General features: G+C 34.5%; 2 protein-coding genes across 3 annotated transcripts in view; both read right to left on the reverse strand.

Moving 5' to 3' along the window:
• Window positions 1-6,874: 6,874 nt before the first annotated feature.
• LOC129216966 (ras-related C3 botulinum toxin substrate 1-like) lies at window positions 6,875-39,327 on the reverse strand. 2 transcript variants are annotated; one of them, XM_054851189.1, is made up of 6 exons: window positions 39,074-39,327; window positions 26,752-26,897; window positions 24,588-24,720; window positions 14,760-14,877; window positions 9,465-9,607; window positions 6,875-7,582 (listed from the first exon to the last, which is right to left on the reverse strand). In XM_054851189.1, the coding sequence occupies exons 2-6, from the start codon at window positions 26,883-26,885 to the stop codon at window positions 7,472-7,474; spliced, it is 639 nt and encodes a 212-aa protein (XP_054707164.1). In that variant the 5' UTR covers window positions 26,886-26,897; window positions 39,074-39,327; the 3' UTR covers window positions 6,875-7,471. The 2 variants fall into 2 exon arrangements, with proteins under 2 accessions (XP_054707164.1, XP_054707165.1); XM_054851190.1 differs by lacking the exon at window positions 39,074-39,327 and adding an exon at window positions 29,792-29,882.
• A 19,388-nt stretch (window positions 39,328-58,715) lies between these two features.
• LOC129216968 (epoxide hydrolase 1-like) overlaps window positions 58,716-72,089 on the reverse strand; it is a 33,045-nt gene continuing 19,671 nt past the window's right edge. The window contains exons 5-8 of the mRNA XM_054851191.1: window positions 70,778-70,910; window positions 65,488-65,690; window positions 63,645-63,876; window positions 58,716-59,319 (exon numbers count right to left, since the gene is read on the reverse strand). Of these exons, the coding sequence (XP_054707166.1) occupies window positions 59,115-59,319; window positions 63,645-63,876; window positions 65,488-65,690; window positions 70,778-70,910 (773 nt within the window). The 3' untranslated portion in view covers window positions 58,716-59,114. The remainder of the gene's footprint in view (window positions 59,320-63,644; window positions 63,877-65,487; window positions 65,691-70,777; window positions 70,911-72,089) is intronic.

Raw genomic sequence — 72,089 nt, forward strand, 5'->3', positions numbered from 1 at the left:
TCCGACTTTGATAAGCATTTGCTCCAGCAAGTAATGACATGTTCGTTGCCGTCTATTTCTTGAGATAAAACAGCTCCGATGCCCTCGTGGCGCGCATCAGTATCGAAGATGAGTAATTTTCCAGGCTGAGGATATGAGAGAATAGGCGTTGATGTTAAGCCTCCTTCAGTCGTAGAAATGCATCTCTGCATTCTTTGGACCATTCAAAGTTTTGCTTGCTCTCCGTCAGCTTATGCAAAGGTCATGCAATGTTGGAAAAATCCTTCACGAACTTCCTGTAGTACGTGCAGAGCCCCAGGAAACTTCACAGCTGATGGACGTTTTCGGGCCGATTCCAAATTTTGACCGCAGATACATTTTCTGGATCGGTTAGTACACCCTCAGAAGAGATGATGTGACCAAGGTCTTCTTGGCGGGGAATAAGTTGCATTTGGACGGACTTAATTTCAGATTGACTTCCTTAAGCTTTTGCAGCACCTTCTAAGATTAGCCAGATGTTCTTCGAAACTGCATCCCACGATGATGATATCGTCTAAGTGTAGACCAGACAGGATTCGAAGGAGATTCTTCTTAACACTGTCTTCATAAGACGCTCGAACGTAGCTGGTGCATTGCAGAGGCCGAAGGGCACCACTTTAAACTGCTATAAGCCTTCTCCAGTTGTAAACACCGTCTTCTCTCTGTCATCAGGATGTATGACGACCTGCCAGCAGCCGCTCTTCAAGTCCAGGGTCGAAAACCACTTTTGTGTCCGGAAAGAGTGTCCAAGGTGTCATCTATCCGTGGAAGAGGGTAACTGTCTTTCTTGGTGAATTCATTAAATCGTCGGTAATCGACACAAAATCTGGTGGAGCCATCTTTCTTTCGAACCAAGACAATGGGAGAGGCCCAAGGACAGGACGAGGGTTCGATGAAGTCATTCTCCTGCATCTCTTTCAGAAGTGTTTCAACCTCTTCCTTCTTGGCGAACGGTAGTCGTCTTGGGTGCTGCTTAATAGGGGGGTGTTCTTCAGTGTAGATCCTATGCTGCGCTAAATTCGTACGGACGGCCAACATCCTCCAATGTAGATGAAAACAGATGTTTGAAGTCGTCTACCAATTGTTCCGCAGCAGTTTTTTGATCTTTCTATAGTAGCACACTCCCAATTAACTTCGATCTCAAGGACTCATAAGACACAGAGCCGGGGGAATTGATTCTTATAATGATGCTGTTTGCTGGAGTACAAGTTGCCAACACTTCACCTTTCCGGATATTCCTTGGCCTTTCACTCACGTTGGCGACTCTCACAGGAATTACATCCTTAGAAAAGTCCACAAGCGTAGATGCTACCAGCACTCCTTTTGGGTTTTTGCTTAGGTTAGGGTATTCGATGAGGCTAAATCGAAAACTATTGCTTTCTTCAATCGAGTCAGGTACTAATGTTTCTGATCTTGAGGGAATAGATAAATCTGTTTGGGCTATTATTTGATGTGCAGATTTTACATCATTTTCTGCGTGGAAGATGGCTATGTCTTCTCTCATCGAGTGCAGCTCATTAGTCTTGATATCAAGGGTGAAGTCATATTTATTTAAAAAGTCCAATGCGTGAATGAAGAGGTCCGTGATATCAGCAACGAAAGCCGTATGATGGTAGGTGGCATTCCCAAACACTATTTACTAGTCCACTTTACCTTCAATCTCGATTTTGTCAATTGTCACAGTCTGGAGACTTACGCGTGGCGATGTCCGCAACAGTTTAAATCAAATTCACGAGCCACATCTGTCCCAATGATTGTCACATTGGCTCCTGTGTCGACAATCAGCTTGCAGGGTGATCCATTTACATATCAGCAAATGAAAAGTCCATTACTGCCATTACTAGTAGAGGAAATCTGCAGAGCTCTGGTGGTGGTGATTTCCTTCCCACGCGTAGCGTGACGAGCCCGGCAACTCCTTCGCAGGTGCTTTTCACTACCACATTTCCAGCACTTATGCTCTTGTTTCTTTTGGGCATTTATGCTGTTCAGATGTCTTGCCAAGTCACGAAGTTGTCTTCCAAGTTCAGCAAGACGGGGCGACCTGGAATCAGACTCATCAGCTTCCAGAGTCCGTATTGGATGGCGATCCACACGGGTAGCTTCTTGGGCGGCCTCGTATTTCATCGCATACAGCAGAGCAGATTTCATGTCTTTGACATCCGCCATCCGTAGAGCCTTCTGGATTTCTGGATGTCGAACCCTGTCGATGTAGTTATTAAATGCCAGGTCGTCTCGAACATCTGCAGGACAGTCGCAAAAAGCCAGGTGAGACAATCTCTCGACGTCCGCCGCTAGCTCTTGCAGGGATTCTCCTGTTTTCTGGAAACGGGATTTCAACTGGAGTCGACTGAAATCCTTCTGGCACTTCTCACCGAAGCGAAGCTCCAACACAGATGTGAGGGCGGCGAAATCTGGGCGCTGATTGTCCGGAAGAGTCTGCAGAATGTCCGCTGCGTCACCTCTCAGGGATGCTGCAAGATGGCAGGCCTTTGTAACCAAATCCCATCCATTTGCTTCGGAAACTATTAGGAACTGGGTCTTGTACACATGCCACGAGGATTTGCCGTCAAATGTGGCGAGCTAAATTGAAGGTCGTGTAGCTGAAGTTACAAAATCAGCAGAACCGCTTCCAGACGTCGCCCATTTCCTCTCTAGGTCTTTATTTTTCTCCTCCACATGGTTTTCAATGGTGGCAATACGGTTTCCTACGGAATCGGATCTTTCGTCAAATTTTACTTCGATTTTGTTTTCCACTGCAATAAATCGGCCATCAACAGCCTCAAATTTTCCTTCAATAGCATCTACTCGATGCTCTATGTCATTAATTTATTTTCCATCACAGTCTTTACCAAATTAAGGTCGTTTTTAATGTCTTGTTGGTTAGAATGTAAGTAATTTTTCAGCACCGTCAAATCACTTTTAAATTGTTCTTGATTAGCCGCCAATTCATTTTTCAATTGTTCTTGATTTGCAGTCAATTTATTTTTTAATTGGTTTTGATTTGCCGCAAAACTTGCAGTCAAGTTATTTTTTAATTGGTCTTGATTAGCCACCGTATCACTCTTCACAGAGTCGATTGCGTCAAGAAGTTGTTCCAATTGATCATCCATTACGCGAGTAACCACCATAAAATATCCGAGTCCAGGTGGCCTTTAAGACGAAATGTCCAAGGTCACACAGATTATTTCAAGAAAGTTCTGAAGAAGCCCTACGTTGGGCTCCAATTGTAACGATTTCGATGCAGATGTACAAGAAATATCCTTAACAACTTCTAAATTAACCATAGCAGTTAGGCAAATATCAATTAACACCGTAAACTCAACGGTCACTCACGTATTCACATCAAAATACGCAACAACACTGCAAAAAGGCAAATACACACTTCCAGCGGAACGCTGAAAACAAGACTCCACAGTTAGAAAACAAACTGACTTCACCATTCACAAGACGCCCGGCATTTTATACCGAGCGAAGAAATATCTAGAAAATCCTACAAAGTTCTACAAAGTTCTCATAATTTCTTTTTATTCCATTCACAAATCGTATCAATCAGAAATGGAGGGACCGTATACTTCATTCGAATGTAAGGGGGTTGTATATTCATTACGAGAAACTATTTACAGGTGTCGTTACTAAGACAATTTTAGATGAAAGATAATGGAATAAACGCCAAATATATCTAGATTACAACAAATTAATCATAAAAAATAATTACTATTTACCGAATTTGTAACAATATTAAACCCATTCTTACAAAAATTCGTTGCCTTACAACAGTAATATTTCTAGTAATCATAATGAAAATTTTGAAGGAAGGCTTCTGAGGAGTGAGCATGAAATTTATTCACTATCATTGCTCTCGTAGAATTTTTATCCTTATCTGTGCCAATCGGTAACGGGGCTAATTAAAAAGACGTATTAGGATCTTTATCACGAGTAACTTGTATGTTGTTAAACATAAATTAGTTGGAGAAACCTTTAACATTTAAATAGTTCTAGTTAAATTAGCACACAAAAATTCCTTGAGAGGAACCAGTATTAATTTTTAGTGCCATAAGGCTTGAAGTTTTAGACACGTTCCATAGAGGATTTTTTCTTTTAGTATGGAGCATTTATATGAAAAAGTATGATGAAGTTTCGTGATGGTAACATTATTATATTTCTGAAATACATTTAATCTAAAAAATAAATAAATAAATAAATAAATAAATAAAATAACAGAATTTAAAAAAAAAATCAAGCACTTTTTATAATGCACTCAAAAGGATAAAAAAAAAAACCTTTTCTGGGTCAAAAATGACAATTTAAGTATTCCAGCAGTTTTCAATTATTCCAAGAAAATGATACCACAAGCAAAGAACAGAGAGGTTCAAGTCATATAAAGAATTTCTCTCTCTCTCTCTCTCTTATCATTATTTAGCTTTCAATCATAAATTTGTTTGTTGAAACATGCATGTTTAAAAAAAAAATCAAGCACTTTTTATTGCACTTAACCTTTTCTGGGACAAAAGTTTCCAGGTTTTCAATTATTCCAAGAAAATTGAAATGACTTGCTTTCAATCCATGCATTTTTCTTAATGGGAAAGTTTGGTTTATCTTCGCACTTATCTTTTTTGGTGTCATTTGTTAGGAATAATTGAAAACTATAGGAATACTTAATTTGTCCTTTCTGACCCAAAAAAGTTATTTTGTTCTTTTGAATGCATTTTGAAAAGTGCTTATTATTTTTTTAAACACTCTGTCATTCTGATTTTAAGTAGGGTCCGTTGTTGTAAATGGAAATGGGGCAAACGGAAGCAAACTCTATTACCACTCTTGTGGAGATTACTAGAAACTTTTATTTGTGAATTTCACCTTCCCTGTTATTCTTGATGTGCAATCTAGGTATTTCCATTAACACCACTTATGCCGTACTCTGGAAAATAAGTTTTCATTCTTCATATTTTTTGGAGGATAAAATTTGGTGTAAAGTACTTTTTTTGCATGTATTTTACATAAAGTTAGCGCACAATTTAATTTTTTTAAGTAACTTTTAAAAAAAAAAGATTTTTGATTACATTTGGTGGATTCAGCTGGCCGCAAACTATAGGCCCCTGATTGAGTAATGTTGGTGTATAACTTCAATAAGTTTCTATACTGATTGTATACTTTTCGATTATCTACCTACATTAAGCGTACCAGTATGCTGTGGGACCGCTGTGGAGCAAAAAACTTTCAATCACTCCTAGTCTCTGGGGTAAATGAAAACATGATTTTATTCTGTAACAAACTGTCATAAAGGCAAATTTTTCATATACCAAGCTACTACCAGACTCGTAGGCGACTCGTACGAGGGCAAGGGGACAACTGCCCCTTCACTTTCAGAATTAAAAATTAATAGTAAAACTATTTTTTACAGTGTGGTTTGATTTCTTTCAAAAAAGTAAAAACTAAATTTTCACAATTCCTAATGAACAGGAGTTTTAGATTCTATTATTTCAGAAGGGTTGAAATGGAACCTCGAGTAGGAAGGAGAAGCGTACAATGGCTATCCATCCTGATTTATGATGCCATATCCTAAAATTTTTAAGAGGTCATTTTTTTCGATAATGATGATTAAATCCATAATAATACAGCTAAATTTCAAAAATAAAAGTCAGCTGTAAGAGCGCCGCCCCTTAACTCTCCCACCGCAACCTCTTTTGACTCACCACTTTTTGGTGCCGCCTATGCACCAAACCTTGGTGCAAGGTCGGTACCAACGAACTTGTACACAATACACAAAATATTTATTTCTCAATTCGTCCAAAAGAAAGGGAAATATTTGAAGAGAAAACATTGAAATTCTGTTTCTATTTTTACCAACTGACACCAATTCTTCTGAAAATAAAATTTGCTTTTTCTTTTTTTAGTTATCCTTTTGTCAGCGCTCTTCATCCAATCGTAAGCTTGCACAAGAGCAACGAGCGTTCTGAATGTTTGGCCAGGGGTTCCCCAAACTTTAATTTTGCAAAAGGGGGAGTTTCTCAATTTACTGAAAAAACTCTGAATTTTACCGTAACACTGTAGCAATATTGTGTCTGAATTTGCTACATAAACTGCTCTTGAATTCGTATTCATTTTTAGCTGAGAAAGTAGCATGGAAAAATATCGAAACTGCTTTCTGTGCATTCTTTACTAGCTAACTGAATGAACACTAAGCACAATTTCATTTTCAGAAATTTATAATAATTTTAAAAACTAGTATTTGGTATACGACATTAAAAACATAATAATTGAGATGTAAAAACTACTTAGAGAGCTTTTACTTTATACTTAGATTTGTTTAGAGGGAAGGGGGGGGGGTGGACGGAGCAGGACCGTCATCTAAGGGGTCAAGGAGTCAATTGCTCCCCCGGCTTTGGAAAAAAATAATGCTTTTACATGTAAGAAAGGCGTATTTTTTGTTTGTTTTCCAATAAGATTTGCATTGAGTAAGCACCTTAACTTTTAGCTCCTCCCCCCCTCCATGGGAAAATTCGAAATGACGGACCTGTTTTTAAGGAGGAAAATGCATCAACCCGGTTAGGGTACATCCCGTACTAGTGAACAAATCCCTTTTCCAAATTTTTCTCTTTTTAGAATTGAATTGGAGGAAATGACTGTCGGCAATTCATCACAGAAAAAAAAACTTTTGAAACGTTATTTTTTGAAACAAATTACGAACTATTTATTCCATGGGGTATGCTCCTTCACTGGTTGGTTTGCCCTAGTTATTGTAACTGGACCTGTAAGGTGTTTTATGAAATCAATACGCAAGAAAGAAGAGGCATTTTTAAAAAAAGATATTTTTATTATTTTTCATTGTATTTGACTTAGTATCACATTCCGGTCTGTTTCAATCAGCAAAAAGTGCAGATAAAGTGCGAGTTCAATGAAACAGTTTAATTCAATTGTGAAGCCGAGGTGCGAGGACCAATCGCAGCTTTTTCCCCCTTTTCTCAGTTGTGGCTTTTAATTACTTTTAATTAATGAAGTTTCACTGCCTTTCAACCAATTCTTGTCTGCTTTGCTGTCTACCTGATGCACACTCAACTCCAGCAATTGCATTTTTATTCTAGGATTACCATCGTGCACCCTATTTATTCAATTGTTTGATTCCTTATGCTCACGTAATGAATCACTCCTCACATCGACTTAATAATGTTCAGAACCACAATTCATTGTCTGAAACCAAGATGATGGCATCATTGATTGAATGTTCTCAGAAACGACCTCAATCCGAAGGTGCCTTGGAAAATAAACGATTTTTGGTCCGTTGCAACACCATAGTCATAGTAGCATCTCCAATAATATCACATTTGTAGCTTCCATTTTGTGCTGGTTCGCATACTGGAAGGAATCAGATCCATTTTCTAAGGGATGTCAAAATTTCACCATGTGGCGAATATTCTCATAAATTAGATTACGGTTCCGTAAGAAAGAACGTCCAGTTCTATAACAGTTTGATGAACCTTAGAAGCCGAGAACCAAACATTCCAGAATTTTTCTTTTTCGGCTTCGGAGGAGGACTTTTCATTGCAGTTTGCACTGCCACGGCAAAAACCTAAAATAAAACAGAACCGAACATTATTGATTAAATGCAACGGATGAAGGTTTAAATACACAAAAGCGCACAGAGCGCTTTTAGTTTCTAAAACAGAGATGTCGAAGTTTCTAAATACAGGAAGAAAAGAAAAAGTGTAAAAAGCAACCTAACTCTATTTAAGAACTATTCACACCAGATTCAGTGTGATATATTATTAAATGAAGTATTTAAAGGTGATTGAAGTGGAGGTAATAGGTCCTTGCAATTTGTGCAGCTAATCAATGAATCCTGAAAGTCTGTCAGTAAGATCCCACTTCCCTTGACGGGAAAAGTGTCACATCTTGCAAATAAAAAGCACTCTAGATCTATTTGAAACTCCCACCAGACTCAGTGTCAAATATTATTAAATGAAGTATTTAAAGTTGATTGGAGTGGAGGTAAATAGATCCTTGCAATTTGTGCAGCTGATCAATGAATTCTAGAAATTTGTCAGTACGATTTCATTTCCCATGACTGGAAAAGTGTCACATTTTCCAAATAAAAATTCAGTTACTATTAATTGATTCAAATTTTAAGCATATTTTTTGTACAATTAATGCACATTCAAAACGTAGAACGTTGTCTGATTTTCCGATCATATAATCTTATACTCTACGATGAATAGAAAATAAATTGACGGTAGTTACTCTCCTTGTCAAAAAAGCAAATCCAAATTTGGTCTCTTAATGCTCCTCGCTGACAAAATTCCAATTGAGCTAAGACTTTCGTTTTAAATATTTTTCTATTATTTTTGGATAGATTGATGTGGTATGGAAGTTGAAGTTACTATTTGCCATCTAGCAACTGTCACATCCTCAAAAACAAGTTATAATTTTCCTAACGTAAGAGATTTTCAGGACTGAAAATTAATTACCTTACAGAGTTTTCTAATGAAAAATTTTGAGCACCTACTTAATGAGGAATTTTTTGAAAGAAAAGAAGAAAAAATATTTTGAATTTCAGAATCAACAAATTAAACGAATGAGGTAGTCAGAAATTGCAAAAGACTTTTCTTCCTCTGCAAAAGACTTTATACGTAGACCTTAAGCCTTGGTTTCCTAGGAGCGAACACGCCTAGCGTCAGCGTCGCTCCTCGCCGAGGCGAAAACTTGATTTTTCTGCTCATGCGCGCTCAAGCTAAATCGACGTCGTGAATGGCCACACCGGAATCCACTTGACTTTGATTTCAGCGTTACGGCGAGGAGCGACGTCGAAGATCGGCGATTCGCTCCTAGGAAACCGAGATTTTAAAGAACCAGCCGCACCACCGCTAAAGAGCGTTAGGTAGTACATAAATAGGCCTTTTTTTGCAAGACCTGAAGAACTAATAAATGTACCAAGTGCTCCTGGAGAGAGCGGCAAGCACTTCGGCTGCTATTTTTTTTCATAACTGATAGGTCGATGCTGAAGGATTCTTCTCACATGGTCTGTTCTTTCTATGTTACTTGCGATGCGGAGATGACATAATCATCGAGTTAGAGTAGAATTATAATGAGAATTTTAAACTTACTATTTAAAATGTTCAGTCAAAATTGTGCTGTTGAGATCGACTCTGCCTCGGTTCAAAAATAATCCTCATTTATTGTATGAACCAGGTTTGGAGTTTTTTAAACAATTTCCCAGCCACCGTGTATATCAGATTTTTAGGATTTAAATTTCCAATTTTAACAAGAATGAATTAAGTTAGTTAAGTTATGTAAATTCTTGACCTAATTTCCAAAATATAAGACTCCAAGATGGTTCACCTAGATATTTTCATTCTAAATCGTTGACCCGTTTCGTCCCCATAACTACACGTGATCAGATAACCATTCTTTTCTTTGCAGAAGATCTAAAAGGAGTTAAAAAGAGAACGCCTTACCTCTTTGACGCCATCTTTCCGTTTCGCGGAGCATTCCATGTAAGCAACGGCTCCAATTTTTTCAGCCATGTCTTTTCCCATGCTTCGCGTGATGATTTCTTGTTTGTGGTGTGACCTACCACAACGGGCGTCCTTCTTGAGACCTAGCAAGAGAGAGTAGTCGAGAATAATTAAAAAAGCGTAAAATCCTAAAAATGACTGCAAGTGTAGTCATTGTTAGTTGTCAATGAATTTAAATTAAAATCTGGATCCAGTCATCATTTTTATACAATTGGGGAAAAAACTAGAGCGATTCATGATTGTTAGCTGACAATTTAAGAGACTTCAACCAAATCTTTCAGCCCGAATTGCTAATCGTCGATCCATCATAAAATTTGCATGCTAAAGTTGGTCGTCCTTGCTGATTGGCGAGTAATTTAAAAACTTGATCAATGGTGATATAATAAACCTTTTCAGGTAGAAACCAGAAGATGAGATTTTTGTTAACTGAATTCTTTTTGACGAAGGCAAAAAATAATTGAAATTAGTATACTAAATTAAAAGATCGACCGCAAACTCCAGCCGTTGTATTTCTTACTTTTTTTTTGTCACAACACAGCGACTACAGAAATTTTCTCAGCGACAAATTTCAGTCAGAAATTAATCCAGTAATACTTTATCCAAATTCACAGATTGAGATTTTAATCGGTGGTTCACATTGTGGCACTCTGATTGAAAATTTGTCTGGTCTCGCCAGCCAAACTTGGTCGGAAGGGATACTGTATGTTGAATTTGCCGGAATAACTATTTATAAGTAATTCAATCTTTCTAGCATTTTTCGAATGGAATAGATACAGTCAATTCTCAATTGCTCGAAGTCTCAAAGGACCAGTTAAGACCTTCGAGTTTACTAGATCGATAAGATGCCCCTACAGCCTTCTCAAGACTTTGGGAATCAATGAAAATTTCGAGATAAATTAATATATAGATAAAACTTCGAGTTATCGAAAGTTGACTGCAGTTACATTTCCTTTGAAAAAAAAAATCTTACTCTAGGTCTAACACATTTGCAAATCATTTTCAACACTAAGCTTGTTTCTGTATGTGCTCTTCAGGTCAGTTAGACTCAAAAACTCTTTATTGTACCTATCATAAACACCAGAAGACAATGGGTGTTACGTTGTGTTCTTTTCACTATTAGTGCAGCTGAAGTTAATAAACAAACTGCAATGTTCGGTGCAATTCAACACAGGATCAAATGACATCACTCTCTTTTATCACAATTAAATTCTAACATCATTAAAAAAATTTTTTTTTTTGGTAGCTAACCAAGGGTGCCCCGAACTAAAATTTTTGGGATGAGGAAAATTCTAAATTTGCCGACTGAAATTTCAATTTTGCCAAATGATAAAATACGAACATGCATACGTACGTAACATTTTATGAGATGTAACGTCGACATTATTAAAAAACAGTTTTTAAAAAAGCAAAATCTGCAACAGTTTTAACAGTTTTAAAAGAATCTCAATGTTGCAATATTGTCTTGAAAATTTTCGGACCATCAGCAAAATTTGCCACATAAGGCAATTTTTGAGAGATCACATTAACCTCCCATCATGGTGCAAATGCATATTTCTTGGATAAATATTTTAAAACTTTGTTTTCTGAAAAGGATTGCACAACATCGACCCCTTTGTAAATAATTTTATTTCATCTATTGGAAATTTTTAACTATAAATTTAAAGTTTATATTTGATTTACCACTATACCAAATCTGGTTTTATGCTATGTACATAACTATATTGAAAAAAAAAAAGTTTCCTAAGAAAATTGGCAATAAGCCTAGAAGGAATAAAATTTTTATAGAGTCAGCCCGAATTATAGGAATTTTATATACGCAACTCCAGAGCTCGAATACGCTACCTTGTGGTGATTAATAATACTAAAGAAAAAGGTAAAACATTCCATTCCACGTGTTTTCTTTGGGATAAATTACAGGCTTCAGACAGTTTATGGTGTAATATAATTTCAGAAGAATAGAAAAGAAAACTTCCCACAAACACGATGAAAAACTACTACCCTTCACTAAGCGTCAAAGCAAGTTATAAGTTACGGCGTGCGTTTGTTTTACCTTTTTCATCCGCCATTAGACAGTGGCTGCAGCGCCCCCTATAGTTTATTGGAGTTGCGAATACAGGCGTCCCTCGTATAACACGGTACTTCTACAACACGGTTTTAATATTACACGATACCAAATTTGCGATTATTATAACACAGTTTCGATATTACTCGGTAAAAAACTTGAATTTATAAGTAGACGGTTTTGATGTAACACGAGTTTTAAAAGAAGGAATTTAATTTTTGTTCAATACACTGTATAAAAACGTATGGTAAAAACTGTAGCATACGTTTTTATTTTGTTTTTATGAAACTTTTACGAAAATTTGTCTTCGGTCCAAAAGTTTCATTTCCCCGTATAGCACTAACTTTTAACTTTAAAATATACATACTTTATTTTTCGCATCAGTGTTCTAAAAGCAAGAAATAAAATAAATAGAATAATTCTATTCGCAACTCCAATAAACTATACGGGGAGCTGCAGCCACTGTCAAATGGCGGATGAAAAAGGTAAAACAAACAAATGCAGTAACTTATAAGTTGCTTTGATGTTTAGTGAATGACAGTAATTTTCCATTATGTTTGTGTGAAGCTTTCTTTTCTATTCTTCTGAAATTACATTACCCCACAAACTGTCTGAAGCCTGTAATTTACCCGAAATAAAACACGTGGAATGGAATGTTTTACCTTTCTCTTTAGTACCGTTAATCACCGCAAGGTAGCGTATTCGTGCTCTAGAGTTGCGAATTTATTTTATTTTATATTTTGTTCTGTTGTTTTTGCTCAGACGAACTTTATTGCTATAGAAAAACTCAGATTTTTTTTCTTATAGAATGCGCGTTGTTCTTAGTAAAGAAAAGCGAGTAAAGTTTTTTCTTGTTGTGCATAACATTTTTAATTTGAGGTATGTAAAATAATTAAGTTTTATCGTTCATAACAGCTCTTATTTTTAAAACGGCATGTTTTGGTTACCAGTTTCAGTTCGTATGTTTTATTGAAATTAAATTTCAGCTGTCATTAAATTTGCACCTTATGACTTGGTTTCGATATAACACGGTACACATTTCTTGATTTACATTATTTCAAGGTCTCGTATAACACGGTTTCGATGTAACACGGAACATGGTTTCGATAAAACACGGTACACATTGACATGATTTATAATATGTACATGGTTAATAAGGTTAAAAAATAAGTAAAAAAAACATTTATAAAAAAGTCTCGTATAACATGGTTTCGATACTACACGGAACGAATTAACCGTGTTATACGTGGGATACCTGTACATCATATCAAGATGAACTTTCAAAGTGAGTGATTTCAAGAACCTAATTAATTTACCTGAAATATGTACGATTGTCCCTGATCTGGAATTTAAAATATTGTTTAAACGGAAGCTAACATGATTTAGAAATGGGAAGTGATACAGCCATTAGCAAAAATATTTTTAAAGGAAATCCTTTTTGCTATTAAAAATAAATAAATAAATAAATAAAACAAATTAAAAAAAATAAACAAAAGATTTGAACTGATAGGAAACCAAGAACTATGAAGTTACTTACGATGAGGGCAAACCATTTGCATCTAATTCAGCTGTAGTATTTTAAGAATTTAAATAGAGTCAAAGATTTAGATTGAGGGAAGAATATTTTATTCATCGGGGCATCCGTTTTGATGAGGAATAAAATACTTAGAAAGTACCAGGTAAGAAAAATTTAAGCCACAGATGTTCTCAATGATAATGGAAGTTAGTCATTGATAAATTAAAGAATCGATAATTTCTGAGAAGGCATCTGCGTTTAACAGCTACGAAAACAATGGGTAGATTTATCGCGATTCATAGAAGAATTTTATCTCTACTTGCTCTTTCCTCATAAAAAAGTGACTCATTTTTATTAACAAAGTTATGCAAGTCGTTTAAGTAAGAAAATACTGGTTTGATTTTTAAAATTAACTATAAGTGTAGTTCGTGTTTCCCCCTCCTCCCCCGCGAAAGATAATTTTCGATTCTTAATAAAGTTGGAAAGGGCACGTTTTCCCAGCTTTCAAGCTCCGAAGCTTTAGAGAAGGAAAATTCATCTATCTCACGTTATTCACTAATGAGCTTCAGCACTATATCGTCACATTTTAAAGGATAAATGGCCCAGTAGTGCTTGCACTTGACTGAAAAAGAATCTGGTGCAGACCACACACTATTTACTCAAACGCCTATTAAAAATTTATATTTTTAATAACCAAAAATAAAAATCTAAATAGTCCTCTCTCCCTACAAAAACGTTTTATTCTATTTTATTCCAGATGAGGGCAGAAAAAGCGGTTATGTAGCTCTCCCTTGGAAATTTTTCGAAATTAAAGTCCTAAAATTGCAATTTTTAACTATCTTTGATGACATCTGGAAAGACCGTGGGAGTCAGAGGTTCTCTTCTAGGGAGAGAAAGCTGCCCCTAACTGTCTCCCTCTGGTTACGTTCATGCTTGCACCTATAAAAAAAATGGTGAACAGAGAGAACGTCACTTTCAAATGTTCAGAAAGGGGATGTTTTTTTTGGCATCTCAGTTTGAAATTGGAACAGCGTCTATTTGGAGAACGCGAAAAAGAAACAAACAATATACTACAAGAGCCTTAGAATGAGCAGAAAAATATTTAAAATATGAACACCCTTAGTTTGTGGCCAAACGATGCAGAAAAACCTATTTTGCAGATATGCATACAATTATCGACAATTTTAAACTGATTCTGGATTGAGCATCTCATTTCCTGACAAAAAAAAAAAAAAAAAAAAAAAAGCTAGACTATCAACAGCATGGCAATATATCCCTAAATAGTCACTAATTAATGACATTACCTCGCGTTTAGTCTAACGTAGACATTTTTTCATGTGCACTTCTAGATCCGTTTCGGGGCCCTTACGTCGCGGAGTTTCCTCGTTTTTGCGAAGGTAAATCCGCCACTTCGTTGAAATTGACATCGATTTGCAATAAAATTGTGCAAAGACCTCCCTTAGAACACAGGGTTGTGACCAAAAGCTGAAGTGCTTAACTAGATTCCACGCAGACCTTACCCATGAAATACCAACCTCCTAACGGCATACCGTTATGCGAAATACGTACTTATATGCAACCGCACATACAGACGTCAACGAATAGTAATGATAATAAAACAGTAAAAAATAAACAAATAATTGACTGTGCGTCTTACCGAGGAGAATGAATGGAGTTTTTGGACAATGTTTTTGTATTTCAGCCCTCCACAAGGCAGCTGCGTTCATGAAACTTGGTTTATCTGTTACATTGAAGCACAGTAGGAATATATCAGTCTGAAAATAAGTAACATTATATCAATCACATTTTATAGTTAGTTCAGTTAGGCATTTTGTTTTAGTTTTACAAGATAAAAATCATTGTCACGAGAAAATAAAATTTCAAATAGAGGCATTTGATACTGTTTAGTAATTTTGCAACATTTCTCCTCAAGCAAAGTGTTATGGTTCCTTTTTATGGAACCTATGCTCGCTGTAATATGTAATGGATTATTAATCATTCAGGAATTATAATACTAGACTTTACTATTCTAATTGCTACATTTACTATATACATAATACTATATACAAGACAGAGTGTGCCGCCAATGCGCACATCTCCGGAGTTCGTTCCGATCTGCCCTGTTGCTGAGAGGATGTTTTTCCTCAGTGACGTCAGTGGCTTCTGACGTCACTGCGATTACGATAGCGGAGTTCAATTAGTTCGATACACCACATTCCTCCCTTTTTAATCTTTAGTAGCCCAGTCTATCTGGTGCTTTTCTCGCGCGGGTGGAACGTCTTAGTGGAACAGGTGCAGCTGATGGCTCTCCTGGCATCTTGGTAACTGCCATAGGTATGGCGGCTGGAGATCCTGGCCGGACATCAGTCATCTCCGAAGGCATGGACCGGTCTCCCTGGAGATTGCTGTTGTCGTTGTCGGCTGTACCGCTTTCAGGACGTACGTCACTGGATCTTTTCCGGAAGGATGGTCGGCGCATCCAGTCGACGTCTTCAATGTCTCCCCCGTCACGCATCTGGTCGATGTGACGTCGCCAGAGTTGACCATTCACATCTACTGTGTAATGTAGTTGGCCGTCTTTGCTTTTTACTGTTCCAAATCGCCATTTTCTATCGCCTTGACGATAGTTTCTAACTGCAACCTTATCTCCTACATTGAATCCTCTATTCGAAAATTCATAAGTTCCTTTGCGAACTCTTTCCTCGACTCTGCTCTTTAGATCTGGTCTAACCAGGTCGATCCTTGTACGAATTTCTCTTTTCATCATGAGCATAGCTGGGCTTTGTAATGTCGTCATGTTGGGGGCCTTCCTATATTGCATAAGAAAGGTACTCAGCTTTTGTCTAAGAGTTCCAGGATAATTTTTCATAGTTCTCAAAGATTGCTTTACAGTAAACACATACCTTTCGGCCTGACCGTTACTTGATGGTTTGAACGGTGCTGTGGGTCTGTGTTTTATGCCATTAACTTTCAGAAATGCCTGAAATTCTTGTGACGTAAATTGTGGACCATTGTCACTTACCAACATGATCGGCAGTCCAAAGCGAGCAAAGAAATCACGTAAACATTCGACAGTTTTGAAAGTAGTGCTAGTTTTCATGGGGTATACTTCTAGCCATTTTGAGTGTGCATCAACTATTATTAAAAACATATGTTCAAATATAGGACCTGCGAAATCAACATGAATTCTATCCATTGGAGCGCTAGGGTACTCCCAATGGTGAACTTTTACTTTAGGAGGATCAGTTTTGTTAACTGCACAATCTACACAGTTTTTTGCAACCCTTTCAATGTCCTTGTCGATTCCCTGCCAGAATACGTATGATCTCGCGATTGTTTTCATTTTGACTACACCTAAGTGTCCGTGATGCAGTTCATTTAAAATTCTTTCTCTATACAGTTTCGGAATGCATACACGTTGCCCATACATTATGCAACCATCTTGCAGGCTGTATTCCATCTCCCTTCCCTTCAGTTCACCTCCACTTTCCAGGATTCGTAATAACGGAGTGAGTTCTTCATCCCTTTCAGTTTCTTTGGCTAAATCTTTCGCTGTCACCGGCAGCGTTTCAATTTGATGTAACTGGAAGATATCAACATCATCATGTATAGCCAATTTTTCCGAATCCGTAGGTAAACGCGAGAGAAAGTCTGCATTGCCGTGTTCCTTAGTTTGACGATAAATAATGTCAAATTGAAATGATTGCAGAGTCAACGCATAATGCAATAGACGTGTAGCAGCTAAAACTGGCAAGCCTTTCTTTGAGCCAAAAATTGCCAGTAGTGGCTTATGATCTGTAATTAGAGTAAACTTGGTATTTTTCACATAGAGAAAAAATTTCTTCACAGCCCATACTATAGCTAAGGCTTCTTTGTCAATTTGAGAATACCGTTGTTCGGTCGGAGAAAGAGTTTTAGATGCAAAAGCAAGCGGTCGTTCTGAACCATCTGGAAATTTATGTGACAATACTGCTCCCAGTCCAACTGGTGACGCATCAGTTGCCAACAAAAGTGGAAGTTCCGGGTCATAATGTGCCAAAATTCTTTCCGAACAAATTTCGTCTTTGACCCTTTGAAAAGCTTCCTTACATTTCTTATCCCATTTCCAAGGAACATCTTTCTTCGTTAACTCATGCAAAGGATAAGCCAGTGTAGCTAACTTTTTTGAAAAGCGCGAATAAAAATTTACCAACCCCATAAATGATTTAACTTCATGAACATTTTTGGGTTCCACGGCATTTTTAATTGCTTTAACTTTTTCAGATGTTTGGGATAGTCCTTGAGAGTTTATCTTGTACCCTAAAAATTCTATTTCTTTTTGAAAGAATTTACTTTTTTCTTTGTTAATTTTTAATCCATGAGCGCGGCATCTTTCAAAAAATTCTTTTAATCTTACTAAATGAGTTTCAGCGTCTGGAGCTGCAATTCTAGCATCGTCAAAAAATACTTCAACTCCCTTTAAATCCTGAAAAACACTTTCAATATATTTCTGCCAGATCGCCGGAGCGGCATTTACCCCATACATTAATCTTTTACACAAATAGAGTCCCTTATGTGTATTTATTGTCAACAATTTTTGACTTTCAGGGTGCATTTTCATTTGCAAATATGCCTGAGAGAAATCAACCTTGGAAAACACCTTGCCATCACTCAGTGATGCAAAAATATCTTCCATTCTAGGAAGTGGGTGTTGTTGCACTTTTAAATTCTTATTTAATGTTACAGAGTAATCTGCACACAACCTAACTTTACCATTTGATTTAATCACAGGTACGATCGGTGTTGCCCAATCCGAAATATGTACCTTTTCGATAATATTTTCGCGTTCTAAGCGATCTATTTCCTCGCCAACCCTATTTTTCAGTGCAAAGGGCATGGGTCTAGGTCTGCAGAATACCGGACTAGCGTCAGGTTTTAGCTCTAATTTGCACTCGTAATTTTTAATTTCTCCCAAGTCATCACTAAATAACTCTTTGTATTCGTCTAACAATTTAGAAAGACTAACATTTGTTTCAACTTTACAATTTTTTATTGAATTCCAATCTAGTTTAATTTTATACATCCATTCGCGACCAAAAATTGTATCTAAATTTTCCTTAACGATATACAAGTTTAATGCGTACGTAACCTCGTTATAGGTAACATTTACCGTTACATAACCCATTGGAACAATTCTATCCCCTTTGTAGGTTTTAAAAATTAATTTTGTAGGCTGAATTTTCTTATTTGAAATTTTTCGGAAATTCTTCAGCGACATTATTGAAACGGCTCCACCTGTATCGGCTTCAAAGTTTACCCAATGGCCTTCGATTTGAACTTGTACCATTATAGGTTTCCTTGGTTCTTGTTCAGGCAGTGTACACTCTTCAGACTGAATTGTGTAAATAGGCACGGAATCATTACCTTTATCTTCAAGAAAAGCTTCTACATCCACCTGTTTTTGCTTAACAGGTTTGTTAACTTTATTTGCTTTGGCAGAAAAACATGCTTTTCCTAAATGACCAATTTTGCCGCATAATTTGCATTTGTAAGTCTTGAACCTACATTCATCTGTAGAATGATTTTTTCCATTACATCGAGAGCATTTTCTATTATTTTTATCTTCAGAGCACTTTTTCTTCCGATATTGGCTCTGTTTCATTTCAGCATTATTTTTATGAATTCCAGATTGCCTTCCAATTAATTCTGCCGTGGATTTATGAGATTTTTCCATCGCTAAAGCAATCTGCAAGGTTTGATTTAATTCAAGGTCATTTTCCTCAAATAATCTATCTAGTATTGCTCGATCTCTTAATCCGCTAACAAAAACATCTCGAAGCATCATATTTAAGACATCTGGTTTATACATACAGGGAATTGCTAATGAGCGAAGTTCTGCGATGTAGGCGTTAATCGGCTCATTCTCGTTCTGCTTGCGGTTTAAAAATATGTGACGGCTAGGAATAATTAATGGCTTCGGATTGAGATGGCCTCTTAATATGTCCTTGAGCGTTTCGAAATCTTTTTCCCCAGGGTTGTCGGGTGACAAAAGATTCTTCAGTAAATTGTATAATTTTGCTGACAAACTTGATATAAGCGTTTTCGCCCTTTTTTCTTTCGGGACATTTTGAATATCTAAGAATGCCTCAAAACGTTCTATAAAAGAATCAAAATTTTCGGACATTTCATCATATTTTTCAAAATTGACCCCTGTCACTTTTGACTCATTTGGGGTATCCACTTTAAGCTTGAGAGCTTGTACAAGGGCTTCATTTTGTTTTATGAGTTCCTGAACCAGGGCCTCCATTATTTTTCAATCCAAAATACAAAAATATATAAATTTCCTACCTTGAGCCGTCTTCGGGTAATTACCCTATCCTTTTTGAAACGAGAACACTGTTAGAGCACTACATTAGTGGTTTCGTCACACACTCGTCGCCACTGTTATGACTCATTTTTATGGAACCTTCAATTAGTTCGATACACCACACAAAGATTGAAAATAGCACCCCAAGAAGGAAGCATTGGATTCAAGTGAAATTTAATGTACAGAATAATACAGATGAGAGATACACTTGATCCCAAAATCTAGACAATTAAACCAATACAGGCTAAGAAATGAGATACATACAGTGCTTCTTTAATAGCGCGTTGGACTCCCTTTTTCTGCATTACATGCCACAATATCGTTTGACATTGAGCTAATTAAACGTCTGATATTTTTCTGAAGCAGATGAACCCCCAAATTTTAAACAGCCACTTCTAAATCTTGCACAGAGTAGCACGGCGACATCTGGAGTGACTGCTGATCCCATACCTTTTCTAAAGGGACAAGTCGGGGGAGTGGGATGGCCATGGAAGAATTTCAAAAGAACGCAAGAAGTCTTGAACGACTCTAGCTGTATGCGGGCGAGCATTATATTGCAGGAAAATTGCTCCAGGGAGGCCATTTAGGAACGGTCCTAGATGTGGTTGCAGAATGTCATTAACATAACGCTGTCCCGTTAAGGTTCCACGTGCCACAACTAGAGTGGACCAGCTATCATAGGCTATACCTTCCCAGACCACTATGCTCGCTTTGAGGATACTGTGTTGTGCGATAGAATGGGTGAAGTGGTACTTCAGGGCGTTTCCACATCCGTGCGTGGATAAAATCCGACCACAAAACGAATTGGGATTCATCACTGAACACCACTTTTTGCCAATCCGTGACATCCTACATCGCTCTTACTTCGCGCCATTGCAAACGGAGTTGTCATGTTTTGGTGTTAAAGGGAGTACACGAAAATGACGCTTGGACTGCAGATTTACTTCCACAAGACGTTTAGAGATGGTTCGGGGAACAACTGCTACTCCTACGTCTGATTGTATGGTGAAACGAGTCACTGTGGGATCCAGGAGCGCTTGCCGCACGATCCTTCTATCCTCTCTCCTCGTGATCTTCCCGGTCGCTCCAGACCCGTTTTTTTGCACGTGGGTACCATCTCGTGTCCACTGCCTCCAACAGTTTCTAACGGAACACTCTGAACAATTCAATTGAGCAGCAACACGGCTCGTCGACCAGCCTGCAATTTTCATGCCGATGATCAAACCTTTCTCAAACTCGCTTAACTGTGAGAAACGTTCGTCTACCTGACATCCTTCACTCATTAAGGTTCTCCAATAATCCGGGATGTAATCGTAACATTTACAAATATTAAATTATGCACTAGTTTATTTAACAATTTTTTCCCGATAACATCAATACTGTAGGGTAAACGGTCATACGCATTGACACCAAACTTGGATCATTTGCATATCAGATGTCACTCTTCTTATATGCAAAATTTCGCAACTGCATCTTTCTTCTTTCTTGTTGCGCTATTTCCAATGTTCCTGAGTGTATAATCAAAATGTAAAAACAATGCAATCAAAACGAACAAATATCAAAAGCTGAATGATAACATATGCTAGCCCGACCAGTGAATGAAAAGTTCGTAGTTAGAAGAAAAGATGGGCGGTGGTTGCCCGATCGGTAGAGTGTCGGATTCGGGGCCGGAGGGTCCTGAGTTCGAACCTCGATGTTCGAAGACCCACCGTCGTCATTAAAGGGGACTGGGCGACGTTAAATATGATCGTGGTCTCAATGTCCTCCAAGTGAAACGATACCTCTGGGGGTGCTAGCACCAAGTAGCTATTAGCTCCTGGTCTAGTTCTAAATTCTCATTAACTGTTCGATCCGGTGATGGTGCTGCCATCTATCGGTATTAAAAAATAATGGAGGCAAGGCAGTTAGTATGCAGTCCTCGACATAAATACAGTTGTAGTCAGTTGTGACTCGGAATCGGAATCAGAAGAAAAGATTAAAAAAAAAAGTTTTAGAGATTTTTTAAAATTTATTTATTGATTTATGTATTTTTTTGGGCGGGAGGAGGGGGGCAGTAACTTTTTTCAACAAAATTGCAAGAATCAAACTGCAAAAAAAATATTGTGTTTGCCCGCTGGTTAAACCTGTTTATTTTATCATTTTTCATGTACACCACCCCTTTCCATCCCGAAAGAACCTAAAACCGAAAAATAACTTCGCTCTTTTTTTTTATTTTAAATTATCACTCATATAGAAAAAGAAAAGAAGACTTAAATAAATAAATAATATCACAGCCACAAATATGAATTCGAAATAGTTATAATAATATCTGAGAAATGCAAGGTTTTATTATTATTCAACGAATAGGGTTACTGCCATGCTAAGCATAAAAGTCTTATCTGCACTTTTTATTGAAATTGATTTATTGTCACTAGGTGGTAATTTGAAAGAGAATTTACCGAAGTGCAGAGTTGGTCATTTGTAAATAATAAATATTAAAAAGAACAAATAGCATCTGAATCAAGTATATGGTAAAAAGTAACGTTCAAGTAAAAAAAGCAATATTTTATTTTGAACGAAGGTGGAGATACGAATTTTGGGCTTAACACGGCAAAATATATTCTACAGTTAGGACAGATTTAACCTGGCAGCATTGTGAAGGTTATGCAGATCCTAAGGGGCCATTCATTCATTACAAAAAGGATGATCTTGGCAATTTTTGACCCCCTACCCCCATGTGAGGGTACGTAATTCAAACCCCTTGCACTACTCTTACGTAAGATTCCATTTAGTTTTCCAAAACAATAAAATGTTATTAGAAAAGGATCAGTCACACTACAACTCCCAGTTTGATGTAAATCAAAGATTTTTATTTTTCAAATTTGTACTAATAATAAAGCTGAAAGTCTCTCTGTCTGGATGTCCGGAGGATGTCTGGACGTCTGGATCACTGTGACGCGCATAGCGCCTAGACCGTTCGGCCGATTTTCATGAAATTTGGCACAAAGTTAGTTTGTAGCATGGGGGTGTGCAACTCGAAGCGATTTTTCGAAAATTCGATGTGGTTCTTTTTCTATTCCAATTCTAAGAACAAAACTATCATAAGATGGACGAGTAAATTACGAAATTATCATAACGTGGAACCGTAACAAGGGCACAAGCCCATTGGCGAGATACGAAATTATTATAACGTGGAACCGTAACATGGGCTCAAGCCAATTGGCGAAATACGAAATTATCATAACGTGGAACCGTAACATGGGCACAAGCCAATTGGCGAGAAAATTCACCGAACATTATTTGTAACTATACAGGCGAAACAAAATACCTTTTAATTTTTCTATTACGGGCAAAGTCGTGCGGGTACCACTAGTATATAATATGATGCGATAACTAATTAAAAATAAAACATGCCATACGTAGTGAGACTCTTTTATTATATTTCACACGATTCATTATTTGCAAAACAAGTAAAAAACTGCTCATCCTATAACGTTTTTTACCTTCCAGACGCAAATGAAACATGATTCCTGTCAAACTAATTGAACGCGCGATTTCTAATGTAAAACATCGATAACTACTTGAACGCGCGATTTCTAATGTAAAACAACGATTTGGAAAATATTACGTAAGAATGTGTTCGACCCCTCCTCCCCCAAAGTAAAGGTATGTAGAGATTTTTCTAACTCTCCTCCCCCTCGAGACCCTAATCACAGCGTTACAGCGCTGCCAGGTTCGGTGTGCTCCAACTATAAGAAAATTCCGTGTCTTTGACCGTCGCGTAGTGATAATAAAAAAGAAAAGAAAAAAAAAGAAAGAAAGAAAAAACCACCTGTTATCTTGAAAGCCTTAACGAAATTCATGCACGGTGCTGAGTTAGAAAGAAAATTTTAGGCGGAACATATGTAGTAAGAGCAACAAGTTATTTTTCGCATAAGGGTCATGTGTACTTTGTGCCTACGATAACAGCTTTGGAGAAAAATCAAGAGACTGTATAATCTTTTTATCATAATTCTTAAAAATACACTTTCGGCTGAATGGTCTTTTTATCTGACAATTTTTTTTCTCATTTTGCGTCACAGGATGAGTCATTTTTACCTGATGAAGAATATATTCAAAGGTCATCTTACAAAACGGAACTTGGATTTTAGAACGTTTTTGGGGTACAATATCAAAGTTTATTACATACTTTGGTCACCAGTTAGATAAGAATCTTGACTGGAACAATTAAAAATGGTCTAGTTTGATCACTGTGATTGATGACTATCTGCAAAAAATAGGGCGAAGTTTCAAATGCAACTTAAAAACGCAGTAATCAAAATGCGTTCTCTGAATTGTGTAGAATATTTTAAAATTTCTAAAATTTTACCCATTTTGATCATTAGTTTAGTTTTAACAAGTTATTTATTTTCTTGTATCAAATGCCAGTGATCAAGTCAAGAACTATCTATTAAAACGAGAGCATAAGAAAAATTGAATTAAGAGAAAAGGAAAGATAGAAACCAGAAGATATTGGATTCCTCTTTACTAGATTGAATTCTTTTTTTGAAAGCGATAATTTTCAAGAAAGGACAGAATACAGAAACTGGTTTTTAAATATTGTAACGCAATGGAAAAAATAAATGTGATTTTTCCTTTGAGCAGTAGGATTGATTTTAACAGTTGATTTTAACAAATTTAAAAAAAACGCATTTATGTACGAATAACATACCCCAAACTTCGCAAATGACTTTTTATTTCGCATCTCAGACTCTTTATATAAGAAGAGTTTATGTACTGTTCACATATCGTCGCCTCAAAGCAGCAGTAATACATTTAAACCCCAGAACAATACTGAGATATCCTACTGTCGCTCTGAAGCAACGACATGAAGGTATGTTGAACGTATGGCAATAACCATTTAACATTGAAATTGTAACATGAAAATAGAAGAAACTTAAAATTTAGAAATTGTCAAGATGGATAAATTTACTACTGGTGCACTAATGGGCGCCAAAAAAAAAAAAAAAAACATTTAAATCTACTTGATTTACTCACTAGGAGTGTCCCAATAAAGTTTGACGAAAACGCAACAAAATAAAAATCATGCAGTTTCTAAATTAACGGAAGCGAAGAACGAAGAATTATTCAGCTTTACGAATTAGTATCACGTTCACTCACCTGGTCGTACTGAAGCGACCGTATGAGGTCATCTTCCTTCTGATTATAAACTCGGTCCCACATGGCTAAGAGCACTGGAGCACCTGAATAGTTGATTGGCTTGCTGTACACATAATCTTCATCCGAAAGGTATCTTTAAAGGAGAATAAAAGACTGTTGATACTAATTGGTTTTCATCGGCGGTGGATCGTTACGATAGATTCAATAGGAAGTTTGCTTTAAATTTTCATTTATATGTTTTGATTAAAAAAAAACATGGGTGGTTTTCTGAAGAAAACTTATGATTTAAAATACCACAAACAGAAACTATTATGTTGTGATCTTTAAGAATTTTTTTTTCTATGTTTCATACGAGTGATCAGTCCTCACGTATTATTGCAATTACCAAGATTTGGTGTCATAGGAAAATTAAAATTTATGTAGCATCTCAACTGAGTTAGCGTGATTCTTGGCAATTTTTCAAGGAACGCGAGAAAACATGTGATAGCGCCACCTCTCACGGAGTAATTGGTGCCAAAAATGAATCCTAAACTGCTTTAATTGAGATCTATAAGTATGTCTGTTCTGATTTTTTAAAAATCCTTGCACTACATCTTGAGATATAGCAGTCATACTTCACGAGAGAAACATGGCATTGCAGCACATCCTAACTTTGGACAATTGGCGCCAAAAGCAAATCGCACACGTGTTCCCATATGAATACCCTTCTGCAAAACCAATTTTTGTGCTGATTCTGAGCATTACTTATAGAAACGTAGCAGCCAGACTTAATGAAGGCATCAGTCAAACCTCAAATGTAAATCTTTTTTTTTTTTTTTGACCTAATGTCTATAGCTAGGGCAAACCCAACCTGGCAACATTGTGAAGGCTAACTACCAAACGGCACGAACTTGAGGGTCACGGATTTGGACAAAATTCTAGATATAGGTCAATTCCAATTAGATATGAGCCCAGGTACAGCGGTTTGACTGCATATGCCCTAGTTCGGCTGCAACGAGGGTCCAAAGTTGATAATTTGGACCCAGAAATGCAATGGTATTTCCTGTAAAATTATCATTTTTATCGCTTTTTCTGCTATTGTACTGCAGAATGATTCGTTTGCATGCTTATCTTTGAATTAATTAAGTTGAATACTAGTTTTTAATAAGCAGTTGTCAAATTCAAATTGGCTCCTACTTTTAATTTCAATAACTTGAATGCCGAAATAATATAGTAACAGGATATTTATCGTTTGCAAATGAAAAACTAATTATTTTCATTTCATATTAATCATCTGCTATTAACAAGTATTTATCGTTTGCTAATAAAAACATTTACTTTAACGGGATATTTATTGTCTGCTATCAAAGATATCCCACACTGATAAGCAAAAAATGGGAGAAGAGAAAACACTCTGATTTATTGCACATGGCACACAAAAGAACAAAAGTACAAGATTGTTTCGACTTTTAAACCAACTTAGATCATGCCCATAAATAAATACGTGTCCTCCCTTATACACAATATATTTACAAAAGATGAAAAAGATGTTGGGGATCGAACATAGTAACAAATTAAGAAATTTCAATGAAAACACCATTGCATTTCTGGGGCCAAACTAGCAAATTTGGACCCTCGTTGCAGAGAAACTAGGGCCTATGCAGTCAAACCGCTTTACCTGCGCTCATATCTAGTGGGAATGGACCTAGAGCTAGAATTTTGTCAAAATCCGTGACCCTCAAGGTCGTGCCGTTTGGTCGTAAGCAGATCCGAAGCGAGCATTAAGACGATGCCAGGTTAGGTTTGCCCCAACTATAATTACTGCCGTTTTTTACTACCCCTTTTACTCGGAAGTGGATTTTTAAATATTTCAGCTAGGCTATAGTTTAGGGAGGTAAACTTACATAGGCAACAAATTTTTGAATGTAAAAATTTTATCGGCGGCCACTAGAAACGGAGTATCAATTTCGACAAATGTCATTTACTTTTGCAAGGAATGTAGCATGGACGGATTTTTTTTCAGTCTATAGGCGACAATTTATTTCAGTCGTCTGTTTACGGCGATTAGTTTTAGCCTACAGACGACCTACTTGCAAATCCGCACAAATTAAAGCTAACAAAAGTCAAGTGGGATACATTTCAGGAACTAACTGCGGAAAAGCAACAAATTAGTAAGTTCACTTACGGAAAGACAGTAGAGACGTATTCGCCATTAGGAAATATTCCATGAGAATACGTCTTCAATAACGAGGTTTTCCCAACACCTTTGTCCCCAACAACCGTCAACTTCAGATTTCTCGGGGGGAACTTTCGTCGCATTTTCGGTAATACCTGAAATGAAAATAGCATTTCATTATAACATAATAAGAAATAAACAAATAAATACCTTTGTGAAATGAAGTAAATACTTGTAGTAATGAACAACATTTTAATGCACAAAATTAGCAGATTACTGCATACACGTGTTTCGGAGTTATAAAGAACTTCTTTTTCAGTGCTAAGTGGGGAGCTTTTGGATAAAAAGACATACGGTAAAGGCTTTTACCGGGTGTCTTTACATCCAAAAGCTCACTACTTTGCATTGAAAAAGGAGTTCCCTGTAACTCCGAAACACATGTATGCAGTAATTTGCTAATTTCTCTCATGCAACTACATCTCATCTAACGTTTGGCTGCTTCTGGATCCTCTGAATTCGCTAATTCTATTTTTATTTGCTCAATTTCGAAAAAAGGTCCGACCACCCCCAGTAACAAACACCGATAATTTTGATGATACCCAGTAACAGACAGGCGGAAAGAAGTAAGTAACATACATGACGAGGAAAGGATGGGCAATAAACGAAATTCCCTTTTTCTCTTCAAAATGTGCAAAATTTCTTTATTTTTAGAAATAAAGCCTTATTAAATTCAAAAGAGCATGAAACATCGGCAGACCTCGTGGAGGCTGCTTAACCTTCCACCACTGTCTTGAAAATACCAACTGACTCACATTATGCACTCTGATAACATTAGTGGTTGCACCGTATTCATGGGACACAGCAACATCGGTTTTATCCGGTCAAACAGCTTACTATTTAAATCCAAATTTAGGACTGACTGTTATTAGACCCTTATCTGTTACTGGTGACCTTATCCTACACATATAGGGGAAAGTGGGGTAAAACCGGGACCCTAAGGTTTGCAGACTTCCAGAAATCGCAGTTTTTAGCATAAATGAACAAAATTTTGCAAAAGTATGCACTACTTATCTATTAATGCAACCACAGTTTCAAAAACATAAGTGTTTTTTTTTTTTCAATTTTTATAAATTTTTTTGTAAAAAAAGTCATTTTACCCGGTTTTGCCCCATTAGAGCGGTACAACCGGGTAGATATGCTATTGCGGTGAAAAAATAAAAATTTTAAAAAGTTTCCACAAAATTCAGGTTTTATTTAGTGACATATGTTAACTATTGTCATAACATAATAGAATAAGTATAAAAGGACACATATTGATGAATTGCCAGTAAATTTAACTGTCTTTACCTTTAATTTTTTGCTGTAATATAAGACCTATTGACACAAGTCGCAAGTACAATAGTTATCTTCCTTTTCGGTCCCAAAGCAGCTTTCATGGGCCCAACGACGACATAGATTACATTGGATCCATCCCTCACCACCCTTGGAGTCCGAGTAAAGCTCACTGCAGCAAATGCAGGCAGTATTATTGTCAGCCTCTTCACTGGACTTATCCCTTATTTGCTCCTTCGGTTTTTCTTTTTTTTTTTTTTTTTTTTTGGAGGCTTTATTTTCAGTCTGTTCCTTTTTCGCATCTGCATAACGTTGCCGTTCCTTTGATTCGTTTAACTTTCCTTCAGGTTTTTTTTCCTTCCGTCCATCTTAGGTTTTCTTTCTATCATTTTTCTTTTTATTTTTTTCTAATATTGCCTGAAGATGAAGCCTGTATGAGGAGCCCTCAAAATGACAGTTTTTCCTTTTCTCTTGTCCTTCTGCTGCGTATTTCTCTCGGTGTATGGAGGAGGTACCCGGATTTTCCCCTCAGTTAGTACCTGGTTTTGCCCCGCACGTACAGCTTTCATAAAAATGCCGCCATATGACTATACAGAACGCTACAGACAATTACTTAGAATGATAATGAAGGTAATTAAATGTTGTACAAAGAGAGCCACGTACCTTTACTGTTGCAGAAATAGGAACGTATATAATCGGTGTAGTTTTGTTCAAACATTTTAAGCAAAAACCACTCAAACAAAATTTTCTTCACAGGAACGAAAGAATCGAGTCTATTGCGTTCTAATTTAATGACCGCTACTTCTCTATCAAGGTGGAAGGTAGTTCCTGTCATGTCCACGCGATTGCAGCCCTTACAGGGGCTAGAAGGTAAAACCCGGTTTGCTCCCGACTTCCCGGTTTTACCCCACTTTCCCTACGTAATTATTCAAAATGCATAAAAAACTATATAAAAACAACTTTTTAAGAGAATTTTGGAAAACTATACTGCCTAGAGAAGGTAAAACACATCATCTGCAGAGTTTTTGGAATATTTCAAGAAATGTATTTTGGATTCCATTCTAATAATAGGAAAATGTTAGAACTTAACGCTTTTTTTTCGTACTTCAGTTCAGTGCAAACCAAATAAGCAAGTTTGTACAATGCTAAAGCAATACAACAGGTAATAAAAATGCAAAAAAGTAGGAAATGAAAATTTGCTGTTACTGCCCTTTACCTCCCGCGGCAGCAAAAAATGGTAAGGTGCTAATCTTTACTAATAATAAAGCTGAAAGTCTGTATGTCTGTTACACGCATAGCGCCAAGACCGTACGGCACATTTTCATGAAATTTGGCACAAAATTAGTTTGTAGCACAGGGGTGAGCACCTCGAAGCGAGTTTTCGAAAATTCGATTTTGTTCTTTTTCTATTCCAATTTTAAGCCATCATCGGTGGATTTAATCCCTCTACAGCAATACCGAGCGAATTACCATAACATGAACGAGCAAATTACCATAACATGGACGAGCAAATTATCATAACATGGACGAGCAAATTAACATATCATATTGGCGAGAAATTCATCATCCATTATTCGTAAATATACAAGCGAACCAAACGACCTTTTAATTTTTTACTACATGCAAAGCCGTGCGGTAACGCTAATTAGTAAAAAAGATCATGAAACAAGAAGTTTTAAAGGACTCGAAAAGCAAAAAATATTTAAAAAAGACGTACTTGGAAAAAGTGAAAGTTGTGCAGTTGAAGCAAAAGAGGCTAGAAAATTTGACAGCAAACTCGCAGCTCCAGCGCGCGAAATGAAAACGTGCAGAATGTATACAATATATCACGTGTCATTTTTGTTCCCGGGTTTATCGCAAAATGCATTGTATCGATACGCCCATTCTGAGAACCGAGGCACCACGTTTTTTAATTTCCCGGTACTTCCTCTGGCCAATCTCATCCGCTATCTATTATGACGCTTTCAGTTTCATTGCGGGAATTACTGCGTTGTTCCGCAAATAATAACAGCCAATGACAATTCAGATCCTGAGTTCAAGCTGCGTTATGTATGAACTATTGAAGCCGTAAATGATTTTTTAAAGTAACATACCGAGTAAATAATTTTATATAAAACCAGACATATATTTAAGGACATTTAAATAAAAAAAATAGTTTCCTGGATGAAAAATATGTTGTACGTTACAAGCTTGTTGATATAAAGTCTTGCCTAATTTCTGCAGACATCTCTGAGATAAGGAATATTAGGCGAAATGTTTAATGAGGAATATTTTAAACTTGCATTTTAAATTATTTGCTGAAAATTAGTATTCAAGTCACAGGGTATACTCGGGGCCAGATTTACGAATAAACTAGCCAAGCTTATAAGCTTAGTAATTTTAGAATAAATAGCTTAGGGCCGCCGCTTTGTTGGGGGCCCCCAACTCCCGAAAAATTTCAAGTTTCGTTCAAAAGAAAAAGAAAAAAAAAAACTTGAAAAAATCAATTTAATTTTCAAGTGCTTGAAAACCTTGAAAACGTATGGCTACAAACCACAAATGGGAGGGGAGAGGGGGAGAAATGCCAAAATACGTCCAATTCAGCTCCTTTCTACATCCTGCATTAAAAATGCAAAAATCATGGTTCTGAAAAATATTACTTGAAGCAAATTTCTGTGACTTACATGTTTTGCTATTTATTTTATCCCGAACGCAGTATTTTGGAAATTATTTTGTTATTGCTTGCCTTTTATTTTAATTATAGCTTGTTGTCAATCTGTTTAGCCCCCCCCCCCAAAAAAAAGGGGAAAAAAAACCTACCTATTCTTTTTTGTTTTCTGTCCCACTTGTAATTGAAAAAACGATGTTATGAGAAATCTTGTTTATTTTTTTCTCTTATACTTAAAATAGCTAGGTCTTACAAAGTTATAACAATACATATTCTAAAACTTAAAAATTAAGTTACTTACTTAAAAAATAAATAAAATTCAAAGACAGGAAAGTACAAATGAAGTGTCTTAAATGATTTTAATTGTTCTGGGGAGTTTTTGAAAATAATTAAATAAGTCTCTGAAAATCCTAAGTAAAGTGTGTTCCAAATTTATTTCTTATCAAGTGTATAAATCATAAATTATCCAAATGGGCAGTATGTTACTCTCTTGTTACCAATTTTCTAAAGCTGTACACCTAATTTTCTAAAGCTGTTTTTACTATTGATCACTTTATATTTAATTCATTGTTGGATTTGTCGGTGTGTTGGAGGGGTGACCAAAAATTGATTGTACCGAAAGCCTATGTGAGCAAGTAGCAATGCATTATCTTTTTCCTTTCGCGCTCTTTCTATCTGTCAACTGTTGTTATTGATTTGTCGACACAAAAACAATTTTTACTGTGTATTGTCTTAATTTGCAAAAGTGTACATAACTTTAAAAAAAATTTGTTTGCCTATATTTTCCCGATATTTTAGTAGTTCCAATTATCCCTTATGCGGCTTCAAAATGCAGAATTCTATTTCTATTTTCTTTTAACTTCCTCCGGCGGACAGAAACCCCCGAACCCTCCAAAATTCCGGATGTTCTATACCCTATTAAAGAGGAGCCCCGCATCTCTTTCTTGATACTCTTGCGGTCAATCCAAAAAAGCCAACTGTAAAAACACATTAAAAAACGAGCAAAAAACGTAAAACATGTAGTATGTACAACATGCAGAGGAGTGGTTTCTCCTTTTTGTATCGTTTTTAGACTTGTACGTTGTATCATTTTTAGATACTCAAAAAAGCGAAATTTCGTGTATTTTTTGGTGGTAGTGCCTAAAAGTCATACCTACAACCAAATATTTCATGTGAAATTTTTTAGGACCATTGGATAATGTTCAGTAAATTATCGACTAATAGCCAGGGCTAAATCAGAAATACATGAAATACACTGCCAGCTCAGTCATTTCCAGCCGAGGATTGCAGTTTCGTGCTTATTAGCACTCATCAGCCCGGCATAGGAAAGTGATTGAGCTGGAGATGGAAAACCTCTTAGGGAAGCCAAGAGTGCCGAACAAACTGGTAGCTAATATGGAATTAGCGCAGACCAGACGATTGACCGAAGCAATGGTTCGGTTTAACTCGAGGATTGAAGGCAAGGCATGGTATATTCAGTAAATTACCGCCCAATAGCCAGAGCTAAAGCAGAAATACATGAAATACACTGTCAGCTCAGTCATTTCCAGCCGAGGACTGCAGTTTCGTGCTTATTAGCACTCATCAGCCCGGCATAGGAAAGTGACTGAGCTGGAGATGGAAAACCTCTTAAGGAAGCCAAGAGTGCCAAACATCCAGCTCATTTCCAGCTCAGTCATAACTGTTGAGAAAATAAAAGTATTTTCTGGGTCCATGCTATTTTTTTTTTTGCTTATTCTATCAATTTCAGTGACAAAAATTACGACTTTTGACTGAAGGAAACAACCCCATTTTGGTTCAATATGCAAAGTGAAAATTCAATTTAGGTTCAATATATAAAGTGCGAACGTTGAGTAAAAATTCACTTCAAAAACAAAAAAAATCTCAGGGGACTACTGGAGATTATTCAACTACTATCGAGTAGATGGTCATTATATAACAATGATGAAAATATGTACTTTTATGGTTTTTCCTTCCGATACACAACTCAGAGGATGCTATGAAAAAAATTAGAAATCGGCAATCGCTTCCTGTTACACAGAGCATATTGCAGGAGAAAGTCTCAAGACGCAGATAAGGAGACAGAAAGAGCAACAATAGAGAGCTCAAAATGGCCAGACTGCAGTTCACCGTAACCAGAGAGATAAGTTCTTGGAAATCCTTGGGTTATCCAAGTCCGAGTTTTTATCGAATAATTACACCGACTCTATGGATTGATTATAAAATGTCAGAGGAAGTGAGAACGGAAAGACAATATTTGCGCTATTAAACAGCTTTAATTGGAGATAGATATACATACATAGATTGCCGTTCTAATTTGCTTGTTCTTCTTGTTCGTGGAATTCCACGTTATCTCCATGCCACTTCGTCTACTGTGCATTTTCTCACCGATAATGGGGTGGTTTCCTTCAGTCAAAAGTACTACTTTTAGTTATCGAAATGGATAGAATGCGCAAAAAAAAAAAAAAAAAAAAAAAAAAAAAAAAAAAAAAAAAAAACATGGACTCAGAAAATACTTTCATTTCCCCAACAGTTATTTTTTAATTAATTTTTTAAAATGTCCGATTCTTCAAACAAGGCGTGGTCTTTATGACGTCATAAATGATGCACTATGGCGCATCTGTTTATCGCGTTTCCACGTTATGGTAATCAAGAAGCGAATTGATGAAGACTGCGCTCTCGCTTCCTATCAACCATATCGTTGCCAATACACGTGAGTAAAGATGCGAATTAAATATTTTGCTATGTGAATGACAACACAGAATGGCATTTCATCATTTGTGATGTCATCGGCAAGAAATGTAAATAATGAAAGCGCACCGATTTAAGTAAGTTTTTAAAAATATTAAACTTAAACAAATTATTTAAAAAATAGTTAGATCCTATGTTTTTAAGCATGTTCTTTCAGAAAAAAATAACTTTAAAATTTTGGAAACGACCCCATTCTTTCGTTGCATGTGTTACATAAGCACGTCGTTAAAATAAGCAAAAGGTGGAATACATCTCAACTCTTTTTATACTTCGCTCATAAAATTGGTAAATAAATAAAATGAAAAAATAGACGGAAATAAATAATGGTTCAAACATTAAATTCGTTTCTGACAAATTAATATTTTCGCAATCAAGGATTGCAGACAGATTTCAAAACATTGTTTTAATTTTTGAAAACTTTTCTATTCGAATTTTTACACCCTATAGTTGACCACTTCATTTTTCTAAAAACTTATTTATAGCAAATTTCAGTCTCTCTCATCCTGACATCCAGACAGAAATCCAGACTTTCAGCTTTATTATTAGTAAGGATGAAACGATAGTACTAAAAAATCACAATATAAAAGAATAAATGAAAACCAATTTAGTTCAAAGGAGACAAAATAAAGAATAGAAACACATTCTAACCGGATACATTCCAATTCGCAACTCCAATAAACTATAAGGGGCGCTGCAGCCACTGTCTAATGGCGGATGAAAAGGGTAAAACAAACGCATGCCGTAACTTATAACTTACTTTGACGCTTAGTGAATGACAGTAGTTTTTCATCGTGTTTGTGGGAAACTTTCTTTTCTATTCTTCTGAAATTAGATTACACCACAAACTGTCTGAAGCCTGTAATTTACCTCAAAGAAAACACGTGGAATGGAATGTTTTACCTTTTTCTTTAGTATTGTTAACCACCGCAAGGTAGCGCATTCGAGCTCTGAAGCTGCGAATATCTTTGGCATAAGATATCCTTGATTTGGACATAATTTGAAAAATAAAGATTCGTAACGGGGAAGTTTCCTTCAGTCAAAAGTAGTACTTTTAGTTACTGAAATTGATAGAATAAGCAAAAAAAAAAAAAAAAAATCATTGACCCAGAAAATACTTCTATTTTCTCAACAGTTATTTTTCAATTCATTTTTTGAAATGTCCAATTTTTCAAACAAGGCGTGGTCTTGATGACGTCTCAAATGGTGCTATTTGGCGCATCTTTCCTCCGCGTTTCCACGTTAGGATAATCAAGCTGTGAATTAAAATTGCGCTCTACGCTTGCTATCAACCATATCGTTGCCAATACACGTGAGTAAAGATGCGAATTAAATATTTTGCTCTGTGAATGGCAACACTGAATGGCATTTCATCATTTGTGATGTCATCGGCGGAAGCGTAAAATACGAAAGCGCGCCGATTTAAGTAATTTTTTAAAATATTAAACTTAAACAAATTATTTAAAAATGGTCAGATCCTATTTCAGCATGCTCTTTCAGAAAAAATACTTTTAAATTTTTGGAAACCACCCCACTACCGTATGTAAGCGTTTAAAGTTTTCTGCGAGGTATATATTCATTGAAAATGAAAGGCATTAATTCCACCGAAGCGAAACGACGTCATCTTAATTAAGATCCATTCACAACATGAAGCAATGGATCACGTGACTCGCAGTCTACTAATCACAAAGTTAATAAAACTGGCGCCAAGCCATGGCAAAGTGAAATCAATTAATCATTCATCGATCAAATCAACCTCTAAGTAAAAGTAAAAACAGCAAAGTTAAAGAGGCATAAATTTTCAAAAAAAAAAAAAAAAAAGGCAGAAACTTGTTTTGGAGTTACAATGCACCCCGTTTTCAACGCGAAAATATTTAAGCTTATGGATGTGATGATATCTTCCATAAGCAAACGATGTATGTAGCTTTTATGTTTAACGTTGTTGCTTTATTTCTTTACTACAAAGCTGTTTATTACATGGTAAAAACTTTGTACACGAGTTTTTAAGCAAGTCTTAATTGAATGATTTTTTGAATTTCAGAAAATAGAGCGTCGGTCGTCAGATGGTAAGTAATTTCAGACGTAGAAAGCTATTTTGATTTTCAGAGATATTTTTTAAACTTTTTGAGCGATCATTTTTCATTAGAATATCATCACACGTTTAAAGCAAATTTCCAACATTTAAGAAGTCAGAAATCGCTTTGGATTACATTAACATTTTCAGATTTAAGAAAAACCCAATTGAATTTTTAAATTTTTATGAAAAAAAAAATCGTTTCCTTTTAATGCTAGAAAACATTTTCAGATGTTGCCCGATCTTTTTCAGTGTGAGCCTTTATATACATTGTTATCAACAACATTATTAACTTATTATTCAGAAATAGTTAATAAATAAATAAAATAAATAAGCCAAATAAAATAAGTAATAATGAAATAAATAAAATAAATGGAAATGATAATAAAATAAATGCTAATTCGATAAACTCAAATACTAATTACACCTCTCTAATTGTCGATTAAATATATATTTGAATAGAAAAATAAGAACTAACAACGTATAATTGCACATTCAATACCAACTCTAACGTATAATACCCGATCTTTTTCAGTGTGAGACTTAAGATACTAAATTATTATCAACAGCCTTATAACCTTTTCAGAAATATTCAATAAATAAAAAAATAAATAAATTAAATAAATAGTAATGATAATAAAATAAATAAAATAAATAGTAAGGATAATAAAATAAATAAAATAAATAGTAATGATAGTAAAATAAATGCTAATCCAATAAAGTAAAATACTGATAACACCTCTGCAATTGTTGATTATAAACATATATTTGATCATTTCACAGATTTTCACTCAATTTCATTTTAAAGTGTTTTAGTTAAATGAAAAAAATAAAATATTTGAAATATAATTATGAGGTTTTAACTAGAAAAATGATAATAAAATAGGCAGGAAATTAGATTACCGCAGAATCATTAAGCGCTTAATTTCTTATTTTCTTCCAAACCGCAAGAGGAAATTAGCGCTTGTGGCATCATCAACTTGAGAGAAAGGATACGCTCCAAAACGGATTCTTGCAACATGTGGTTTTTCTCCGAAAGAGGGATTTTTCAGAATGGAAAAAAAAAAATGCTCTTTTACAAATTCTATAACATTTTTCACAAATTATTTCACAATTAATTTGCTGAGGAAGGGCTATTTGTGAAAAGCTTTTGTGTAGATTTAATGATTATTTCGGATTTTAATTCAGTTATTATTAACTTGCTCGATTATTTCGTGGTGTAGGAAAATCATGGCATGAAAAATCCTTTTTTAATATGTGTATCACATGTAGACTCCAAACAGCGGAAGGAAAATTATTATTTTGTTTACCAAACATTCTTTAAAATAAAGCAGAGGTCGAGTTATACTCACTAAAAAATCAAAAATATATTCATGCAAATACGCACTAAAGCACTTAAAATATGCACTTATAATCTTTTCTATTTACCTCTGTCACCTCTAAACTGGAAAGTATTAATCGTTTAATTTTTGCATTTTGTTGTTAAGGCGACAAATACATATTGAAACAACCGTTTACAAATAAAATGGCGTGCACATCTTTAAAGTTTTCTCCAGTCAGACATTAACTTTTGCAATTCAATATTATATCATTTCTTCAGATGAAAATATCCTTTCAACTTCTAAAGAAGTAATAGGTACTCAATTTTTTTTGTTTGGATTCTTTGTTGGAACTTTTGTCATCTTAGCAGAAACAAAACATTACGTGTAAAAACGTAAACGTGTTTTATGGAACTAAAAATATAAAGGGCACAAAGAACATGAAATGTAGCACTGAAAATACAATATTCAACTAATTACTATTTCAATTTAAATAGTAATAACCGGCAAAAAAATCGATTGCCGACAAATATCGATAAATTGCATATATGTTATCCACTGATCGATAGTTTGATATACCACTGCTATATAGCAATGACGGATCCAGAAAGCAGTCAAGGAAGGGGCGATTTATTTCAGACTCTTGCTCTTTTATAAATTCCCAAACCTCCGCCCTTTAACATCACAGAAGATCGTTGAAAAAAGTTTCTTTTTTTGAAACTTCCATTTCTATCGAAATTCTGGAGGAGTGTACTGAACTTCGAAACACATCCTGCACAAAGTCCCAATCCCTATCACTAAAGTGCTGAGAAATTTAGTACAGTTGCGTTTTCAAGACTACAAATCTGAAAAAATTCCGAGGGAGACCCTTTCTTTTTTCATAACATTATTAAAGGTCGTCTAAAATTCCATTTCTTGAAAACTTTAGTATCGAAAATTAGAGAGGGAGAGTTCTTGCGTCTTGGGTGAAGGAGGGGGCGATCGCCCCTATCGCCCGTCCCTTGTATTCGTCCTCGCTATATAGTAACGTATTTTGTTTCTTGACACTAAATTGAGGCTGTGAGAAGCAAAGAGATTTAAGTGCCAAAATTAAAAATTTCGTACAAATGATAGGAGAACCTCTCTTTTGCGTTAATGCAAGGGATAGAAGTAGTAGCACTGGTATGTTCTGCTATTCAGCACAATTTAAAAAAAATATATTAATTTGAATTTTTGGCATCTTGAATTGAAATTATGTTTTTCGCAATCACGAGTATGTATGTGTGTATGAATGCGCGTGTGTGTTTGTGTAGGTGCATGTGTGTGGGTGCGTGTGTATGTGTGTATGTATGCATGTGTGTGCGTGTTGTGTATGCAGTGCTTTGTGTGTATGCGCGCGCGTGTGTGTAGGCGTTCGTGTGTGTGTGTGTGTACGTAGGTATATGTGTTTGTGTCTGTGTGCAGGCATGAGTGTGTGTATGTGTGTGTAGGATTGTGTGTTTGTGTCTGTGCGCAGGCACGAATGTGTGTATGTGTGTGTATGCGCGCGTGTGTAGGATATGGACGCAACCTGGAGACGGTTTTCGCAAGAGGAGCAGCATCGTGAGGCCAGTCGACGCGACGGTGGTGCTGGCAGAGGGTGCTGGCGAGAAAATAAAATGATGGGAATTCAAAACAGTCAAATGAGAACAATAAACAATCGTGATTGCGCAAAATGAATCAATAAAATTCTGCCTAGGATATGAACTTCAAATGCGTTTTTCTAGAAATTAAAAAAAATCCATTAACATCTTTTTACTTATCACTGCCACAACTACAACTGTGCAAATTTTTCGAAGAGACTAACAAACAAAAGAAAAACTGGAATTCCCATCTTGTTTAATGATAAAATACGAGCATGCACACACATATTACATATTCATAACATCTTATAAAAAATAACATTAGTTATAAGTAAAAAAAAGAGTAAAACGTAAAAAAAAAAAGTTTCATTGCCGCGATATATTGTTTCCAAACTTGCTCTATTTTCAGCAAAGTTTGCCAAATAAGGATATTTTGGAAGGTCATGATGACCTCCCGTGACCTCCCATAGGGAGCCCCTGGAAACTAATATATTTGGCATAAAACTAAAACTACTTTGAAAAAATAAACAGCCTGCATGAAGTATCAGACTCAGTCTCTCAAACTTTCAAAGAGATTATATTAACTCTCTGCAACAGATGTGAGGCTTACCTGTGATAACAAAATTTCAGTGATCCTTCTGCTGACGAGCACACTCTTCGCTGTTCGGTCTCAGGAATATGGAATATCGAATGCCCGTAGAACACTTCTATCTCCGTTCTTTCCGCCGACTGAGTAATAATAATTGAAAGGGTCATTACTCACGAATACCACACCAATGATTCCAAACCCACAATAACGCGGGTGACAACCAATTCAGGTTGCCACAGTATGGACGGGTTCTCGGATGCTTTTGTTGTTCTTTTTAATACATTTTTTTTCTCCTTTTTTAATCTTTGGCGACCGTTTCGTTGGAATGAAGTCTCGCCAGAGCGTGGAACGAAAATGACATCACAAAAAGTCAACAAGTTCAACACCCCTCTCCCCTCCGCTTCTCTCTCTCTTTTTCGTCTGAGAAGCTTTTAATTCGACGATATTTCGGAATTACTTGCGGTTAGAGGTTAGCAGACGTCTCTTTCAGTAGTATGTGAAATTGTGAAATTAAAAGAGATATTTTAAATACAACTTTGAAAAACCACTGCTTGAAATGTGAATAATGCACAAGGACACTAAAATAGTTTTTAGTTTTAGTCTTAAATTGAAATTTTTTTTGTTAAAGTTTAAGATTTAAGCACTGAGGCTTTTCACTAAAAAAAGAAAAAATGTCAATGTCTTACGAGCATACATTTTTTTTAGTCTTCAAAGTTCTTCAAATTGTTCTAATGGTTATAATACTCATAAATAGACAAAAAAAAAAAAAAAAAAAAAAAAAAAGGTGATTAAAAAAATAAAAAGAAAAAAGTAAAAAGATTTTAAATTTAAAAGTAAGTAATTAATGAAGAAAAGTTAATAATTAACCGTTCATAATCTTTTACAATCTCTAAATAAACTATTCGTTTTTATTTATTTATTGTATTTTTCCACGAACGTAATAATTTATTTGTTTATAACTTTAAATTGAAGGCAAATAATTATTTAATCATTTTTAAGTTTTAAATTTTAATCGAAAATTTTGTTTTCCGTGGACAATTTTAATATAAGATGCACGTTTTTACTTAATTAATATTCTTTTTTCCTTGAAAGTAACTATTTATTCATTTTTGTTTTTCAATTGAAACTAAGTAGCTATTTATTCATTCATGGTTTTATAAAATGTTCATTGAAAGCAAATCCTTTATTGATAATTTTCATTTAAGTTAAATTAAATGTGCTATTTAGTCATTTAAATTTATTTTGAATGTTACTTGAAAATAACTAATTTACTTCTTAATTTTCAAACGAAATTAAATAGCAATTTAAGCATTCATAACTTATGTTGAAAGTCAGAATTTTTTAATTTCTATTTTACACTTAAATAAAAAAAGTGAAGTAATTGTTTTGTTGGATGAAAAATTCACAAACTTCCTCTCCTTGAAAGTCACTATTTATTAAATTTTCGATTCAACGTAAATAATTGCTTACTCATGCAGAATGTTCATAAAATGTTCCTACAATATTATTTCATAGTTTTCAATTAAAAGTAACTTACTATATTACCATTCATAATTTTTATTGCATTGTATTTTCCTCAACTTTTATGAAAAATAGTTAAGAAATAACTCTATAACGTTAAGCAATAAACTGTAATATTCCATTTAAGCATTTACAATTTTGTTACAAGACGTACGTTTTTACTTATTTATTAATTTCTCCCTTAAACCATATATTTATTTATTTCTAGTTTTCAATTGAGATCAAATAATTAGTTAATCATTTATATTGTTTTTCAATGTTTATTGGAAACACTTTATTTATTTACAATTTTCAATTTAAACAAAATTATTACATTTATTCATCTGAATCAGTATTGAACATTAATATCATTCATTAGTATGAACTTTAATTATTTCATTAAGTCATATCTTTCAGTTGAAACTAAAAAACTATTGAACGTCCGAATTTTTTCTTCTTGCTCCTTAATTTTTAACTAAAAATAGTTAAAAAAATGTTCAATTATACGCAGTTTTAACGTAAAATATACATTGATACGTTAACGTGCAACACGTTAAACACTTTAACATGAAATTCATGGGACCATGTTAATTATTTCATGTTAACCGAATTTCATCTTATCCGGTAAATTATTAAGTGATAGTTAACTCACGATACCAAACATGTACTTCATGTGAAACAATTTTCATGTTAAGCGATTTTGCGTTAACGAGATTCGACTGTATAATATTTACTCATTTATTTTTCTCCCTTGAAAGAAGTTATTTATTTATTTCTGATTTAAAATTGAAATCAAAAATATTTTTAATAGTTCATCATTTTTGTTTAATGTTCATTGAAAATAGTTAATTTAGTTATTTATAATTTTCAGTTGAAACTAAATTACAATTTAAACATTCATAACTTTAACTGAATGTCAGTATTTACTTATTTCTTTTTAATTTGTGACTAAATATAGTTAAGTAATTGCTTTTTTATTTTCAACTTTAACATGAAATATACTTTTTTACAATTTTAGCACTTCCTATCCCCTTGAGAGTAAATTATTTATTTATTTCTATTTTTTAACTGAAACTAAAAATTTATTTAATTCGTTCATATAATTTTTATCGAGTACTCCATTAAAATTTTTTAAACATAACTTTTAATCGAAAATAAATTACCATTGAAAATATAAATTACTTTTATAAATTCCGGTATTTATATATTTATTTTTAATTTTTAACTAGAAATAGTTGAGTAGTTCTTTTTTTTTTTCAATTTTAATATGAACATACGTTTTAATTATTTAGCATTTTCCCCTTAAATGTAAATATTAATTTGTTTCTAATTTTCAATTTTATCTAAATAATAATTGAACCATTCATAATTTCTATTGAATGTTCCCTGGAAATTATTTATTCATAGCTTTCAATTGAATCTAAAGAACTATTTAGTCATTCATAATTTTTAGTGAAATGTCAGTATTCATTTATTTCATCTTAACTTTTTATTGAAAATAGTTAAGTAATTGTTAAATCATTTACAATTTTTTTAAAATTGTAAATAAGTGAACTTCCTCCTTCCTAATTTTTCCTAAAAAGGTACAATTACAAAAAATACTTTTAGCAGCAAAAAACTGGAGAAAAATACACAGATTCTGAATATATTTTTAGTTTTTATTTCAATAAACAGAAAAAAATATTAACAATCGAAATAATTTTTCGATACATTTAACGCATTGTAATTGAGCAGAGTTATATTATTTTCTTCAAACTCCATTTCGGATCATGAACTTCATTGAAAATAATCATCATAAACATGAGCATTTGGAATCACGCATTCGATTCTCACTAGTTATTCACCTGACATCTCTAAGTTATTCTTAAGAAAACGCCTTGTCAGGTTTCCCACTGAGTAAGCGGAATAAGTTTACCAGGTTTTAGAAATAAACTTTATGATTAAAAAAAAAAAAAAAATCAGGCTAATAATTTATCTATATTTTTAATTCATGAATGTATGCGTTCTCCTTTGGTTATGTAATAACATTATTGGAGCGTTTGCTGTTTTTTGTATGCCTTTTCATTCACAAGCTGATTCTTTTGAATTGAAAAAGGAGTTTTTTGTAACCACGAAATACGTGCTTTGAAATTTTTTGCGAATTTCCGCGTAAACGTAATTTCCTTTTACTTTTTTGCACAATTGCTTCATTTCTTATTGTTGGGAGTTTTGTTAGTTAAATTTATCATAAATCCAAAGTAATTGATAATAAACTGATTAATTGATTAGATCACTTCCGACTGATTAAGACCATCAATAGATCCTCTAAGCTTCTAGATGCCGTCTCCTGCAGCAGATTATATTGCAGTGGGCAGGTAAACCGCAGAATCTGCAGAAATGAGTTTTCGAGACACTTGAAAAAACTTGTTTCGGGTTTAATACTAACCGTAGGGAAATGTTGGAATTAGACGTTTTTTGGTGCTTTTTACTTCCTTTTACAAAAAAAGTAGTATTATTTTCGCGAAAAAATTTTCGCTAAAAAATCGGCCTTAATTTCCATTTTTCTCACCCCCAAATGAATGTTGAGTTTTTTTTTTTTTTTTTGACCCGACCACACGTGGTTATATGCCTAGGAACGTACAGACACCCGAAACATCCATTTTGACCCCATCCTCCCCGAATTACTTACAACGAATTTTCTCGTGACGTCCGTATGTACGTATGTATGTGCATATGTGTGTATGTGCGTATGTATCTCGCATACCTCAAAAACCGTATGTCCTAGAAAGTTGAAAGTTAGTACGTAGACTCCTAGTGGGATCTAGTTGTGCACCTTCCCTTTTGGTTGCATTTGGATGTTCTAAAGGGGGTCTTTTGCCCCTTTTTTGGGGGGAAATCATTGTTGATTTCGATGTAAACTCAAGTTGTGTTATAATTTAATGGACATTTGGCGATATATCGCCAGTCTCTTGGTCGCTAACTTGGCGACAAATGTGGCGATTTTTTTTTTCAATTTGGTTTCAATTTGGCCACTGTTGGTGATATTTAGAGAGTAAACATTTGAATCACATTAAAATTGCCAATAATGGGGAAATGAAATTAAATTGGGGTACAAGGAAGTCATGTGATGCACACATCAGTTCGTTAAACAGCTGTTTCAAAGATGGAAATTGTCCTTTTTCATTTAAAATGTGACTATTGGTTTTAATTTAATAAATTAAAAAATAAAACGGAGTTGTCTCAAAATTGTGTTTTAGTAGACTTTCGGATATCTCTTAAAAACACTGTGAAAGTTGTAAGTTTCAACAATTGAAAGGTTTTGAGAAAAAGGTACATAAAGTTCAGCAGTTTAACATTACGCATAGGTACCGACTCCCTTAAAAAGTCTTGTATTACTTCCTTTTACAAAAAAGGAAGTATTGTACTCACGAAAAAATTCTCACTCAAAAATCGACCTTAATTTCCATTTTACGCACTCCCGAATGAATATTGAGTTTTTTTTTCAACTCGACCACACGTGGATAAGTGCCTAAGAACGTATAGACATGCGAAATATCCATTTTGACAATTCCCGAGTTAATTACAACGAGTTTTCTCGTGACATCTGAATGTACGTATGTATGTGCTTATGTATGTATGTGCGTACGTGCGTATGTGCGTATGTATGTCGCATAACTCAAGAACGGTTTGTCCTAGAAAGGTGAAAGTTGGTACGTAGACTCCAAGTGGGGTCTAGTTGTGCACCTCCCCTTTTGGTTGCATTCGGGTGTTTCTGAATGGGTCTTTTGCCTCTTTTTGGGGGGAAATCATTGTTAATTTCGATGTAAACTCAAGTGGTGTTATAATTTGTCGGACACTTGGCGATATATCGCCAATCTTTTGGTCACCAAGTTTTGTCGCCAACTTGGCTTTTTTTTAAATTTGGTGTCAAATTGGCCACTGTTAGTGGTATTTACAGAGTAAACTATTGAATCACATTAAAATTGCCAATAATGGGGAAATGACATTAAATTGGAGTAAAATGAAGTCATGTGATGTTACATCAGCTCGTTTTCTCTAAGGAAACCAAATAAATAAGCTTGCACAATAAAGCTAACTTACAATTGATGATTTTTTTTTCTTTTGGAATTGGCAACATATGTTTTGTTTTTTTTTCAGTTTTTAGAACTTCGATACATTTTGTAAAATTTTGCATCACGAAATGTTTTAAAATGTTTCGTGACTTACTTTATCACATTTTTCATAACTGATTTTAGTTTCAGTGCTATTACTAAGTTTAAAAAATATTTTAAGTTTGACCTATTTCAAATAATACTTCGGTGGGGCTACTACCATTGCTACATAACAATAGGGAAATGTTGGAAATAGACGTCTTGTTTTTTGCCGCTTTTTTTTCTACGGAAACCAAATAAGCAAGCTTGAACCATAAAGCTAACGTATAATGGATGACTAAAATTAAAAAAAAAAAATATGAAAAATTTACAGTTGCTGCTTTTTACCTGCCCAAGGCAGTGTATCTCTGAAATTTTGACAGAATTCTCTCTAAGTAAGACAAAAAAAAAAAAAAAAAAAAAAAAAATGCATGTTACTACATTTAAATCAATGATACTATGGATGGACCCTGACTTCATACTAACCAATTTCACTTTTGTTTGATACAAGTTTGATAAATAGTTTGTAACAATTTTGTCAAACCGCTGCTACAGGCTGATAAATTGCATAAGAACGCACCAACTTCGGTCCTGAGGTAATTCTTTGCTCTACATACACTTCGAAGGAATGCCGCCGTGATTGCTCTTAAGGTCGTTTGTGAGGAGGGTTTCATTTATGAGTGTAATTTCTTCTCTTCCTCCTCCCCGTTGCATTGCAAATAGAGGGAGAAAGGTATTTTTGAGGGTGTCTTGAAAACTTGAAAAAATATAAGAGAAATACAGCGCCGTGAAAAGAAAAGTAAATGAGCTTGTATAAACTTGTTTACGGTTAATCTGTTCAGAAATTAATTAATTTTTCGATTTTTTTTATTTTATCGAATTCGGAAGTATTTCTTTACAAATGGAATCACTTTTATTGCTTCAAAGTGTAATGATATGAAATAAATTAAAAGTGACTGAGAGTTTACTTCCAGATATTTAAATGAATCGAAAAATCTAATTTTAAATCGGGACATCATTGTATTCTTACGTGTGTTAAAAATCAGCTATAAAAGTTAATGCATGTATTTTTTGCTTTCAGAATGAGATTGAAGCAAATTAATTCGAAAAAAGTAATGAAGATGGAATAGCTGAGGCTATATAATTGCAAAACGGTAACATTATTCTCCATTTAAACGACTCATGTCCTTCATGTCATTGGAAAACAAAATATTAACTCAAGCCTAAGAAAAAAATGTTTTTCGAATTCCGAATAACTTTTTAACAAATATAATGATTTTTATTGCTATAAAGTGTAGTTATTTTAAATGAATTAAGAATGAATGCGAGTTTAATTAAAAAATATCTTAAGTTAATCAAAAAATCGATCCAATTTTAAATAAGAACATCATTGCATTCTTACATAACTACAAAATACGCTCTAAAAGTAAATGTATGTAATTTGTGTTTTCAGATTGGTATTCACGAAAATCATAAAATCACGTACACAAGTACAATGCTCAAGACTATACAAGGTCAAACGGTTATATTATTTACTCTTTAAAAGCCTCATATCATTGAAAAAATTTCTACTGCAGGTTTTAGTTTTTTCCCTAAAACTATAAAATTTTGTTTTCGCTAAATACATTAATAAACTAGGAAAGTGTATACTATGTACTTATGGTTGCATTCACTACAGCTTATTTCAAGAACATCTTTCCCGCTGGGTTGTACCAAAAGTTTTCTTTAAATGTTTAATCTTGAAGCTGTCACTAATAGTTTCAATTGCATCTTACTATATTTATATCAATTACACTGTAGTTTGAATTATTTGTTTGCTTGTTGCTTGAGTTAAGATAAGTTTGGGACAAATGCATTGTTTGTGCAAGGTGTTACTATAGTCAGACATCACAAATCAGTTGTTACTGCCTCGTTAGAACTTTTTTGAAGTTGCTTTCCTCGAACTAAATCTTTTTTAACTGTGTAGTTTGGACATTTCAAAAACTATTACCAGTTTATAACAAAAGACTGTTTCATGTTCAACTTACGTACTTGCCTCACAGAAAAGCTAGGTGAGGATGAAAATGTCTGTAAAGTTATACAACTTTGTGTCAGTGAAAAATTTTAGTACCTCTCAGGATTATCGACGTATTTGCTACCTAGCGGGCTATATTAGCCTTTTAAATCCTTCCAAATAACGTCATATAATGGTGCTAGCGTGCAGAGAGCACTACGTCTTGTTGTCAACTTAGTGCTTTGTATTGGCAACGAAAAATTTGACCTTACGGATCACATTTTCGTTGTTATTTAGATAGTCTCGATTGAATAAAGTATTATTAGATTTCATTTTTGATTTACGGTAAGTTAAAAACTTTATTCTTTCACTATTCTAGATGAAATAGCTAAAACTGTGACTTCATAAGTGATTTTGTTTACTTGTAGTGTCATGATTATCAAGTTTACTCTATTTTTCGTCGGGATTTAAAATTCCCTCTTTTCCCTTAAATATATCAAAAGGTAAGGATAAAACTGAAAAACAGGGGGAAGGAAATTTCGTGTCGGCGAAAAGTAGGAGACACCGATTATTATCAGGAAACCAAACAAATATGCTGCAACCATGCGCCACTTTTGTTTTTATCAAATGCATCAATTTTTATAACTAACAATTTAATTTTTGCAATAAATGATAATGTACTTGTTCGTTTTAAGAAGATGACTTGAAATGAAAGCCTCAATCTCAATAATAAAAAAAGATGTAAACTTCGTTATTGTGAAGTATTGTGGGAAATTGTACCTAGAAAACGTCCTGTCCGATTTAGACGAAAATGGCGAAACTGAAATATGTACCATGAATAAAAGCCACTATTCGCAACTCCAGAGCTCGAATACGCTATCTTGCGGTGATTAATAATACTAAAGAAAAAGGTAAAACATTCCATTCCACGTGTTTTCTTTGGGGTAAATTACAGGCTTCAGACAGTTTATGATGTAATGTAATTTCAGAAGAATAGAAAAGAAAGCTTCCCACAAACACGATGAAAAATTACTGTCATTCACTAAGCGTCAATTCAAGTTATAAGTTACGACATTTGTTTGTTTTACCTTTTTCATCCGCCATTAGACAGTGGCTTCAGCGCCCCTATAGTTTATTGGAGTTGCGAATATGTGCACTTACCCTGTGTCGCATTTGTCTGCTGATGCGTAAAAGCGGATTTTCTTTCTCAAAAGACCTTCGCAATTTCAAGCATACTAGGCAGACGTGTTACAGATTCCATGATTTAGAGACACACGAATAATTTTCCTTGTAATATACAATTTGATGATGCTAATAGAATACGTTTCAACGTATTCAGGTTACGGGTCACAGAAATTTTGAGATAGGCAATATTTTGTGAAAAACAGTTTTTTCGTTAATAGTTTTTGATGCAGAAGGGGGTTGCGAAAGGTATAACTTTCCAGAGGAAGATTATCATTTACATAGGTATCGAGAGAACTAAAATTCGATATGGGTTAACATGAAAAAATGTTCAATTTCACGCCAAACAAGTTTCAAAATACAGTAGATTGTCAAAAATCCAAACTAATTGGGACCATAAGTAGTTCGGATTTTCGAAAATAACCAAGAAAATACCGCTAAGGAAAATTATTTCAAATTTCATCAAATGGAGTAATTATATAATATGTATGTACATAACATAAAATACAGTACATAATGCTACAATATATAATTATATTTTTAAACGAAATTTAAGCTCTCATTGTTTACCGAACGAAAAGGAAAAATTAAAAATGCTCACAGTGCTGTATGTACACTGTAAGGAACTACTATACAGTAATTAAATAAAAAAAGGTAAATGAACTTCTGAAAAAGATGTCGAATTCACACAAAGGAAGTTGACTAATTTTTGTAAGTAAAAACTGACTTAAACTCATTGAAAAAAAAAATTCACTGATTTTTGGCTGAGAGAGTTTCAAAATTGTTTTGAGTTTATAGTAACTTTTTGGGAGTGAGTTCGTATTTTTGACGATTTAACTGTAATAAGGTTTTTAAGAGGTCATGTTCAAACAGTGACAGAATTTAAGTGAGTAAAGTTCGACTGCATAACCTTTCTTAGGTACCAAAATATAAATAAATAAATTTTAAAAAAAACCTATCAATACAAGAGAGAAAAAATGACGCCTCAAAATGATGCTCGGTCGCCAAATGTTCTCCTCATTTAGACAGAAGATACTCTAATCAGTTCCACCTATGTTCCTTATCTGCTCTTGCTCCGTATTTGCAATGGGTCCCTGCTGATAGAAAACCCCGGACGACATTGGGATTGATAATAAAATCGCAATGTTGTGAAAGGAATTCTATAAAAGCTCTAAAAACTGCCAAACGGAAAGAAGTTTCAGTGATTTCAGCGATGATGTGGAATGTCTGTAACGTTAAAAGCCTCGCGTCATTTTTGATACAGAACAGATATCATGTTAATTGGGGAAGAAAAGGTAATTTTAAAAAGTACACCGTGTCATTCTGCAATATCAAACCAACAATTCTTGAAAATGTGTTAACCTTAAGAACACAATTTATTAAAGTTTGCTATCGAAATAAGGTCGATGGAAGGGTTTTTCTTTTTTCCCTACGAATTCTTGCGATGAGAAGTGATGAATAACATTTACGAAATAACTTGCTGTGCTTCCTTTCAATGCTTAAACATAATGACAATATTTTTACTTTCTGTTACATAGTAAAGGAAGCATTCTATTCGCAAAAAAGTTTTCCCCCAAATTTCCCATTTCACTCATCCCCGAACACACTATTACACGTGCATATATGCCTAATAACGTATGGACGCCCGAAATATCTCCTTTTGACCATCATCGAGTGAAATATTACGAGTGTTCTCGTGACGTCTGTTTGTGCGTATGTATGTACGCTTCTCGCATGCTCAAAAACGGTATGTAGACACGTATTGGGATCTAGTTGTGCACCTCCCCTTTTGGTTGCATTCGGATGTTCCAAAAGGGGTCTTATACACCTTTTTGGGGGAAAATCAGCGTTAATATCAATGCTAACTGAAGTTATGTTATAATTTGTGTTATATAGTCAAGCTTTGGGTAGCCATGTGTCTTGCCGCCGATAAATCGCCAAGTTGGCGACAAATTTGGCGAAAAAATTAATTTCCGAGTTTGGTGTCAATTTGGTGCTATTAGTGATAGTTAGAGAGTTATCCATTGAATCACGTTAAGATTGTCGATATTGGAAAATTAATCTCTGTAAAACGCATTATTGCATCGGTTCGTGACGAAGTAGGGATGAAAATATTTAAAGTGTTTCCTTACTTACTCAAAGGCACCATTATCATTAAATTGGTGTAAAAGGAAGTCATGTGATGCACTCATCAGCTAGTTTTTACTTCCTTTTACAAAAAAGGAAGTATTGTATTCGAGAGAAAAATATTTCACTCAAAAATTGGCCTTAATTTCCATTTTTTTCACCCCCGAATGAATGTTGAGTTTTTTTTCCGACCCGACCACACGAGGATATATGCCTAGGAACCTGCAGACACCCGAAATATCCATTTTGCCGACCCCCGAGTTAATTACAATGAAGTTTCTCGTGACGTCTGTATGTGCGTATGTATGCGCGTATGTATGCGCGTATGTGTGTATGTATCTCGCATAATTCAAAAACGGTATGCCCTAGAAAGTTGAAATTTGGTACGTAGACTCCTAGTGGGGTCTAGTTGTGCACCTTCAATTTTAGTTGCATTCGGATGTTCCTAAGGGGGTCTTTTTCCCCTGTTTGGGGGGAAATCATTATTAATTTCGATGTAAACTCAAGTGGTGTTACAATTTTTCGGACACTTGGCGATACATCGCCAGTCTTTTGGTCGCCAAGTTTTGTCGCTAAGTTGGCGACAAATTTTGCGATGTTTTTTTTCAATATGGCCACTGTTGGTGATATTTAGAGAGTAAACAATAGAATCACATCAAAATTGCCAATGATGGGGAAATGACATTAAATTGGAGTAAAAAGAAGTCATGTGATGCACTCATCAACTCGTTTTTATCAGTATTAGGGGAAGAGTGGGTACAGCGAGACATAAAAATTCAACTACATTTTTTATTGTTCGAAAACACAGAAATCAATTTTTTTCAAACGGTACAGTATTCGTGAATTTAACAGGTATTATAAAAATAGCTGTAGAAAAAACTGCGAATTCACGCAAACGAAAAATGAAATGAAACCGAAATGCAGTTTTGTCTCTCTGATCTTCCATAAGAGAGAACAGTAAGAGACATATTTTTGATTTAGTAAACTTTGAAGAAATCGAAGTTTACCTGGAGAAATATGAATGGTTGTTGTCGTCTGGGTTTGGTAAGAAGTTTACTGTATTGACACACATTAGTGACATCTGGTACAGGAAAAGACAGAACCAGAAAATTTTAACTGTGGTGCATAAATGTAACCATATCATTTGAAGCATAAATGCTAATTGGTTCTCTGGTAGGTTAAGTATGATATGTTTAATTCTTTGGAACTTATCAGTAAAACTGTTGTTTTAAGTTACAGGATCAGTTTCTTATCGACGTTCTTTTTTGAAGTTTCTCGACGGAAGTCATTTTAGATTGCCCCCTTCAGACGGAATTATGAAATACTTAGCCAAATATGTTCATATTTGATACACAGTGTACTATGGTAAAGATTATCTTATAGACAAAATTTTAAGTTTGTTGGCGAAAAATTATACGAGTTATGACACGTCCAATATTCCGGACTAATATTTTTGAAATTAATATTTTAGATAAAAAAACGATGATATATCGAACAAATTTCGTTGTAAAATGCTCTCCAAACAATAATAAACATTGTATAAGCATTTGAAATGATTAATGAAAGATTATATATTTTTTAAAATAACAGAAAAAAAGCCTTGCTTTTGCGACGAGAATTCAAGGTTAAAAAAATGAGCCACTTTCTATCTCCCAATCCCTATATGTCAGTGTTGTAAATCCCAAAACGAAAAATCCTTTTACGGAAAATAATGAGCAGAATGTTAGGAGTCAACTAAAAAAAAAGAAAAAAAAATCAAGTAATTTCACCAATTATTAAATGATTGCTCATGTCCGGTATACCGGATGCCAGGTCTGAAAGGGATCATTTTTTTTCTAATGAAATTGAGGAGTTTCATGGTTTAAATAAATGTTTTAGAACATTTACTTTTGGCTAACTTTCTTCGGATTTCTGAGGATCTCGATAAGGAGTCCTTTGAGTTCAACTCAAGGTGATGTCTGTATGTATTCATTTGAACTTGAATTTTTGAATGTTTTACAGTTCCATTTTTATGTGCCATTTATGGGTAATTGTTTTTTGTAGTAATCTCGACACTTGTCTTCTTTTCATCTTAATTTCCATTTATCATCATAATCAGTTTTCTGTAGAAATGGGATCCAACAATTATCTTTTTTAAGCAGTAAGTTAATGTCCTCAAGCCGCCCCAGTAGCACAATCGGTTGGGAGATGATTGGTCAACGGTGGAGCTTTTGGTTGGTCAACGGTAGGTACTGTCCGCTTTGACAACCGTTACCCAGCCAACCATTTGCCAACAAAGGGTCAACTATCTGATACAATACCTAACAATTTCCCAACGACGGCAAATCAAAAATATTCACGGTTGGCCCACCGGTTTCTACCGTCAGCCTAAGTTGGCCCACCGTGCGTGCTACCTAAAGGGGGGGGGGCTAGGTAGAGGGTATAGTTAAGTATGAAAGAAAATCAGATTTAATGAGTAGTTTTCCACCTCCAGCTCGGTTGTGACTGTTCCAGACTGATGAATGCTTTTAATCATCTTTCGTATTTCTGTCACTTGTTTCGATAACATGTTCTTTAAGACAGCGTTTTCAATCCTTTTGCTGTCATTCTTCTCTTTCACCTCCCTCTGCTTCCAAGACTAAAATTAGTGCCTTTCTGAACTTTTATCTTCCTCGCTTTATTGATTTGTAATTCTGGCGGTTTAATTTTTCCCGCACTTGATTATTTGAGAAGCTTGGCAGTGGACTGTAATCTTCACTCTGCTCATGTAACTAATTCCATCTGATACAAATTAAAAAATAGTGTCATTAAATATATTTGTTAGTGTTTTAGATTATTCTTGTAAGACCAGTTTTATCCCTCCAAATAATAAATCAACACGAAGCAAAAAATCTGAGGGAAACTTGAAAGTCCTTTTTTTCTCGTTGGTAAAGTACAATTTTCACACCCGTAACATAGTGTGGGGGAGATGATAAATAGGGTATCTACAGCATTGCCTGTCAAAGCTATACTTCTTACATTGATCAAACTAAACGTGCAGTGAAATTCCGGCGGAAAGAATATAGAAATTACATCCAGGAGTGCTTCGAACCTAAATGTTTGGGAGGAAGAAAATTTTCAATTTATCGAATTAAACTAAGTTTTATGAAGAACGATTGAAACAAAAAAATACGTGCATTCATACATACCTATATTTAATGAAAAGAAAAATTAGGCCTAGTTAAAAGAAGAGTTAAAAAAAAGAAGAAGCAACTGCAGTACTGCAATACTGATTCCTAATTTTCGAAACCATCAGTCGAAATTTGTCGAATAAAATGTTTTTTGGCACGTTACAGTGACCACCACCGAGGTACACCGGAAAACATCAAAAATCACGATTTAACATGTTTATATCGGACGACGCTGTTGGTAGTGTAATCGCGTCTCTGAGTTTTCTTCTGTAAAAATCATTCAAAATTGTTTGCAGTTTTCTATTTGGATTTTTTGAATTCTTACCTCATTTGAACTGTTTCCCTAATCAATGGCTTTTTGTGTACCCCTCAGTTTCCTACTGTTTGTAAATCGTTCTGAAACGCGCTTTTAAAATACTGTTTTGTACCTTTATCAGTTTAAATTTATTTTTTGCTACTGTAATTCCAGGCTTCAGTACGCCACCATTAGCATCAAAGTTATTTAGAAAAAAAAATGCATTTTTTGATGCAATTTAATCATACCTTATAGGTGTAAGAAAGTGTCTAAGAATCCACAAAAATAAAATTCGCTAAAAATTAAGTATTTATAAAGAATAACTTTTAACGCGTATATGAATGAGTACATGCGCCTATTTCTTTTCAGTTATGAAAGCTATATACTATTTTATAGGCGCTTAAGAAATTCCTGCTGAGTCCACATCACTAGTGCAATCAAAAATGGCACAAATTCTAATGCTCGATTGTAAATATAATCCCATTCCCTTCCATAACCTCAAATGCAGTAATAAACTGCAATAGAAATAAAGAAGTTCATGGATGAATCAATGTCAAATTTGCTAAAATTACTACGAATAGAAACCATAAGGGAAAAAAAGGTAACTAAGAGAAAAATAACGAGTCAAGCCGAGATGAAATCAGTTAAACTACATGTTTGAGGTCAAGTGGAAACTTGCCGACATCAAACATTTAAGTGATGCCTCAGGTCATAGATAACCAATTACGTTTTTTAGCTGGGAAAAAAAATATAAACAGGAATTGTTTAATGGGCTGAGGATCAAACAAAGATTGTTTCACATAAAATTATCGAGTATATCCTTGTTTTTTACTTCTTTTTACAAAAAAGGAAGTATTGTATTCCGGAAAAAATTTTCACCCAAAAATCGGCCTTAATTTCCATTTTTCTCACCCCCGACTGAGTGTTGAGTTTTTTTTTTTTTTCGACCCGACCACACGTGGATATACGCCTAGTAACCTACAGGCACCCGAAAATATCCATTTTGACGACCCCCGAGTTAATTACAACGAAATTTCTCGTGACGTCCGTATGTACTTATGTATGTGCGTATGTGTGTATGTATCTCGCAGAACTCAAAAACGGTATGTCCTAGAAAGTTGAAATTTGGTACGTAGACTCCTAGTGGGGTCTAGTTGTGCACTTTCCCTTTTGGTTGCATTCGGGTGTTCCTAATGGGATCTTTTGCCCCTTTTTGGGGGGAAATCATTGTTAATTTCGATGTAAACTCAAGTGGTGTTATAATCTGTCGGACACTTGGTGATATATCGCCAGTTTATTGGTCGCCAAGTTTTGTCTCCAATTTGGCGATTTTTTTATATTTTTTTTTTAAATTTGGTCTCAGTTTGGCCACTGTTGGTGATATTTAGAAAGTAAACAATTAAATCACATTAAATTTGCCAATAATGGAGAAATGACATAAATTGGAGTAAAAGGAAGTCATGTGATGCCCATATCAGCTCGTTTCAGAATAGTTTTCGTCCTTAGAAATTAATAGAGTCCATCAACTATAGTTTTGTTCGACCGTGCATTTTTTGGTCAAATTAAGTCGACCATCTGTATAATTGTTAAACAATCATGTTGGTTTTGCTTAAAATTAATAAAATGCACAAAAAAAAAAGTAGGAATAAATATTTATGATGCAAAAATAAATAATATTAAAAAAATAATTCTGGAGAAAGAAAAGCAGTTTTAAAAAATCAAAGTTATAATAATTGCTATAAAGGACCTATAACATGGTTTTAAATTAATTTGAGAAAAGTAAGCCATTTCAAACATCTCTAACACTTTTATCAAGTAGGAATATTTGAAATACTACAGAACTTGAGCGAAAGGGGAAATGTTTCAACATTGAATTTTAGTAATCAATATGAACAATTTGTCAATCAAAGCAACTCAATATAAAAACAAAAAGACTATACCAAAACTTGAAGTTTTTTTTAAAACAGCCTGTTAGTTTTATGGGTTATCATTTACCTCTTTTACCCTTTAAATAATATACTAGAATATGTTCTGGAGCTAATTCATAACACTATAGAGTATAACTACTGTTGTGAATTAGTTCAAGAACATGTAATGAAATATGAAACAATCTTAATATCAGACCCGGCCAATTTATCTGCAGGCATTTAAATGAACATTGAACATGTTAATATTTTTTCAGACGTTAACTGTCAACAAGCCCAACGTCATTCAAAGTTTGCAGTTTAGGGAACTGCTGTTTAATCCGACTAGTAAATAGTTTATCATAACCATCTTCATAATTCAACATAGGGGAAGGCTGCCATCGATGAACCGGTTCCATGACTAGACCGCGAAGATATTTCCCGTACTAGAGTTTCTACAGTCTTAGTACCTTCCTTTGTCTGAAAACAGTCTACTGCAATGTCGTCAAGTAGCTAAAACTACTTCATCGTATTGTTAATCGGCAAGATAAGATTTCTACCATTATCTTACTCATTATTGAGATTTTCATTTGGTTATAACATGCTTTGAAAATATCACTGAACAACTAAACGGGAACATTGACTTAAAAAAGAGCCTTTTCAAGTACAATTACCCATACTTCATGTTTCATCACGATTTGTCACAGCAGTAACACCTATAAGAATATTCAAAATGACGCAGTTGCTATTATTAAACCGCTAGGTGTTTTCACGAATGGACCACCTGACAAAGTGGTTCATTCATAGAAAATCGCAAATATTGTTGTAACTTCAGCTCAATTACCTTTGAAAATTGCTCAACTGTTTAAAAATAAATATGATAATAATGAAAAAACGTTTCTTAGTAATTCATGAAATCTATTTTAATTTATTATAATTTTACTTCATTTTTTAAAAATAAAACTGATTAAAAATTGAAAACATAATAATACAGTTTCAAATACTTTTGCTGATCCAGAAAAATGCCAAAATTAGTAAAATAGGGCCAGTGGACAAGTGAGATCAAGTAACGTGCAACATTAGCTTATAGAAATGATGGTATGGACTTGACGAAGTCTGCCGCCAGTATCGAGTCTTGAAAGGAACTTTAAACAGTCGCATTGGAAGATAAAAACTGTTTTTTTTTGTTACCTTAGTCATTTATAAAAAATTAAGAGATATGCCCTCCGAAATTGGAATATAATTAGAGAATCATATTTTGAAACTAGAGATGACGTTTTTGGAATTACTTCCGAAACATTAGGGGGGGCGGGTTGACTTTTCAAGAGGCTGAGAAAAAAGACATTAAGACCGCAGTTTTAATTAAGACAAAAAGTATATTAGTACTATATTCTCTGATAGTTTGAGACTTCAGCTTCTGGTTTCAGTAATAAAATGGTAAATAAGTTCTTCGACATTTACTTGCATCGAACCGAAATAACTTGAGCAAGTACATTCGTGTGTCGAACCAAAATTTTCAAAATAGATTTAACAAAACTCCCCACAGCTCAAAAGAGGTTGCAAAAATATTAGGTGAGAACGCCAGGTTGGTAAATTACCAAGTGGTGAACGAGGTGTGCTGACAACAGCTGTGTGTTGTACTTTTTTTATATTAATCTAATCCGAAAATAAAACATTTTAGAAAATAAATCTCTTTTTCCATAACTTGGTACTTGTAGCGTTTATTAATCGCCTATTATAAGTATTTGTAAGTTACGCATTGATTTTTTTTTTAATTTGAGAATGTGGTCCATCGATGGAAACTCGAAGGTCTATCCTTTAGCAACCGGTTGCTATGATTGGACCACATACTAAAATATTTATTTTTAATTTTCATTCTTTATTGTGTATATTTATCATGAAAGTGAATATTATTATTCAAAGAGAAATATACTGAAAAATTGTTCCTATAATTAACGTGTAGTTTTAATTGGGTTTCCTTTCTAAAAAAATCGAAAACTGTTATGTGGTTCATTGACGGCAACATTCCTCTACGTTGAACTTTTCCTCGTATAGAAAGTTATAAATTTTTACATATGTTGAACTTATCCCGCACAAAGAAATAATTCCATCGTGGAGTCTCAAATTTTGAAAACTTAAGATTCATTAGTTATAAATATTGTCTTTTTTAAATTGAAAAGAAAAAAATGTATACATCTGAAAGATGAGTTTTAAAAATCACAAGTAAAAATAAAATGCAATAATATAATAATAAAAATTTGATTGTTTGCAAAAAAAAAATTTTGTTTTGGCTAGTCTCGGCCAAAATAAATTGTCAGTTCATTTTATTAGCTAAACAAAAAATGAATTAACTTTGAAGTAAAACTAAGAATTAAAAAAAAAAAAAAAAAAGAATTTAAAGATCTAAAATCATGTTTTAAAAATAAACATGTCAAAGAACTTAAATATCATCTAACCTTCTTTTATACTCTTAACTTTTTAAAGTGTTTTTAGGTATTATATAATTTTATTGTCTTTTAGACTTTTCCTTTTAGATATTTCGATGCATTACTAGATATTGCAGTTTTATTTTCCCATGGGTTTGCGTCTTTCAGCAAAAAATATGTTACGGTATAATGTTGATGTGTAGTTGTGGATTATAAAGATACGAAAAATTCGGCTCATTAAAATTAAGCATATTTAAGAACATATGGATCACGTTCTTCTAAAATTAAAATCTGAAGAAACCTAAAAGTTTTAGATGATGAACCAACACGAAGTAAGAAAAGTTTTATTCAAATAGGAACATCGAAATAATGCAAACAAGTTCTACAAATAGAAAGTAATCAGTGCGTAAATGTACATTGCTGTGTGGTTCCATTATCAAGTACCCACAAAAATAAGACAAGAAATTGACCAAACAAATAGTCTGTTTACGAGTAAAACGTACAAGTTGTTTATTTGTAAGTTCAGAGCGTGCGCAGTGAAATTCTTTGCGTATTTGTGCTTTGAACAAGAACCATCTTTATTGAAATTATAAAATAAAGCTTTGCACAGATGAAATATCCAAAGTTTGTAGTGACTGATTTTTTCAATGTTCTCCAACTCTTGATTAAATAAAAAACATGAGTTTCAGAAATTTTTTTTTTTTTTTTTTTTTTGTTGAATTAGTTTCAAAGAAGTTTTGAGTTTAAGCTAACGAAATGATAAAATATGAAAGAGTATAATAATCAAAAATACAGCTGTCGTATAAAAATGATCAAAAATATCACATTTAGAACAACCTTATTACTAAAATATATGTATCAAAAATATTAAAATACATTTTAATAACATAAAAGCATTTATCATTCAGTATATTGTAATGCTATAACAGTAATTTAATTCCTACAACGTTTCAAGTTTAAGTAGTGTAAAAATATATGAATAAACAATTTAATATTTTCTTGATCGAAGTTGTTTTTTCCAAAGGACGCTAGATACATTGATCCGGAAAATATGAAAAAACGCACAGGATAGATTAAACAGTACTTGTAATACCATTTGATATTTATATCATTAGTTTCAATATTACTGATTTTTAAGTTTAAAATTTAGTTTAGAATTCTACCCGAACTTCAACGCAAGAAATTGAACGGTTCCCACAAGAAATTGTGCAAAGGCTTTTAATGAAGCTTATTAAATATTTCCAATACCTTTTGCCTTTTAATGTTACAAACGTAAATATCTCCCTTTTGACTTCTGTCACATTTAGCTTAGCTTCATCTCATTTCACAATGATTCGTGAAACGTTTTAACGGAATCTAAACAATTTTTTCAGCTTTAGAAACAAATTGATAGACATCATTTGATAGGAGTTCTGGTTCTTCCCAAGCAGCAAAGTGGCCACCCTTGGGCATGAGATTGTAGGATATCATGTTCTGGAACTGTTGCGTCATCAGAAGCCGAGGCATCATAAGAACTTCGTATGGGAAGACAGCCACTGCAGACGGAACAGTAACGGGGTATCTAAAATAAACGAAAAGAACAATTTAGAGGTTTTTTTTTTATCAAATAGCAATGATGTTTTTTTTCTAATTGAGAAATGCTATTGAGGAGAGCTGAATAAGATGTGAATTGAGCATTGAAAGGCATAGAGGGCAGGGCACAGAGGACCACTTCTACACTTTTAATTGTTAGTCAGAGAAAGAAAGAGAGCAAAAACGATGTTTCTAAAGGAAATATCAACCATTCTTTTAACCGTTGTTGCTATACCCCATTATTTTACTACATTTTTTTTTTTTCAATGCATTTTGAACAAAAACATAAATGGTAAGCATTCGCAAAGTGGACTACTATCCCCGCCTCCAGGGCACAGTGGTCTATCTTTGTTTCTTTGAACTAATACAAATTATTGATTTCCTAAAATGATACATATTGTCATAGCTTCAAAAATATGCTAAAATGTAAAGAAAATTGTTTTGTAATGAGTCATCATATCGATTCCTTGACATATGTAGACCAAGGCATTCCTCAAGAGCTGGCATCTATTCTTTCATGTAGCCCTTTGATCGACGGACAGCCATTACTACGATAATTTTGGCACCCAGTTCCGTGCCTAGTTACATTAGATGGAGACACATGGGCTCTCTCGTTGCAAAACTGCACTACAAAATAATTTTGCCAAGAGTACTCGAGCAAACAAATACTCAAAGGAACTTTTAGATGCCCATCATACGACATGGACGCTGATTATTTTCTGCATCTTTAAAAATCACAGATAGGAGTCGCTTTCAAAACCACGATTTTACGCATTATAGTTCAAAATTTAACTACGACGCTCTTTAAAAGATCTAAAATGAAAGTAATAAATTTTATTTGGAACATATAAGTTGAAATCATTGTATGTTAAAACTTCTAAATGAAATACAGAGCCATTTTTTAATGCCACAGAAACTCGAAAATGTTCCTTTTAGACCTCAGAAAAGAAATAAACCATATCCTCCTCTGAAATTTTTTTTGGCTACGCTAGTGTGAATGACATCGCCAAAGGGTGTATTTTTTAATTTCTAGTCTACCTTTCTCATGAAAGCAGAATAGCTACTTCTTTTCACCGTTAATTTTATGTAAACATAATCCGATGGACGGATCCAAAAATTGTTCAAGGGAGGGGGCGGTTGATTTTTTTTTTAGTTTACATTTACTACGTATCTAATTTACACATGCTTGGTTGGGGGGGAGCGCGGGGAGGGGTGAGGCACCTCAACTTTTATCTGATACAACCTAAATATAGAGATTTATACAAGTATTACCCCAAAACTATTCCTTTCCTTTGAAAGAGTTATTCTAAAATTACGTTTTAGAACTTAGATTTTGTAGCAATTCCGGGCCAATGTTTCGAAACTCCATCTTCCTAACATGATCGAAGGTCGTCTAAAAAAGTCCTTTTTTGGAGCTTTAGTTTCAAAAAAATTAACAGAGGAAAGTCACAAAACCCATTTTATCCATTAGCACTGTGAAACGTATGCAACCGCGTCATTAAGACTTTAATTTTGCAAAATAGTCGAGGGAAGGTCTCCAAACTCGTCCTCCTAATATCATCAAAGATCGTCTGAAAAAGCCTTTAGAAACTTCAATTCCAAAAAATTTCCGGAAGGAAGATCCAAAGCCCATTCCTGTCGTCAAAAATAGCATGCACTTGCATTTTTAGAACTTTAATTTGGAAAAGTTGCCGATGCAGGGTCCTTCAAGGGAGGGGCGATCGCCCCCATCGCTCCTAACTTGTATTCGTCCCTGTATAATCCTTATCAATTTTTCGGACAACCAATCTAACACAATACGCCGTTTTCTTCCTTGTTGCAAATTTTGCAAGCACGTAGTTACTAATGTGTAGCATTCACTAAATAAAACATAGCATTAAAATATTTTGTCAGAGTAAATCTACGAGTACTAAGGAGAGGACAACAAAGTAAATTGCAATTAAAGCGCACCTATACTACATATACCAAAAAAATTACGTGAAACATTTTTTAAACATCAAATAAAAAAATATTCAAAACGAACAAGCAATCAGTAAAATTTAGGCGCATTAATTATGTTGTGGGAAACCCATAAATTCGTTAGCAAAAGGAGAAATCCCAATTGCGCAATTATGGAAACCCCAATTGTGCAACCACTTGAACTTCCACAAGGCTGAGAATCTGCACTGGCAGTCAGAGGAAGATTGTCACTGGAAGAGTGAACATTTAATTTCATGCATTAAACAGTAATCTAACCAAAAACCGAGTTATGTGGTCAATATCCCTTTTCTGACACCACTACAATGTTACATTAACCAAATATTTTTCAAAATTATTAGACATTATAGTTTCTTATATTACAAGATTTGGTATTGTATATGACTGCTGAAATGCAAAATTATATTGAAATTTTTTGGTATACATTGGTAGACAAAATCATCAAGACGAAAGAAAAATCCCCAAATCTTGGCTGCATTTGATCGGAAAGTTATGAAAATTTTATTACTGGAAACTAACGGGGAAAAGATAACTTTTTTATTTCTTTTATTGGAAATACATGGGAATTTCATATTTATAGAATGAAGTTTGAAATTTGACATCCCTTTTATTTCGACAAAATTATAAGCACATTTCGATTTCTGTGTTCTAAAAAGCAAAATTTGCTTGTTTTTTGTTCTGCACACTGCACTACATAACAATATAAATGCTTAGTAAGCAATTGTGGACATCACATTCTATTTTTATAGTCATGCCATTTGGTACTTAAGAATTTGAGAAAAGGAAAGTGGTTGCTTAAAAAACTTAAAGACTTACTGTACGTCAAGTAGCAACAAATCTGAATCGGTAAAGATCAGTCATTTAGAGAACAAGATAGGAAATCTTCTGTTTCTGTATACGTGTGAAACACATTTGATGAGCTCGCTTCAAAAAGCAAATATCAAGAGTTAGTTAGATGGGGATTTTAGTTACGATGCAGTTCTCGAACTATTCAACATATTTTACAAAAAGAGAAAAAGTTTCATAATGGAAAACTAATGTCACCACCGACTCTTAAAAGAATTCATAAGAGACCAAGGGTTGAGCGTGTCAAAAAAGCGTTATGGCTATGGGTAAAAAGTGGGATAATGTAATATTTTTTGATGAGAAAAAGTTTAATTAGGATGGACTAAATGGTTTTTGTTACTTGTGGTACGATCTCTGTGAAGGAAAATAAAATCTCAAAGCGTACATTTGGAGATGGCTCAATAGAGATGGCTCAGTAATGGGCTGAGGAAATTTCGTAGCGGACTGAAACCACCAATATTTTTTTGTGCAGGGCATAATGAATTCTGAGAGTAATGTTGATGTACTGAGCAATATTTTTTAAACCAAAAACACCGTTTAATTACGAGTTTAAACAATGTGTTCCAGCAGGATAATGCCTAATTACATGTTCCACAAACCTCAAAATCATTACTTGATGCTCATTTCGTGAAATTAATTTACTGGCCGGAAAAAGACTCGATCTAAGTCTAATGGAAACTTTGTGAGGCATTCTAGCCCCCAAAGAATTAAGAAATGGTATTCAATACCGAAACAAACAACAACTCATTTTCTTCAACGAAAAATCCAGGGTAAAAACTTTCAAGAACGTTCTTCAATTTCCATAACATCAAGTCTGATAAAAGAGAACACCACACAGGACCAGAGGACGACCTAGAAAGAGTCGGTTGGATGATGTCCTTGCAAACCTGGAAACAATGAAGGTCCGCAGATGGAGGGAGAAGGTTGGTCAGAGGGCGTCTGGAGCAAAATTGTGGATTAGGCCAAGGCCCATAACGGGCTGTAGTGCCACTTGAAGAAGGTTTTTCAGGGCAATACGCTCGTTGTCCTCACAATTTTGTTCAGTTTTAAAAATTACTTTTCTTTATTGATTACGGCAAAACGTTTAAATTTTGTATTTTCAAATTTTCTGCATTACACAATGATTTCTAGCAAAAAGGGCTTTTATATATAAATTTCACTGAATTACTTCAAAAATATTTTAGTTGGGACTAACGGAAGTTTGGTTAATTTGACAAGCAACTTTATTGATGCGTTTGGCAATTAAATAGTTGAACTATTTTTTTTAATGAAGTAAATATACGTATTTTAATCAAATTGAGTAGTAAAAAAAATTCAACCAATTTTCCCCGTAGGCCAAGTCTTTCTCTTGCACATCGAGGTAATGTGGTCGATTTTGAGAGCTTAGACAGATTGAAAAGAATAGCATGTTCGGATAATTGGACAAGTCTGGTAATTGAACTTCGAGTAATAGGCAATCTACTGTAATCTTAAACATTTTGTATGAGTTACCTCTCGTGCTTTCCTCTCATTACATCGTTCATGTTCTCTTTGTAGAACCTTGCAGCTGCAGTTGCGTTGTTATTCACCCAGTAGACCATGACATTTGTCAATAATTGGTCCAGCGTAAACTTCTTGGTGATGCCACCGTCCGGAAGATTCAAATATTCTGGGTTTGTGCATACGGGGATTTTCTCTAACAGGTATCCAGCCATACCAGCAGGACTGTCTGCCATACCGCAACCTGTGAAAAATAAATGATTCTTAATTCCGAAGCCTATAAATTAAAACTAGATAGAAACGAATCCAGCGAATTCCGAAATTTTAGAGATATTTAGAAATTGCAATGGATTTATTTTTTTCATTGGCAGAAAAGGTAATTTACGTATTTGAAATAAGATGTTTGTAAAACTAAGTAATATTTCGGGAAATACAATAGTATCCCAGTAGTTTCATGCAGTATACCGGCAGTCCAGTTATGACAACCAGAGACCGTAGTTTTGTCCTTGTTACGGACTCGTTAATCTTGAGTAATCAATAACTGAGCTGGAGGCAGATGTAATCTCATTGTAGCTAAGGTTACCTTCAAGTTATTGACTTTCCATTTTTATTGACTACTCTAGACGAATGAGTCCATAACAAGGACAAAACTGCGCCTTGGTTTGGAATTAAAATTATGCAACGGCGCACTTCCGTAATTAACAGTATAAGTGAAGATATGAATAATCATAACTGACTGCAAAATTATACATATAACTCGTATACCCTGCATTACACAGTCCCGATTTACACTGCTGTGCGAAGATAAAGTGCAGTATCAGATTTTTGTTTTTTCATTTTTGTCATTTACTGTACTTGAGCTTGATTGTACCAGCTTTCTTATTTGGTTTATTGCAGAAAATGGCGTCTCCGCCAACAAAACGTCCAATTCAAACATTTCCCTATTATTGGTATGGAATCCAAAACGCGTCTCTTCAAATTATCTCAAAAACACATTTTTGCAGATACTGCGCTTTGCCTTCCCACGGTAATGCCAACACGAAACATTTAAAAAGCTAAATAATTAATAAGCCTTATGTATTTTTGAAGTTGATACAAAATTTTTCGGTGCTCCTGTAAAGACTTCACGGTTACCGAAGGAGAGGAGAGGCAACGTAGTTTGGGCGCCATTGCACTATAACAAGCGACATAAGGAATGAATCAAAATTCAATACTTCCTGAAATATAAAACTGCTTTTTAATGCAAACTTTCTTTTAAAATTTTTCTAAATATTTTTTTTCAGACGGAATCTCCGTCTCTAAGGCGGATCTAGTTCAGGATTCATACGTCTAACCAGGAAACCATACGATAGAGTATTATATATATATATATATATATATATATATATATATATATATATATATATATATATATATATATGGAGCATAATGAAACATGTTTCTGGACTCATAAATTATTTGCTCTCGTGTCCCCGTTATTGAAATTTGCGGTCTTAAAGTCCCGAAATTTAAAGAAAAGTCATCAAGTTTAGCGAATTTCGGTGAGTAATGGAAGACATCTTTCACACAATTTGCAGATGGATGTCCTATCACAAGTAGATTGAAATCGCGGATATCTTCAATCTCTCGTCCAAGTCTTTAAATTTGTCGATTTTTTTTTTAAAATTTCGGCGGTCTCTAATGCTTTATATCTTGTAAAGGGGTCCTTTTATTGTCTATCTTGTAAAGAGGTCTTATATATCTTTCTTGGTTTTTTTACTATTTGTATTGTTCCTTGGTTAGAACGGTTTATGAAACGAAGTATATTTTCTCTAATGTATAAAACAAAAAATGATCGTATCGAGCATCCACTTACCGACAGTGTCAGGTTTTGTAGAATTCATGTGAAAGTAGGCGGATTCTTCCAAGAGTTCCTTAACTCTCTTCTTAAGAGGGAAAAACATCTTATATTCTGCTTCAGGAACAAGGAATGGGAACATGGCGACTAAGAATACTTTAACTCTTTCCCACAACGTTCTCGGATTCACGAAGAACATATTGACATGCAGCCCTTTAACCCTGCGTGAAAGACAACATTTTAAAATTGAAGAATGAAAAATTGCGTGCTTCTTTATCTAGATATGATTTTGTAATGATAAGTAATGAGAAACGATGTAGAAGAGGAATTAATTCAAATATATTTTTACTTCCTTTTGCAAAAAAGGAAGTATTGTATTCGCGAAAAAACTTTCACTCAAAAAATCGACCTTAATTTCCATTTTACTCACCCCCGAATGAATATTGAGTTTTTTTTCGACTCTACCACCCATGGATAAGTGCCTAAGAACGCGAAATATCCATAATGACGATTCTCGAGTTAATAACAACGAATTTTCTCGCGACGTCTGTATGTACGTATGTATGTGCGGATGTATGTCGCATAACTCAAGAACGGTAAGTCCTGGAAAGTTGAAATTTGGTACGTAGACTCCTAGTGGGATCTAGTTGTGCACCTCCCCTTTTTTGGGGGAAATCAATGTTAATTTCGATGTAAACTCAAGTGAAGTTACAATTTGGCGGACACTTGGCGATATACCGCCAGTCTATTGGTCGCCAAGTTTTGTCGTCAACTTCGCGATTTTTTTTTCTGTTTGAAAATCTGTTTCAATTTGGCCACTGTTGGAGATATTTAGAGAGTAAACTATTGAATCACATTAAAAATGCCAATAATGGGGAAATGACATTAAATTGGAGTAAAAGGAAGTCATGTGATGCACACATCAGCTCGTTTGTGTGTAAAATTCCTAAAATATAATTTTCATATCCCATGTAAAATATCAGCCAGGAAAAGAAAAAATCTTATCGTCATAAACTCGAAAGTTTTGGAATTTAACATATGATTAAAGAAAGAAAAAACAATGAGTTGCAGGCTTTTTTTTTTTTTTTTGTTTTGCCAAAAAAAGAAAAAAAAAAATGGTCCGAGATATAGCCCGCCAAAGACGGCAACCCGAGCAGCATTTCTAACTTTTCGACACAACATTTATTAAACTACTTCCGCATTCGACTGACCACCTAAGCAGAATAGCTGCCTTGCACCCCAGAGCCCCCATCAGTAAAACTGAGATGGGAAACAGTAGTCCTTGGCCCTCATGGACTGTTGCGTTTCTTTTTTACTTTCTTCTATATCTAATATATAGAAGAAAGTATTGGATTCGTGCAAATTTACGAATTTCGACGGATTCGAACGTTTTGAGGTGTGCTGAGTCCATTTCGACTATTTTTGGAAAATGTCTGTCTGTCTGTGTGTATGTGTGTGTGTGTGTGTGTATGTATGTGTGTGTGTGTGTCACGTCTGTGTGTGACCAGTTTTTTGTGGCCGCTCTACAGCAAAAACTACCGCATGAAATCGAACGAAATTTGGTACACATATGTGCCCCTATGTGAACTTGTGCCCATTGGTTTTTGGCGCGAATTCCTCCAAGGGGGGTGGAGCAATGGGACGTTTTTTGAGTTACGCGTGCTTGCTATTCCTCGGGAAGTAACTGGCGGAATCAAACAAAATTTGGTCCATATGTTGCCAGTAACAGGAACAGGTGCTGATTCAATTTTGGTGACAATAACTCAAACGGGGGTTGAGCTATAGAACGTTTTTTGTCGTCAATTGTGACTGCTGTATCTCAAGAAATAATGAACGGAATGAAAGAAAAATTTATCGGCGAGTAGCCTTTAAAGGGTATAAAAGCTGATTTTATTTAGGTGTCAATAGCTAAAAAGGGGGGTAGCGCAATCGCCCGTTCTTTTTTTCCATTGTGAGCGCCCTATCTCAAGAAGTAATGCTACGTTCTGGTTGAAATTTGGAATATATGTGAATCCATATGTAAACAGGCTTTGGTTCAATTTTGACACCAATCGCTCCAAGAGGTGTTGATTTTTTTTTTTTTTTTTGCGAATAAAAATAGCCTTATTAATGCAACAAGAAGAAAGATAAATCGTAATAGTCGTCTGCGTATTTCTCGTGATTTTAATTGTATGGAAATGATCGGAAATATTATCTCAATGATTTAAAATTTTTAACTGTTGCCATCTTATGTTTGTTAACAAATAAAATATTTGTAATTCAAGCAAGGCTTTTAAAATAACTTTCAGTTTTTGCATGTGTAATTTTGTTTTTGTTGGGAATATTGCTTCCTCGTCAAGCATGGGGAAGGATCAGAAAAAAAAAAGAAAAATATAGAAGAAAGTTTCGTAATGGCCACAACATACTAGTTTTTTTTTTTGATTCAGAAAGTTCCGAGACTATGAAAGGAATCCAGCTACCTAAAGACCATTTGGATGTCTTTTCAAACATGAGTTCACTTATTTTGTATTGAAAACGTAGTTCCTTGTAACGCCAAAACATCTGTATTCAGTAATCTGCAAGTTTGTGCAATTTATGATTGGTTCAAATTTTCATATCATATCGATGTGGCAGACTTTCAAAATGGTTATTCGTAGTCAAAATATTGGTTTGACACCAAAGGATTGCGCGAGGGGAAGCACTTTTATGTGAAGCCCCAATTGAGAGTTTTCACTTAAGTTGCATGTTATTACATGTACGATTATTTCATCTTTACTTTTCTTTCTCTACCAAATGAAAGATCATGAAGGTAGCACAAAATACTCGTAAAAGGTGAAATAAATGAATTGTTCAATCTTTTTTTGCATAAAAAAAATATATTGCCACGAAAAAAATAATGCATTCTACTTTTCGAATCTTTAATTTGCGGTGTTCAGCAAACATATGGCTCATCTAAGTAGAAAACTATTGTTATCAAACTGATGTGAGCGTTATTTTTGTTTTTTCGGATGTTTTTTCAGTTATGTCTTCGTGTAATCAGCTTGTTGAGTTATTTTTCCAGCAAAGAGAACATTCTTAATGCACCGTTTTCCCGGTCAAACTATTTCATACTTTATAATTAGTTTAAAAAAAATGATTTAAAACATTTTTTTCTCCCTATCAGTTCAAAAATACAAATCTCTAAAAGGGGGTAAATATTCATTTGGACCTAGTATTTAAACGAGCTGATGTGTGCCTCACATGACTTCCTTTTACTCCAATTTAATGTCATTTTCTCATTATTGGCAATTTCAATGTGATTCAATAGTTTACTCTCTAAATATCACCACCAGTGGCCAAATTAAAACCAGATTGAAAAAATAAAAAAAAAACGCCAAATTTGTCGCCAAGTTGGCGACAAAACTTGGCGACCAAAAGACTGACTATATATCGCCAAGTATCCGCCAAATTGTAACACCATTTGAGTTTACATCGAAATTAACAATGGATTCCTCCCAAAAGAGGCAAAAGACCCCCTTAGAAACACTCCAATGCAACCAAAAAGGGAGGTGCACAACTAGACCCCACAAGGAGTCTACGCACCAAATTTCAACCTTCTAGGACATACCGTTCTTGAGTTATGCGACATGCATACGCATATCCGCACATACATACATACGTACTTACAGACGTCACGAGAAAACTCGTAACTAACTCGGGAATCGTCAAAATGGATTTTTCTCGTGTCTATACGTTCTTAGGCACTTATCCACGTGTGGTCGAGTCGAAAAAAAAAAAAAAAAACTTAACATTCATTTGGGGATGAGCAAAAGGGAAATTAAGGTCGATTTTTGAGTGAAAATTGTTTCGCGAATACAATACTTTATTTTTTGTGAAAGGATGTAAAAAATCTAATACTAATTGGTGGTTAACATACACTATTAATTTTATATTCCAAATACGTTCAAAAATTTAAATTTTTCGTGGGCAAATTGGAATGTTTCCTGATATTCACCCTAACTTACTTCAGAACGGACTTCCCTTGCTGTGGATCGCGAGCTGGATTTTCAGAACACCGCTACACGCTCATAGTCTACTTAGTTTTATCGTTTTAGAAAACTTTTTCGAAAAACTTGAATTTCTAAACTCAGTTTTTGAACGAACAAACTATGAAATAACTCACTCAATTTTTATTTTCAACGTCAGAAAAATTCGGGTTTACATATAAAATAAAAATTATGGACAATCACGAAGCTTTTAGGTTTCAAAGTAATTTTTAATACAGGTATTTCTTTTCTCCATAAATCTTTTTTCACCTTAAAAAACTCTTCGGCCAATTTTTTTTCGACCATTAATCTAGTCCAAAATATAAAAAACATCGTATTTGAAGTTAAAGTTCAGGAATTAGTGGTTCAGTATTGAACAAAAACTGAGAAGTTATTTTTAATTTAATATTTTCCGTACCATACTTTGGCCGTCTTCAACGCTCTCATGATAAAAGAATAATGATAATGCACTGTGATACGTGTCAGAAAATTCAAGTAATTAAACTTGTAAAAAGGCATGCAGCTATCTTCTTTTTCAAATACAAAAGTGACGACCAGCAACGGGCTCTGGGCCCACCTAGACTGGTCCTAGTCAATTTACAATTCCCAGTGAAGATCAATGGCCCTCTTAAAACTATCTACTCCCTTGCTCATTACCACCTCTTCCGGTAAGCTGTTCCAAGGTTCCACTACCCTGCTATAATAATAATTTTTCCTAATATCCATGTTAGCCTGAGATTTAAATAGCTTAAAACAATGACCCCTTGTCCTATTTTCAGTGCTAAACTTCAGCCCCGTAACATCTTTCATTTTAATAAATTTAAACAACTGAATCATGTCCCCTCGGTCTCTTCTTTGCTCAAGACTACATTTTTAGCCTTCTAAGCCTGAAATCATAGTCTAAACGAGAAAGTCCATTTATTTGCCTTGTAGCCCGCCTTTGAACCCTTTCCAATACATTAATATCTTTCTTAAGATAAGTTTCGTCATGCTGAAGACGAAAGAAAAATTGCATGAGTGTGGAAATAGCTTTTGGGAGAGTTAATAGCTAGTTGATGAAAATATACTCACTATTCAATGTTTAGTATCGTTATCCTGCATTTATAGCACTAAAAACTGGTATATTATCAATTATATGTTTGGTACTTTCGTTTAACCCTAACTTTTTGATGATAAACAGTTCATCCATTCCGAAAAATATTTCGTGTTTCACTATCAAGTCCAAAAACATTTTTGTTTCTTTCACTAATTCATGTATTTTTCGCAACTGCATACTTTGAAACCTTGAAAAGAAAATTTTTTACCTGGGTGCATAATAGCGTGCGATTAGAGTGGAAATGTAAGAGCCCCAATCACCTCCTTGTACGTAAAACTTGTTGTGTCCTAAACGTTCCATCAATGTGACGAACATCCTTGCGACAGCACGACCATTGCATCCTGAAATGGTTGAAAATGTTGTGTACAACGTCTAATTACCAGTGACTTTGAGGAAAACGAACATGCATCTCAAAAAAATTAAAAGAAATTTTCATTCCTCTAATTTCTATCTGCAATGTGAGGAGCTTTGTAGAAAATTTAATACTGATACAAGATATGTTTATCTTGTACCGATTGTACCGAATCATGTCTCTACTGTAATTACATGTAAGCACACTAGAAGTTCCAAAATGGAACACTAGAACTGATTGCTTTTAAAATAAAATTTTAATGTCAAATTGAAAAATAAAGACTGAATTTAATTTTCATTCAAACTTTACGTACTGCCAAAACCATCAGTTTTATCGAGCAATACGTTTTACGTTTGCCACAGGAGTCTTGCATCGAATATAATTGACCGAATTAATCAAAATTCACTTGTGAGTCATTCCATGTCAAGTGACCCAGTGGCAGAATCCTTCTATCTCCGATTTCCATGAAATTTTATAAAGACGCAGAAATGCTTTAAAATTAACCTATGCAAATCTTCAGTTTCCAAGATAAAAATCTTAAGGTTCTAGTATCCCACAAAAAGGTACTTCAAAACGACCGATCAGTTTCACGAAACAAATTGCTATGTTTAGGCCAAGGTTGCAGCAATTTTTATCACACCGATGCCTGAAATGTGAGCTTAAAGTACTTTCCGTTGTTCATGCGCTCTAGTATTTTTGCGCGTTAGAGCTCATTAGATTTTGTGTACCACGCATGCAAACTTGTGAAAAAGCGCAAGGGGGATATTTTTTCCTGGATTTTAAGATGTCATAAACTCTGGATAAAAATTATTTAAAAACTCGTACTTCATATGCAACTTTAACCTAAACATGGCAATTCGCTTCACAAAGCTGATCCACCGTTTTGGAGCACTTTTTGAGCGATTCTAGATCTTCAGGATTTGGATCTCGGAAGCTGAAAACTTACATAGCTTAGTTTCAAAAGGCACGTCAAAAACTCTATACCATTTCACTTAATTTTGGAATGGTCAAGTGAGGACGCTTTGAAAAATCAGGTCAGTGGAAGTGGAGTGACTTTAATAAGAAATATTGCTCATTACCTAAGGTACGCATTGTTCTACTGAATTTGCTAATTTGGCCAATCTATTTTTTTTCAATTAAACATAATTATTTTTTTTCTTAATGTAAT

Source organism: Uloborus diversus, chromosome 2 (genome assembly GCF_026930045.1).
Source record: "Uloborus diversus isolate 005 chromosome 2, Udiv.v.3.1, whole genome shotgun sequence".
In the NCBI taxonomy this organism is placed as follows: domain Eukaryota; kingdom Metazoa; phylum Arthropoda; class Arachnida; order Araneae; family Uloboridae; genus Uloborus; species Uloborus diversus.

What these genes read in the sequence shown, in the direction of transcription:
- LOC129216966 (XM_054851189.1), bottom strand. Translation starts at nt 26,885, where the DNA reads ATGCGACGAAAGTTCCCCCCGAGAAATCTGAAGTTGACGGTTGTTGGG. An exon ending in TACGTCTCTACTGTCTTTCC is followed by an intron (nt 24,721 to 26,751) that starts GTAAGTGAACTT and finishes TCTCCTTTAAAG; the next exon opens with ATACCTTTCGGATGAAGATT. An exon ending in GGTCGCTTCAGTACGACCAG is followed by an intron (nt 14,878 to 24,587) that starts GTGAGTGAACGT and finishes ACTTATTTTCAG; the next exon opens with ACTGATATATTCCTACTGTG.